The sequence below is a fragment of the Nicotiana attenuata genome, chromosome 5 (genome assembly GCF_001879085.1).
Source record: "Nicotiana attenuata strain UT chromosome 5, NIATTr2, whole genome shotgun sequence".
In the NCBI taxonomy this organism is placed as follows: domain Eukaryota; kingdom Viridiplantae; phylum Streptophyta; class Magnoliopsida; order Solanales; family Solanaceae; genus Nicotiana; species Nicotiana attenuata.
Window position 1 is genome coordinate 34,231,986 of NC_031993.1, and position 72,089 is coordinate 34,304,074.

At 38.6% G+C, this 72,089-nt stretch overlaps 2 protein-coding genes across 3 annotated transcripts; one reads left to right on the top strand and one right to left on the bottom strand.

The window, feature by feature from the left end:
• LOC109225627 (beta-D-glucosyl crocetin beta-1,6-glucosyltransferase-like) lies at positions 22,478-24,227 on the top strand. Its single transcript, XM_019390365.1, has 2 exons — positions 22,478-23,237; positions 23,402-24,227. Exons 1-2 carry the CDS (start codon positions 22,549-22,551, stop codon positions 24,090-24,092), a joined length of 1,380 nt encoding a protein of 459 aa, XP_019245910.1. The 5' UTR covers positions 22,478-22,548; the 3' UTR covers positions 24,093-24,227.
• Positions 48,381-57,779, bottom strand: LOC109225628 (E3 ubiquitin-protein ligase CHFR). Of its 2 annotated transcripts, none has more exons than XM_019390366.1 (15): positions 57,506-57,779; positions 56,358-56,508; positions 54,011-54,108; positions 53,210-53,268; positions 53,034-53,125; positions 52,817-52,940; positions 52,467-52,553; positions 51,909-52,002; positions 51,542-51,649; positions 51,267-51,367; positions 50,277-50,342; positions 50,082-50,169; positions 49,197-49,257; positions 48,892-48,955; positions 48,381-48,683 (listed from the first exon to the last, which is right to left on the bottom strand). In XM_019390366.1, the coding sequence occupies exons 1-15, from the start codon at positions 57,564-57,566 to the stop codon at positions 48,552-48,554; spliced, it is 1,386 nt and encodes a 461-aa protein (XP_019245911.1). In that variant the 5' UTR covers positions 57,567-57,779; the 3' UTR covers positions 48,381-48,551. The 2 variants fall into 2 exon arrangements, with proteins under 2 accessions (XP_019245911.1, XP_019245912.1); XM_019390367.1 differs by having other exon boundaries at positions 51,909-51,996; positions 57,506-57,778.

The window sequence follows — 72,089 nt, forward strand, 5'->3', positions numbered from 1 at the left end:
TGATTCGTTTCAAGATAATTCTATAATTTCAAATAATCAAGCAATTAAAAGTGGTTTGAGGCAAAAGTACATAAATATCTCTAGAACATAAAATATCCAGAATTAGTTAAGCCAAGTATAATTATTAAAGCGACCGTGCTAGAACCACGGAACTCGTGAGTGCCTAACACCTTCTCTCGGGTTAACAGAATTCTTTACCCGATCTTCTGGTTTCGCGGACTTTAAACAGAGTTAAATTTCCTCGATTTGGGATATAAAATAAATCGGTGACTTGGGACACCATAAATTATCCCAAGTGGCGACTCTGAAATAAATAAATAATTTCATTTCGATTAATGTCACTTAAATTGGAAAAACTCCTTTCTTTCCTTTACTATCCCCTCGGGGAAAAAGGAAGTGTGACACCGTTGTCGCATACGATTTCGGCAGGTATCCCGAATCGACACATGATGTGGTCCCAGATGAAGTCTATAACTTCTTTTTCTCTGACCTTCTCGAAGGCCTGTGCTTCCACCCATTTAAAAAAGTAGTCAGTCATAAACAAAATGAATTTAGCTTTAGCAGGGGCCGTTAGCAGAGGGTCGACGATGTCCATACCCCATTTCATGATTGGCCATGGGGATAAGACTGAATGAAGTTGCTCTTGGGGCTGATGAATCATCGGTGCAAACATTTGACATTTATCACATTTTTGAACAAACTCCTTAGTATCTTTTTCCATGCTATCCCAGTAATACCCTGCTCTAACGATTTTGCGAATCAAAGACTAGGCACCGGAGTGGTTTCCACAAGTGCCTTCGTGGATCTCTCGTAAAACTTAATCGGTGTCCCCTGCCTTAAACATACCTCCAATGGTCCATCGAACGTCCTTCTGTATAATGTTCCATCTTCATACAATGTGAACCGAGCAGCTTTGGTTCTTAGGTCCCTCGACTCTTTTGGCTCCGATTGGAGCTTTCCATTCTTTAAATATTCAATAATTGGACCACAGACCCTCCTCGACCACAGATCTCGATAATTGGACGACAGTCCCCGGGATAATGTCATCTTCCTCGACTGATGATCCCAAATTTGTAAGTGCATCGGCCTCACTGTTTTGTTCTCGATGTACGTGGTCTAGAGTCCACTCCTTGAAGCGGTGCAAAGTTACCTGCAGCGTGTCCAAATATCTTTGCATTCTATCCTCTCGAACTTCGAAGCTTTTGTTTACTTAGTTCACCACTAATAAAGATTCACACTTGGCTTCAATGACTTCTGCCCCCAAGCCTTTAGCTAGCTCGAGACCTGCAATCATGGCCTCGTACTCGGCCTTATTGTTAGTCAACCCGGAAGTTTTGATAGACTTCCTAATAGTGTTAACTGTGGGTGGTTTCAAAATGATGCCTAGCCCGGACCCCTTCACATTAGAAGCACCGTCTATGAAAAGGGTCCATACCACTGATGATGCACCTGATTTTAACAAGAGTTCCTTTTCAACTTCGGCTACGAGGGTTGGCGCGAAATCGGCCACGAGATCCGCTAAAATTTGAGACTTGATGGCCGTTCGGAGTTGATACTCGATATCGTACCCACTGAGTTCGATGGCCTATTTGGCCAATCGACCCAAAAGTTCGGGTTTATACAAAATATTACGAAGTGGGTAAGTGGTTAACACACATATTGGATGACATTGAAAGTAAGGTTTCAATTTTCTAAGAGCGCTTATTAGTGCAAGTGCTAATTTCTCTACGTGTGGATATCTAGTTTCTGCTTCCCCTAAGGTTCGACTTACATAGTAAACGGGAAATTGCGTACCTTGGTCTTCTCGAACTAGGACACCACTTACTGCGATTTCCGACACCGCCAAGTATAAGTAGAGTTTCTCATCTGCCTTCGGGGTGTGAAGCAGTGGTGGGCTCGATAAATATCATTTTAATTCCTCTAATGCTCGTTGACACTCCGGGGTCCAGGTGAAATAATTCTTCTTCTTGAGTAAAGAGAAAAATTTATAGCTTCGATTCGATGACCTTGAGATAAATCGGCCTAAAGCAACTATGCGCCCAGTTAGCCTCTGTACAGCTTTTACACTGTCCACGACGGTAATTTCTTCGATGGCTTTGATTTTATCGGGGTTGATCTCGATCCCCCGATTTGACACCATGAAGCCTAGGAACTTGCCCGAGCCCACCCCGAAAGCACATTTCTCGGGGTTGAGTTTCATATTGTATTTCCTTAAGATCTCGAACGTTTCCTGCAAATGAGTCAAATGATCCTCTACGCACAGGGACTTAACTGGCATGTCATCAATATAAACTTCCACTGACTTACCTATTTGTTTGTCGAACATCTTATTTACTAGGCATTGGTAAGTATCTCCTGCATTTTTTAGCCTGAAGGGCATTATATTATAACAATATGTTCCATACTTGGTGATAAACGAGGTCTTCTCCTGGTCCTCCGGGTTCATCTGAATTTGATTGTACCTGGAATAGGCGCCGAGAAAGGTAAGGATCTCGTGGCCAGTCGTGTCACCGATCATGCAATCGATGTTAGGCAGCGGAAAAGAGTCTTTAGGGCAAGCCTTGTTCAAATCCTTGTAATCTACACACATTCTAAGTTTGATCCCCTTTTTAGGGACTACGACTACATTGGCTAACCATTCGTGGTGTTTTACCTCCCGAATGGACCCTATTTTGAGAAGTTTAGTAACCTCGTCCTTTATGAATGCATGATTTACCTCGGACTGGGGCCTTCTCTTTTGTTTCACTGGTTTGAACCTGGGGTCAAGGCTTAACCGATGTGTTGCTATCTCCGGTGAGATCCCTATCATGTCTAAATGGGACCAAGCAAAACAATCCATGTTATCGATAAGAAATTGAATAAGTTTTTTCTTGAGTTCGGGGATTAACCCCGTTCCCTGGTATACCTTTCACTCGGGCAGGTACTCGATCAATATAACCTGTTCCAGCTCCTCGATCGTTGATTTGGTGGCGTCAGAGTCTTCGGGTACAATAAAGGTTTGAGGAGTCAGAAAGTCCTCTTCTTCTTCTTCTTCTTCTTCTTCTTCTTCTTCTTCTTCTATCTCCTGCTTTCCCGATTCGATCAAGGCTGGTAGCTGTGATTGCTATTTGGTTTTCTGTTTACCTTTAATGCTCGATCTTTCCGATGTTGATAACATTGATACTGGTATTACCTCGTCAACTGCAAACATTTCCTTCACAGCAGTTGATCCCCGTACACTATTTTCACGTCGTCTGACATCGGGAATTTCATCATCTGGTGAAGATTCAAGGGAACTGCCCTCATGTAGTGGATCCAAGGCCTCTCGAGCAAGGCATTATACCTCATGTCGCCCTCGATCACATGGAACTTGGTATATTGGATGGTTCTAGCCACGTCCACCGATAGAGTAATCTCGCCTTTAGTTGTTTCACTGGCCATGTTGAAGCCATTCAAGACCCGAGCTGCGGGTACAATTTGATCTTGTAAACCGAGTTGCTCCACGACCCTCGATCGGATGATGTTCGCCGAACTACCTGGATCCACTAAAACACGCTTAACTTGTACTTTATTCAATAAGATAGAAATTACCAGAACGTCGTTGTGTGATTGAGAAATGCCTTCTTCTTCTTCATCGTTGAATGATAAGGAACCCTCGGGAACGTAATCCTGGGTCCGCTTCTCCCTAGTAATCTACACCTTAGTGCGTTTGAATACGGGCCCTTGTGGAATATCGACCCCGCCGACGATCATATGAATGACATGCTGCGGTTCCTCCTGTTCATCTTTCCTATTGGCGTCTCTGTTTTTGAAATGGTTCCTGGATCGATCACTGAGGAACTCTCGAAGGTGGAACCCTCGTTGAATAGACGGGCTACCTCCTCCCTTAATTGCCTGAAATCCCCGATTTTGTGACCATGCGTGCCATGATATTTGCACATCAAATTTGGGTTTCTTTGGGAAGAATCGGTTTGTACAGGTCTGGGCCATCTAGTATCTTTGATCCTTCCGATTGCCGATACAATGCCTGATGCATCAACGTTAAAGTTATATTCCGACAATCGAGGTGCCTCCACGGGATCGATATGCTTATTAAAACCGCTTTTACTCATAAGTCCCCGAGAATTTTATCCTCGGTCATTCCTTCGACTGTTCCGTCGAGGGGGGAGGGGGTTGCTCCCGAGCTATTGTTCCTTCAATCCGAGGTATATGGTTGATATCGCTCCCTATTCGACTTTGGTTCCCTTGTCGATGTCCCTCTGGGTTTTAACTGCTAATCTGTTTAGATGTACTGAACCGGAAGGGGCTCCAAATTGGTCATCCTCGACCCTGATCTTCGATTGATATCGATTGTGCACATCTTCCCAGGTTACAGCTGGATATTCGACCAAGTTTTGTTTCAACTGTCGTGATGCTATCGAATTCCACTCGTTCAACCCTTGGGTAAAAGCTTGAACGGCCCAATCATTTGTGACCGGTGGCAACTCCATGCATTCCATTTGAAATCGGGATACGAACTCCCTCAGCATTTCATCACCCCTCTGTCTTATCTTAAAAACGTCCAATTTCCTCGTTGCGGCCTTTATGGCCCTGGCATGCGCCTTCACGCAGGCGTCTGCTAACATGGCAAATGAGTCGATGGAATTCGGTGGCAGGTTGTGATACCAAATCATTGCTCCCTTTGACAAAGTTTTCCCAAATTTTTTCAACAAAACCGACTCGATCTCATCATTTAAGTCATTTCCTTTAATCTCTCATGTGTACGAGGTGATGTGTTCATTAGGATCGGTTGTCCCGTTGTATTTAGGTATATCCGGCATACGGAACTTCATAGGAATGGGCTTCGGAGCTGCACTCTGTGGAAATGGCTTTTGCACAAACTTTTTTGCATCCAAACCTTTTAAGATCGGGGGTGCCCCCGGTATTTGATCAACTCGGGAGTTGTATGTTTCCACTTTTTTGTCATTATCTTCGATTTTTTTCTCTCCCGACTCGATTCTTTTGGTGAGCTCATCGTGCATATTCATAATTTTAGGATCAGTCCCCGATCCATTACCGTTCGACCTTTCTGGCACCGGCTCAGTACGGCGAGTAATTTCTGGTTCAGCCACACTCGGAGTTTTATGTTGACTTTGAAGCTGAGCGATAGCAACCTGCTGAGCCTGTAGCATCTCGAATATTACCTGGAGGCTAACTCTCCCGTCTCCTACACCTTGTGTTCCTTGGGCACCAGATCGGCCTTCCCTACGTACACTCCCTTTGGGTTCTGCGCCTAAATCCGCATTCAAAGTAATATGCGAACTGATATCAACTGGATCGACTGGCACTCCCTCGAGATTAGCCGATGGCACCCCGGCTCGAGGAGCAATTACATTATCATTTTCCCCATGAAATCCAAGACCATCATCACCATGTGCGGGTGCGTTTGGTGAATTTGACATGTTTTAACCTGAGAATAAAAATTCTTGACAAGAACAAGTGTTAAAATAATGTGCGTTATCCGAATCAGCACTTAAACTGTCACTATTATCCTTAGCCCCACGGTGTGCGCCAAACGCTTTACCCTAAAATCCGAGTAACAATTAAACTTATATTGTGGTTTTAAAGATATGTAATTTAATCCAATACCAATTGATAAAGAAGGAGCTAAATGTATAAATTGAAGAAATAAAGCAAGTCAAACTAGTATGCAAGCCAAGTCTCGACCTCGAGCTATGACAGCCTTGAGGTGGGCTAGTAAGAACAGTAAACTATAAGGCAACTCTGATGAACAGTAAGCAAGAAAGTGATGAATGTATATTGTCTTGTTAATGAATCGTGCGTTACAAATGAATGGGCTCCCCTTTATATAATAGAGGAATCCTAAATAAGGTACACTTCTAATCATAGTATGGAATCTAATTGGACAGCTGTCTAACCGCCAAGGACGAATCAATTCCGGAATTTACGCCGTGATCTTCGGGTCGTTGTGGGAATCTCGCTCTTTCTGTTATTGAACCCTAACGGTATTATCTCGAAATGGGCCTTCTTTCGACCTCGAATTAAAGTTACCGACCTCGACCTTGATATTGGAAAGGAGCCTCGACCCCGAGCTCGGCGTCCTGACCTCTCGACGTGGTATCCCATTGGAGAACGAAATCGGGTAGCCCCGATTTCCACCATATACATATATATATATATTGTTAAAAAATATTCTATAGAATCAAATTTCCATCCTATTATATTACAAAATATTTCATACAAATCAACTACTTCCAAGCATTATTCCACTCTATTCATATCAAAAATATAATCCTATCATCATTCCACTCTATCATAATGGCAATTTTTTTTCCATTCATAGATGCAACTTTTTTCGGGAATGGACAAAGCCTGCACAGAGATTCCGAAAATTCCACCTCAATTTTATTACACAGAAAACACTTGGGGTTTGTTTGGAAAGTCTAAATTGAAATTGATATAATTATTAGGGTAGTAATTACATAACTTAGTAATTACACAATATAGTAATTACGACGATCTGTTTGTTTGTCATAACATAATTACAAGCGTATTGTTTGGTTGAACAAGTGTAATTTGATATTTACATTAAATTTTAAATGAAGTTGTTATCAAAATTTAAAAGTTAATATAATAAATATGCCTATATATGATTTTTTTTATAAGTATAGATGATATTGGTTTTGGTAGTTAAGATGCATATTTTTTCTTGAGTATACATTAATTAGTAATCATATTTATAACTAATATTATAAAAATAATTGATATATATATATATATATATATATATTTCAAATTAATAATATTTAGTTTAGTTAATTATAAAAACTAAAAACATACGTTTTGTTAGAACATCATGGAATGCGTGTTTGATAAAATAAACTAATAATATTGTCATAACATTATTCAAATATTTGACAAAATTAATCTATCAATTCTAACTAAAAGTAAACAATATAGAATATGAAATAACAAGCCAATACTATTAAAACAAGTAAATTGGAATCACAAATATAACACAATTTTAAAATCCAAAAAAAAAGTTTAACATATGTCAAATTCCAACATAATAAAAATTCCAATACAACTTAAAATTAGGAAACATAATAGTTTATAACCTCATTCAACAGCGAAATTTTACTTTAATGACATCACTCATCATATGTCAAGTTTGTTAATAACTCATTATTTCTAATATTAGGAGCTGTAATTTCAAAAACTAGAATAATAACGCAGATACACTAAATGAAGAAAATAAAATAAATAAAAAATAAAATATGCGAGCAATTACACAAGAAATAAGAGTAGAGAAATAAAAGAATTAGCACAAAGAAAAATATATTTTAAAAATAAAAAGAAATTAAAAAGTAAAAATTGTTACGAAACTTAGCTCAAAGTAATAACATAAAACAAGAAGATAGACAACAATGTAGAGAGAAAGAGAGGAGAGAATCTTATTTCTTCATGTATTCAAGTGTATACAATGTGATGCCCAAACCCTCTATTTATAGGATGATATAGGTAATACAAAGGGACTCCATAAACATGGTATTAACTATTGAGAACATGGGGGAAGATCATGGAGGTGTGGGAGTTACATCCATAATGGTAAGAAGTAGTGGGGGTTATCTACATAATGAAGAAGAGTAGTGGGAGTTATATTTGATTAGTGGACATCCATATAAATATGTATTTCATAACATCCCCCTTGGATGTCCATAGATAGTGTGCCTCGTTAAACCCTTACTAAGAAAAAATCATGGAGGAAAAAATCTTAGTGAAGGAAAAAGAGTACAAATATCTTGTAATACGCATTACTTGCTGCCTCATTAAAAACCTTGCCAGGAAAATCCAGTGGGATAAAACCTTAGCTAAGGGAAAAAGAGTACAGCGCGTATTTGCCTCCCCCTGATGAAAATATCACTTTATTTCTCGGAGACGCCGAATTCCAAGCTTGTATAACAACTTCTCTAATATTGAGATCGGCAATGCCTTCGTGAATTATTCCGCCAAATTATCACTAGAAGGAATTTCTTGAACATCTATTTCATCATTCTGTTGAAGATCGTGTCTGACAAAGAACTTTGATGAAATATATGATTTATTCAGTCTCCTTCAATATTCTTCTTTCAATTGAGATAAGCAAAACATCAGCTTCTTCATTATTATTGGAATCTTCTCTTCAAAGAAAAGTCACACATCTTGTGAAATGATAATATGACAATTCCTCACAAACAAATAGATTGTTTGAAGAACGGACTTCAATAAATGCCTGCATTTTCATAAACAACAAAACCTTGACAATATTTGTTAGAATAAATAAATCTATATCAAGGATTCTTTTTGCAATATAATACTAATCATATTTCAATATCTCCATATAGCCTTTATACTTTCAGTTGTTGGGACTATTCGTCCAACTTCATAGTTTTCAGATGAAGTCAATTTTCATTGTATATTTTTCATTTGGCCAATCATTTATCTGTCCAAATTCCATGACAGATTTGAGCTCAAGATCCTCGTCAATATTAATAATATTGAGCGCTACATTTTATTAACAACATCGTCGACGATCATTTTACATCGGTTCCATCATCGCATAATAAAGACATAACTTATCGAGATCTCATTATTTTCAGGTACCTGAGCCTCTCCCATGAGGTCTTATAAAATGTTATGTCATGGTGCTCTTATAAAGCACTTGCCTCCTTATTATGACCATCTTGAACATTTGCTCCTCTCCTTCTTCAAGGAGTTTTATCTTTGGAACCGATTAGTCTATTACTTTATTCTATTTGGAGCATTAGTAGCTGAAATATGACATTTAGTTTGGGTCAGCAAATGCGCATGGAAATATTTTGCAAATGAATTATCACTTGAACTTCAAGTTCATATTTTCTTGTACGAGGATCTAATGTACTCATAATAATTCATTCCATGTATTACTTTTTTTTCAGCTGCTCATTTTCTCCCCCCTAATGTTGGGATCACCAACACATATCCCCAACCTTCATTGAGACCAATCTTTGTGCATTGTGGTGGCACAATTAAATCATATAGTACATCCATATTTCTAGATGAAAATATTTGGTTCCTGACCCTGAACCAATTGTGATGGGGAGAATTTATCATAACTTGTTGGCTAGATGCGTACAAGTGCTGTTGTATATTATTAATACAAAATTTCTATTTGGAGTTTTGTTCTCATAACCAATGGTTTAGCTATAATTGGAGGCATACAATTTCTCTAAANTGATTATCATGGCTTGGTTGTGAACTCCATGTTTATTGGAGGATTTCTATATGTTGTGAATAACATGTGAACGGTGATATGATCATTTAATCCTAGGAGCTTTGGCTTGAATTGTGATACGAATATTGAAAGTATATGAAATGACTTGAATCTGTGGAGCGTTGGCTCAAGATGGTAGAGTGGATTATAAGATAAGAAAAGTAAGAAAGAGCAAGCGTTGTTGATTATTTCCTTGCCGGGACGTTTGGTTGAACTTGTTGGTTTCTTTCCCTTGCCGGGATTTTTGTCAAATATTTGCTTTTTTTTATGCCTCTTAATCGTGACTGTTGTTTGGGGAGTCAGACTATTAAATGATGTGGATCGGGTTGCGCGCCGCAACAAAGATATTAAGGATCGGGTTGCACGCCGCAACAATAATATGTGAGGATCGGGTTGCGCGCCGCAACAATGATACATGATAAATGATGTGGGTCGGGTTGCACGCCGCAACAGTGGTATTTGTGGATCGGGTTGCACGCCGCAATAATGGTAAATTGTGGATCGGGTTGCACGCCGCAACAATGGTAAATTGTGGACCGGGTTGCACGCCGCAACAGTTATTGATACCATGTGTTTATATTGAGTATTGTTTTCCTTGTTCATTGTGAATCTAAGCTGCTTTAGTTTGTTACTCGGAATTACTGTTACTATTGTTATCTCCCCACAGCATGTTTCCCCCTCCCATATTGCTAGTTGTTTGTTATTTTGTTTCCGTTGTATATTTATAACTGCACAGGTTTATGTGGTGTCCGGTCTAGCCTCGTCACTACTTCGCCGGGGTTAGGCTAGACACTTACCAGCACATGGGGTCGGTTGTGCTAATGCTACGCTTCTGTGCATTTTTGCACAGGTCCAGGTTCTGAGGAGCAGCAGCAGCATTAGTACGGGAGCAGGCTTTCATTATCACGAGACCGAGGTAGCCTTGCAGGCGTCCGCAGGCCGGCGTCTCTTCTTTATGTTCTCTTTTAGACTGTTGCCTCCTTGTCTCGAGACAGACAGCTTCTATGTTTCTTTCAGACCTTTGTATTTAGTATATTCTTAGTGGTTCGTGAGTGATGTGACACCAAATCTTGGGTAGAGGCTATTATTAATTGTTCCGCGTTTTGATTCAGATTTATAAATCAGACTTTCGCTATTATTCTTAGTAAATTTCATGTTCTATATTGATGCTATAAATTGTTAAAATAATTGTTTGGGGATGAAAAATTAAAAAGTTGGCTTGCCTAGCTACCACGAGTAGGGCCATCACGATCCCGATGGTGGGAAATCCGGGTCGTGACACGCTTACACCCCAAATATCATTGCGGAATTGGATTATGGTGCAGTGTGCAAGGGCCAGCCCTCAAATGTCCAAGTTCAGAGGGAACTCAAGGTCCCAAGGCAAGGCTCATAGGAGGGGGGCAGAACTTAGAGTCTAGGAGTAAGTGTAAGTGCAATAGAGGGGGAATTAGGGAAAGCCGTGGCAGGTTGGTGGTCATGCCCAGCAATTGGGATGCTGACACACCCCTGACTAGCCTGTCAGCTTTAAATTGGGGAGTTAGGACCTATTGAAGGTCAGGTTTAGCCCTGGGCAGCAATTTGGATGCTGCCAGGCCATGAACTTAACTCAACACACATAGGGAATGGGGTATGGGGATTCATAATAGAAGCAGGATACAAGGAAAGAGCAAGCAAAGGGGCATACCCAGCAATGAGACATACTGGCACACCCTCCAGCCTACTTAGAGGTTGGGGGTCAAAACTCAGTTCATGGACAACAATTCTTGTTGCCATGCCCTAAGTCCCCACTCACAAACACATAGGGGGTAATGGGATAGGGAGCAAGTGTTCAAAAAAAGAGAAGCAAGCAGTAGCATATAGGCATATTAAATGTTGAACTTTACAGAAAAAATAGACAGTGGATACAAGGACTGTAAGTAAACACATTGTGGTGATGCTGAAAATTAAGTTAGGACATACCCGTTTCAAAGAGACAAGTAAAGAGAAAGCAGTAGTCTTGTAAAAGCCAAAGTGCAGACAAGAAGCAAGAATACTCTAAGTATGTGTTCAGAAGAGAATTGTGTAATTGTGAAGTCTGAAGTGTGTTCAATCGTGTGTCCTTGTGAAAAAAAAGGGTCGTGTATTTATAGTGTGAAAGTCATGAGAAAATAAGGTAAGAAAATAACTGAAGACTGATTGTCAATCAATTACATAAGACTCCCTTTAATTAAGGGATTCAAATTCAAACGGGTATAAAACAATTAAGGAAAGAAATTAATCAAACGCTTGTGTAAAGCATGCAATTGAGGGCAAATACATAAAGGTTATTTAAGGCAAAGTTCAGTGGTACACGGTTGATGAAAAATAAGGAAAGGGAATCAATCGAAAGAAAATAAAATTGCAGGCTTTGTCCGAATGAACCAAGTCAGGAAAAAGAGTAAAGAGGGTTCAACTAGAGAAAATCAGTAGCAATCATCAGACCTTATTAAAAGGAAATTCGGAATCAATCAATAGTTAGCAAAACCTTTTTAGAAGAAGAACTTCTCATATATAAAGCACACAAATATTCAACAAGAGAGAGTTGTCATGCTGGTTAGCAAAGATTAACATAGAAACAGTCATAAAAAGTTCAGGTCCAATTTATAGACTCAGAATGAGTCTGAGAGTTTGGGGTTTCAAAGTAAAACCCTAGTCCAAACACAAAATCGAACTTACCAAAGAAACCCCCAAATTCTAGGGTTTCAGTTTGAATCAATTACAGAGATGAGGGGGCAAGCCATTGAAACAGACTCAGAGGTCTCTTTCAGAGACTTAGGAGAAAGCAAACAAATATAACAGCAAGTTCGAAACAACAGAGTGAAGAAACTGATTTGAAACATAGTGAGAAACAGTAGAGGAAAACATGTTTAAGAAAAACCTGGGACTTAAACAAGTTAAGAAGAGAAAAGAGATAGTATAATACTTAAGAAAAACAGTAGAAGAAACATATTTAAAGGGAACTCAAACAAGGTCCAGTAAAACAGTAACACTTAAGAACATGGTAGAGAAATACAGTAGAAGAACACGAGAGCACCGGAACAGTATAGCAAAAGAACATACAGTAAAACACACTGGGATAAACATGTGAGATCATGGTATAGAAACATAGTAGAAAAAAGAACAAAGCACAGTAGGAGAACATGCAACACAAAAATACAGTAGAGGACATGCGTGGTAGAAAAGAAGACATAAGAACATAGTATAGCCAAATACACACAAATAAAAGAAAAGGAAAAGAACCCTGAAGCGGAAAGAAGCAATTTTTGAAAGGAAAATTAGGGAAAACGTTTGAAAACTCAGGTAGAACACAGACATGTAACAAATCTAAGAAAACGGGTTAAGGGGTTGGGTTAAATTAGGATTGGGCTGGTCCGGAATTGGGCTGGAAGTTGGGTCAATTAGGGGGTCAAATTTGGCTGTGATTGAAATACCAAATTGAAACAAAATGAGGCCAGTTTTTAAATAGCCAGTTTTGTCCCTTTTATTTTATAAAATAGTAAAAAAGATTTTAAACACAAATTAAAAGTACTAAACCGAATAATAATATATAAACATTAATTTAAAAATATTGGACCCAACTTTACAATTATAGGAATGCTATTAATCTTAAAATAGGCCAAAATTGCAATTGTATGCAATTTTAGCTTTAAAATACCAGATAAATTTGTAAAAAATATACAAAAATCCCATTAACTATATTTTGGTGTAAATATGAGAATAAAATAAGTTATTCATCAAAAATGATAATTTTGGGAATAACTATTGATTTTTGTACTGCTAAAAATGGACAATAAGTTGATTTTAAAATCTTTTAAAAATTAGAAAAAATGCCAAAACCTTATGCTTATATATGCATATATATGCTATCTTGAGAGTATTTTGTATATGAAAATTGTATTAGGGAAAAATTGGGTATCAACACCAGCTGTCCCAATAGTTAAAAATATGCCTTTCCAGGCTTCCCTAATTCTGTTTTTTGAGCACATAGCCTTGAGGCCTATAAATAGTGCCCTCCCTTCACTCTCAAGGACAAATTTGGAGCACTATTCTCTGCACCAAAGTCCTGAAAAATCCATCAGAATTTCATACCCTAAAAAAATACAAACAAAAAAAATATTCATTGCTGGTTGAGTTTTCTTCTTTTCTATTTTTTACCTTTAAGAATTAAAAGAACTTTCATGGGAATTCTGCTTCTCTGGGTTTAAAGAGGTTTCAAGAAGCTGAAGTTTGATGTTGATCTGTTTGCTTTACTCATAGTTCTGCTCTTGCTGAGATCCTCACCCCATTTTGCTTTATTTCCAGTTATCTTTTGGGACCCTGATATAAGAAGTGCAAGTTTGGAATATGTAATCGAATTCTGAAGATCTAATGATAGATGTAACTTTTCCAATTGATTCACATTGTTTCTTTTAAAATTTGTCTAGCCTTTTACAGTTTTTAGCTTTGTCTTATGTGTTTCCTTTGCCCATTCATGTTGCTGAAATTTTACCTCTCTTTCAAGTTTGGATTCGAATTGTAACTTGTTACTTGGCTAGAAAAGTTCTTTTTGTTGAGTACATACTGTTTAAACTTTGGTAGTATAGATTTAGGTTAGATTATGAACATCTCCTGTTTGACTTTGTTTAAAATTGTTTAGGTTAGTATTGATGATTCAGTCCAGGTTAAATTCGTATCATGACTTTGTTAGAGTAGTTGCTGACTTTGATCATATGGATTTGTTTAAGATCCATCGTTATCATTGTATATATTCAATCTGAGTGTTTAGAGTTTCAATACTGTTAGGATAATTACATGTGTGAATTCAGCAATAAACTGGTAATAGTTTTAAATCTTCAGATGTATATGGTGTAGTAATAGTAGAACAGTTTGGTTATAGGATGTATAATATGGCTATCTAAGTATTGTGATGTCTGGGCTAGCATAACACTTATCTGTATGCTAATGGGCTTTATTAAATCTTTGAAATGTGAATTGTCTGGGCTTCATAAGAAAACAGTCTGCCTTGAGTGCTACTGGGCCTGAACCGGCAGCCTATTTTGAAATGGAAAAACATCTGCCCGGTCACTTTCCTGGGCTCATTCTCTTGAGCCCAATTTTTCCCCTTTAAGTAATTTCCTTGGTTTAAGCTCAAACCAAAACTGGGCTTCGAATGATTAAGGGAACAGCCATGTACTTCAAACTCTTTACTACTATAGCTGCCTATTAAATTTATATCAATTCTACATAAGGATATCATAAGGCCTTCTCAATTAAGTGTAGTTCTTTGAAAATGGAGTGGGGTGTGCCATCCTAATTAAATCACCCATGGCCCTCACAAATATTATAACTAATTATTAATGAATATTCGTAGAAAAGCATTTAGGCGTGTTTAATAGACTATTGTGATTGTGTACACGTTCGCATGACATAATTACGATTCTAAAAATCAATTCGGAGTATGCGTTCGCGCAACTTCGACCAAACTTTCTCAATAATAATAAAATTGATATTAAAATAGTCCGCTTTAGTTAAATATAATTCTTTAAAAACAGACCGAGGTGTGCCATCCATAATTAAATCACTATGTCCCGCTTGTTAAGTGTTGTAAAAATAATATTCGTAGTTTGCTTTAGGCACGTTTAATATACCATCGTGGTTGTGTACACGTTCGCATGACATAATTACGATCCTAAAAATAAAACCGGAGTATGCGTTCGCGCAACTTTGGCCAAACTTTCTTAATAATAATAAAGAGTTGTTGATTGTGGACACGTTCGCGTGACATAATCTTTAACGCGCCAAATAAACGGGTACACGTACGCGTGACCTGTTTTAAGATAATTTCTTAATTAAAAAAGAGCAAATGCACATAGGTTTAAAAATGAGTAATTAAACAATTTGATTAAGCCAGGTATGATCAAAGCGACCGTACTAGAACCACGGAACTCGGGAGTGCCTAACACCTTCTCCCGGGTTAACAGAACTCCTTACCCGGATTTCTTTGTTTTGCAGACATTAAACTAGAGTCAAATCTCCTCGATTCGGGATTCTTAACCGGTGACTTGGGACACCATAAACTATCCCAAGTGGCGACTCTGATCTTAAATAAAACTCACGTTTCGATTGTCACTTAAATTGGAAAAACTCCCTTATACCCTTTCCGGGGGTAGAAAAAAAGGAGGTGTGACAAGACAGAAATATAGTGGCTCTTTCGGAGCCTTCAATCAAACTTATATTATCAGAAATTGTAGAAATATTTGCCTTTTCTCTATTCAAATAAGAAAAGTATTTCTAATCTTTGAATATGGCATGAGTTGGTCCAATATCAATTACACAAATATATTCATGCTTGATTTTTGATCCAAACATGATTTGAGGATTATCCATATTCTTCAAAATGACATAAACAAAATATATTATAGTAAACATCATTATTAAAGCATAACATTTATTTATGTAAAAAAATTACATAATCATACTATCTACTACAAACAATAACAATTAAAATATTTATATTTCTACAGATTCATCACCGATCACATGACTTGTCTCTCCTTTCGGGAGTGCAAAGTAATCAGCTACATCCAAATGTACGAAGTCTAAATTATCTTCAGAAATAAAATTTAATTCAACATTTTTCTCTATCTTCTTTAGGGAGGCTTGATAAAGCTCAACCAAGTGCTTTGGCGTACGACAGGTACGTGACTAGTGCCCTTTTCCTCCACATCTATAGCATGTATTTTCTGCATTTGTTGTTTGCACCGTTTCATGCTTTTGTTTTCCTTCCTTTTATATTGCTGGTGGTGCGGAGGGTTCTTTAGTGCATTATTATTACCGTGATTAGAGTTTCTTCCCCCGACCACGCCTGGGGCCACGATCTCTTCCACGCTTAGCTTGGTGGATATTCGTCTCATTCACTTCAGGGAATGGACATGAACCAGTAGGTCGGCTTTCATGGTATTTCATTAATAGCCCATTATATTGCTCGGCTACAAGAAGATGTAAGATAAGTTCAGAATACTTTTTGATCCCATCTCTTGATATTGCTGCTCGAAGAGAATATTCGAGGCATAAAAAATGGTGACAGTTTTCTCCAACATATCATGATTAGTAATATTATTACCACATAATTTCAATTGGGAAATAATTCTAAACATAGCAGAATTATACTCACTGATAGATTTAAAATCTTGTAGCCTTAAATAAGTCCAATCATACCGTGCCTGGGATGAACGACCATCTTGAGGTGGTCATATCTATCTTTCAAATATTCCACAGTACGGGTGGATCTTTAACAATAAGATATTCCATTTTCAGACCCTCATCAAGGTGATGGCGTAGGAATATTATTGTTTTGGCACAGTCTTGCTTTAATGCCTGATGTCCTTGATGGTGTCTGCCACACCCATCACATCAAGATGAATTTCAGCATCAAGCACCCAGGACATGTAGCTTTTGCCCAATATATCCATGGATACAAATTCAAATTTAGAAAGATTTGACATTATTTAGAAAAAGTAAGTTCGTACCTCAAATACTTTCAAAGTATTTGCTCGAGATGGCAGATTCTCGTGCTGATAACATGTTATAAAATAACGACTGTAAAGTAAATAAATCAAAGACAAGTATAGGGAGAAACGGATATATTATTCAACTTCAAACCGATGTACATAATGAACTGAATTCTTCTCTACTAGTATAAGAAAGGAAGTTGCTGTAAAAGCTGCTACTGTAATCTGGTGTGTAAGCTCCTACCTCAAGCTGCTGTGTAAGCTTCTTGTAAGTTGTTGTTGTACCATATATAGGTAATCTTCTACTGAATGAAATATTTATCCATAACGGAGTACCGAAATGATAAGCTTCTTCAGTAGGCTTATTTCCAACGGAGTACTAAATAGATAAACATATTTACAGCGGAGTCCATTATGGATAAGTTTTACTATCAGAAAACTCATTTACAATGAAGTACTACATAAACATACATAATATAATATATGTATAACAGTACCCATTTGTAGGACTGGCTTTCATGATTTACCTAAATTTTAAAATTACATTGAGTATCCCAAAAATATTGCACTCTATACCTCCAAATCTTCCAAAATATTGAAATATTCTGAAACATACCACAAGAGGGATTCATTAGGGTTTACAGTTGGATTTTGTCCCGAAAATTCTCCCGTAAGAGGGATTCAGTTCTCAAGAACATAAAAGGAGGTTTGGGCGTGTGCATAAAGAAGGTTATTAGATCTAAGAATGGCACAAAGTAGTACATCTTTGATACCGAATTGGTCAGAACTTGAGTATGATGTGCTAGTTCACGTAGCCAGGCGTTTGAATTTGGTTGGAGACTACCTTAATTTCGCCGCTGTCTGCAAACCCTGGCAACTTGCGGCCACCAAGGAAAATTTTAACAGTGACCTGCCTAGGGTTCCATGGCTTATGTTAGCCGAGGAAGAAGGAAGCGACGTTAATTCATGTAGAAAGTTCTTCAACCTCTGCAATGACTTGATTTTCAAGACGAGGATACCAAAAGCCAACGGAAAAAGATGTCTGGAGTCTATGGGATGGCTTGTCACAGTAGATTTGGGAATACACGGTGAAATTAGTCTGCTGCATCCTTTTTCCGGTGTTCAGATTGAACTGCCGCATCAAAATACCACTGAAGATTGTACCCGCAACAAGACTCGATATATATGGAATTTTATTGACAAGGCTGTTTTGTCGGCTAGTCCTTCTAAAACATCAGATTATGTTCTTATGGTTATTGAGGGTAGAAAATAAGTACCTCAGTTTTTGGAGGCCAGGAGACTTGAAATGGACCAGGATTAGAAGAGAAAACTATGACCCTCATTCTTGTGATCAACATTGCGATGTGGTTTACTTTAATGGCAAATTTTATGCAGTTGATATGCAAGGCAATGTGCTAGTTTGCAATGTTACTAGTGCTGAGGCTCAAAAAGTAGCTCAGTTGCCTTCATCAATGGATATCTATCAAATGGGATATCACAGGAGAGCTGAATACTACATCTTAGAATCACTAGGATCATTACTTGTAGTTGTGCGACATGGTAGTTTGGGAATGCCCAGGTTTCCATTCACACCTGTCTTTGAGCGTGAAGTTTATGATGATGAGGAGGTCCGGCTCATTTTTCATACAAATTCTTTTCGAGTTTACGAGGTTGATTTAGCTGCTGGTACATTGACGGAAACCAAACAAATAGGGGACAGGGCTATCTTTTTGGGTGCTAATGCATCTCTGTCAGTCCAAGCTTCTCAATTTCCTGGAGTTAACCCCAATTGTATTTATTTTACTGATGATATTTATGAACAATACAGTGACTATGTAGAAGGGGGCGGCTTGGACATGGGTATTTTCAATATAGCAGATGGCACCTTGAAGGGTCAATTTAAGTCTCTTTCCCGAAATCGTTTTACTCCACCGATGTGGGTCACACCGACTCTGTGTTGATTTGGATTCTGTCGTGATTACGGTTCCCTGGTGTCAGAATTGGTGAATTTGGGACGGTACGTCCAACTGAAGATGTTTGGTCAAAATCAGTTTAATTATTCAGATTTTAGTCCTCAGGTCTGTTCTAGAAGGGAAAGGGAATTTTGCGTATGTTTCCATTTTGCGAAGGCAGACTTGAATGATAAACTGATCTTTCTTTTGCTTATTTTCTGATTCTCTTCTATTTCCTCTCATTCTTTCTGCTATGTCTAATTTCCTTTCTTTAATTGTTATCTCTAAGTTGATTTAGTAGCAATTACTTCAGATTCCTTCATAGAGTGCATATTAGGATTCCTGTTTTTCATTCTCATGAACATCTTCTTGTAATTAGAATTATGGATTGCTTTCAGATTATGTTTTTGGAGAAAGTTTCATTATTCCTTCAAAAGGTTATTTGCTTGGATTTATAGTATCGTTGGAAATGTTGCTTCTAATAATCATTGAAGGAGGCCCGAATTTGAGTTGAAATTGGTTCGTAGAAAGAAATAGTTGTGGGAGAGAGGGTTGAAGCATTCTTCGGCTGGGTTCTAGTAAACTTAGTCAAGGACTCAAAATTGAGAGCACCAGGGAATATAAAAGCCGAGGCAATTACTGTTCATGCACTGCTTATTATACTAATCTATTTATGCTGTTTGAACTAATGCTGTTTTTGTAATTCTTCAATGCATCAAGTAGAATAGTGGTTAAGTGTTAAAGTTTCATGCTTGAGGTCTTTTGGTTGACGCTGCTGTACACGAGAATTTTTTTTCGAACGTGGGGATGACAATCAAGGTGAGTTCATTTCAAGCTGACCTAACTGATGTGTACCTTTCCATGGGTGGCAGGCTCACATTAATAAACAGTGTTCTTGATAGCATCCCAACATACTACATGTCATTATTCCCTATCCCATGCTCAGTTTTAAAGCAATTAGATAGACTCAGAAGGAGATTCTTATGGGAAGGGAATAGCCTAACCCATAAAATTTCCTTGGTTAAGTGGTCGAAGGTCACTCAACCAAAGTCACAAGGAGGTTTGTGCATCAGGGACCTAAAAGCTCACAACAAATGTATGCTCTGGAAATGGTTATGGAGGTATGGTCAACCGGGGAATGGGTTTTGGAAAGATGTCATTGATGCCAAGTATGGAGTGCAAAGCCATTGGTGTACCAAAAATAGCTCAACCCCCCATGGGGTTGGCCTATGGAAAAATATTAGCAGAAACTGGAGTGAGTTCTTTGAGAATGTAACTTTTAAAGTTGGCAATGGAATGCATGTGAAATTCTGGAAGGAAAGATGGATTGGAAGCTCAACTCTGAAGGACTCATTCCCTGGGCTGTTTCAGATAGCCTGCAATCAGAACTCCACTATAGCTCAGAATAGGGAAGGAAGCACTTGGAATCCCTTATTCAGAAGGAACCTACACGACTGGGAAATCAATGATCTACTGGCACTCTTTGAAGCTTTAGAAGGCTACAACATTGAAGAACAACTGCCAGACAAAATCACTTGGGGAAGCTCGAAGGAAGGCAAATACACAGTCAAAGCCGGTTACAATCTCATTTGCTCTCAAAATGGGATATTACAGAATTGGCCTTGGAAGCACATATGGAAGACCAGGCTGCCTACTAAGGTAATATGTTTCACATGGACAGCATTGAAAGGGGCATGTCTCACCCAGGATAATCTAACCAGGAGAAACATTATACTAGTTAACAGATGCTACATGTGTCTCCATAACGCAGAAAGCATAAACCACCTATTCCTTCATTGTTCACTTGCAGCTGACTTATGGAATTTCTTTTATTCCATATTTGGATTATCCTGGGTCACCCCTCAGTCAGTCAACGAAGCCTACGATAGCTGGTTTTTGTGGAAAGTTGATAAGGCCATCAGAAGGATATGGAAAATGATCCCAGCAACTATTTTTTGGTGTATCTGGACAGAGAGAAATCGCAGATGTTTTGATGGTGTCTCAACTCCAGCATGCTTCTTGAAGGCTAGATGTTTAGTTAGTCTTTTTAGCTGGAACTTCATGACCCCTGTAAATAGCACTGATCATTTTTTGGACTTTGTTAGCTCCCTGATCCTAGCATAGTTTTTTGTACTTATAGAGCTAACAGTCTCTTTGTAACTTTTGTTCGCTTTTGCATCCTCTTGATGCCTTCTTAATGATTACACCTTACTTCATCAAAAAAAAAAGCTGACCTAACTGATGTTTGTAACAATGTCTGTCCGTCAAAAGTCCAATTTCTCATAGCTCTTTCTGTGGAAACTCTAACTGGTTAATTAGCCCGAAAAGGCTATAGAAATTAAACAATCTAAAGTGAAATGGCATGTGTCACTCATAGTTCTTCAAGGTGAGAAACTGACTTACAGAAGGCATCTTATTGCTTCTGTATTCCATTCGTATCAGGTTTTTCAAGTACATGCTGGTCTTTGAGGCATTTGGTACATGGCTACTCTAAGGCATTGGTATTATTTGGCTTCTCACTGTTCCTTGCAAAGTTGCTACGTGAACAGTATAATAGAGTGCATTGGGACTCAAACCCACTGCCTTACCCATATAAAAACATGTTAGTTTATAATGAATTGGGACTCAAACCCAACTTTTATCATCAACATAGTGAATTGGACTTGAACTCACCGTCTTACCCTCAATCTAATAGGCCAAAATTCACTATGACTCGCACTCGAGTCTTTAAAAATATTATTATTTCATAATTACAGGCAAAAGTAAATTGACTTTTAAAAAGACATATATAACTATTTCACTATTGAAACAGTTCTTTTGCAACAAAAATGCTCGTTAGGATATAATTTTAAAAACAAAAAATGACATAATCACTTTTAAATTAATCAGGGGAAAGGTGCAGATAACCTATAGCCACTCATATTTCAAAGACTATAGGAACTTCACCAAAAAATCAAATACGGAGGAATGAGCCTTATGTTTGCAGCAAAAATATTTAAGGCTTAACGTATAACCGTGACTATTATAAATTATAACCATAATGAGGTTATATTGATTGAATATTCGAATGCCAAATTTGCAAGGTACTGTAAAATCGCCTACATATTTGGTAATTTTGCTTTCAATGAAATGCAACATGTGATGGTAAAAATATTATTACTAAATTACCTTAATAATTATCTAACATAGTATGTAAACTATCAGAACATATATATATATATATATATATATAAAGATGCTATAACACGTAATTATTTTGCAAATAAATGTCACTACACAGTCGGCGGCGCTAGTATAATTGAATATGTACTAGATGGTAAAAATATTATTACTAAATTACCTTAATAATTATCTAACATAGTATGTAAACTATCAGAATATATATATATATATATATATATATATATATATATATATATATATATATATATATATTTTTACCGATTACGATCAAATTCAATTTAGAGGTGACTTTCTAAACAGGCTCCTGGTATTCAATTTACTTTCGTAGAACTTCTCACAAAAAGGGATTACGCTGCATATTGCATTTTGACTTTATCACAAACTCAATCATTTTCTTCTCTTTCTTAGTATCATGCTCGTGTGTACACGCTTCCCTACTGCCACGTATTCATGATTTTCCTTCTGCTGCCACGTTACATGTTTTCTTGCTCATTCTATCCGTATAGCTGCAACAAGAAGATAAAGCTTAAAAAACACTTATCCTATAATAAATACATGTCCTAAAAATGATTTCTATAGTCCCATCATTTTCATTGTGTTTGATTTCCCTCTTTTTGTAGTTTCAAACTTTTCTATGGATACAAGACAGAGAAGCATTAGAATAGCAATGTTGCCATGGCTAGCACATGGTCACATATGTCCCTTCATAGAACTAGCCAAAGCACTCTCCAAGAGAAATTTCTACATATACATATGTTCCACACCAGTCAATATCAATTCTTTCAAAGAAACAATTTCAGAAAAAGATTCAATTTCAATAAAGATAGTGGAACTTCACCTTCCAAATTTACCTGAACTTCCTCCTCACTACCACACCACAAATGGCCTACCACCCCATCTCATGTCCACTCTAAAAAATGCTTTAGATATGGCCAAACCAAGCTTTTTTCAAATACTTAATACTTTGAAGCCAGATTTGGTTATGTATGATTTTCTTCAGCCATGGGTTCCAACTATGGCTGCTTCACAGAATATACCATCTGTTCTATTTCTTACTCCTGGTGCAGCAGCAAGTTGTTATCTTTTTCATATTGGTAGAAAGAAGCTTGTTTCTGAATACCCTTTTTCAGCTATTTATCTTAGAGATCATGAGTACGACAGGAATAGACATATGTTTGAACCGACTGATGATGATGGATATACAGATACACAGCGAAGAGTCAATGGATGCATAGATGGATCATCTGAAATCATCTTGATCAAGACTATCAGAGAGCTAGAAGGAAAATACATGGATTTTCTCTCTACTTTATGCGACAAAAGGTATGTCGCGTCTACTCAAACTTTGACGCTCATAACGAATCAAATAAAAAAAAAGCATCCAATATTTGGTGGTCACAAAATGACCTTCCTTTTCTATTTTGTTTGTTAGGGAAAAAGGTGTCGATGTATTTTCTTTTAAATTAATTAATTTTTCCTACATTCAGGTATGTTCCAGTTGGACCACTTGTTAGAGCGGCAGAAACAGAGCATGAGAATTCAGAGGTAATGAAGTGGCTAGACAGTAAACAAAGATGTTCCACAGTTTTAGCTTCATTTGGGAGTGAGTATTTCCTGTCAAAGGAGGAAATGGAAGAACTGGCTTATGGGTTAGAGCTCAGCAAGGTGAATTTCTTGTGGGTTGTGAGATTTCCAGTGGGAACAAAAATCACCCTAGAAGAATCGCTACCAAAAGGTTTTCTTGATAGAATTGGGAACAGAGGAAAAGTAGTACAAGGATGGGCTCCACAGTTAAGAATTTTGCAACATTCAAGTATAGGTGGATTTGTGAGCCATTGTGGATGGAGTTCAGTAATGGAAGGACTTAAACTTGGAATTCCAATTATAGCTATGCCAATGCATCTTGATCAGCCGCTTAATGCTAAGTTGGTAGTAGATGCAGGGGTAGGTGAAGAGGCTGTTAGGGACAAAAATGGAAATCTTGATAGACAAGAGGTGGCAAAGGTCATAAGGAAAGTGGTGGCAGAGAAAACAGGGCAGAGATTGAGAAAAAGAGCAAGAGAGTATAGTGAAATTTTGAAGAGTAATGGAGCCAAAGAAATAGATGAAGTTGTTGAAGAGTTGCTAAAACTTTGTAGGCTTACAACAAGACACGATTCTACTGAACTGCTTTACTAAATTACACGCTTTTTCCTTCAATTTTCTTTTTCCTTTTGGTAATTTACTTCCCACCAAAATAAATATAGATCAGTGTACAATATTATCAATTTTCATAATATGAAATTGTAGCATCCAATTTCATTTATTTGTGTATATCTATTTGTTCTGGCTAAATCTGAATTACTTTTATTTCGGACACTTTGCGTCGGATTAGTGTCAACTACCGGTTCTAATACTTAACTTAGCAATAGACAGGAAAAGCTTATTATTTTGCGAATTAAGTAAAAATCTGCTCAGTCTTTTGCTTCAGCTGAAAATTAGGCCAACTCTGAAGATATGATTAGTAGCACCATTACAATCATCACTTCGACAATTTACAGTTCTTCCATTTTATATCACGAAAAAAAAATTGGACGGGGTATCAAAGTAATAACTAAATCGAAGCATGTTAAATATGTCATGCCAAGTCTTGTAGCACCCGTAAAGGGGGGAACGAGGGGGAGCCTGGAATAAGAAAGAATTCTATGGCGGGTAACATCACAATCAAGGGCAGAGCCAGAGGGCAAAAGCATCTTGTTTATATATAAAATAGATGTTGAACTTCTGAGGCCATCTCCGATCCTAACACCAAAGTTCACACCAAAATAGTGTAACACCGAATTTATTCCAACCATTACGTTATTTTTTATACCAAATCTTCTCTCTTCTATATTATATTATTATCTTTTATTTACTTTTTATTTTTTTTCCTTCAAACAAATACTATTTTTTTTCTTTTTTCCATATTCATTATATATAATTTACATTCACCATTTATATAATTATTTATTACAAAATTATTTTAAAGGATAAATCAACTAAAAGTGAAATCATTGATAAAAGATAATTAAATAAATATTACATCACAGTCAAATTTAATTTAAGTACCATCTAAATATTTAACTTTCGCCTCTATTCTCCCAATAAATGCTCGATTAATGCATTACGAAGTGCGAAATGCGCATCTTTATTTTATATATTGTTAATTTTCTTTTTTAAATTTTAGTTTTCACTTTTCAATTTTAGCAACATTAGATATCTTATATTTGTATTTTTTATTTTTAAATAATAGTTATATTTCTTTTTATACAATTATAATAATAATAATAAAATTAGCCTCCTCTTTATACCCACAACTATTCAGAATTTCTTCCCGAGAACATCCAACATATTTCCAGATTTATACTTGCTAACATGAGCTCCAAAGTGAGCAATTACCTCATACAAGATGAACCTATAGGGAGTTGAATGCTTACTATTGGACATGTTTGCCACTCTATCTATGATCATTACCACATGAAAATTTATCTTTTCTTCCCTCTCCAGTAGATCCATATAGGTCATGTCAACAGCATTGGCTTCATGTCTTCTTTCCAACCTTCTTAGCACAAGCTTGTGTACAAATTCAAATAGTAGTTTGTGAAAATGAGACATTTTCCTCTTCCACAATTTTCTATGTTTCTTCCCCTCTTTTCTAGAGAATTTTTTGGTGACAAACAAAGGAGTGATTCCTTCTTCTCTGATTGGCCAGATTCCCTTCACATATTCACAGTAACCAGTGGCAGTAACCCTGAATATCTCACCCAGCTTCTCCTCATCAAACACAATGTCGATGTCTCCTACTATGCTTGTTATCACTCCTTCAACTGCACGGCAGGGGATAAAAAATTCCACTACTTTTTTTAACAGAATCTCTTGTCTTGTTTTAGAAATAGGTTCTTCCACCTTGTTTCTCTAGTTTCTGAACCAGCTCTGTCGTTCCATTTCTATTGACAACTGAAATTATCTTTCCTCTCAGTACCTTAGCCTTAAAAGCCTTCAAGATTGTGGCATTTTTTCTCCTTTCTCTCCAAAACTAGTTATCTTACCACCATCTTTTTTCATATTTTTCACTTTCTTCTTCTTTATTACTCAAACCTCCCACCTTCATCAAGTATCTCAATCGGATCTCCGGCAATACCGGATTCTTTTTTCCTTTCCTCCTTCTTTCAAGCTCTTCAAGAGATGTAGCCTCAGCCTACTTCTTGCTTCCCCTGGTATATGACCTTCTCCTAAGGGTAGGCATAGAAGCTGGAGTTGTCTCCTTCACACAGCTTCATTGTCTATTAGGGAGCAGCTATTGACTCAAAAGTCATCAGCTGGTGCCTTGTCTTCTCTGCAGGTCTCATCTTTGTATTAGAACATAATCTATCCTCCACTATCTCCTCTCTACCTGCTCCAAAATCATGTCCTTGTTTCCTCTCTACTGAAGTTCCAACTTCCACACATGGTTCTCCCTGAATATCATTACCCAAAGATTCATTCACACCATCACCCTCATTCACAGTCACCTCAGCTGAAGTTTCATCTTCCACACACGGTTCCCCCTGAGTATCAGTACCCAAGGGCTCACTCAAACCATCACCCTCCCTCAAGTCACCTCTCTTTCCTTTTCAGAAGCCTCTATAGTACCAACAACCCTAGATTTTCCCCCTTTTAACTAGTGTTTTCCCCAACCATATCCCTAGAAATGGTTTCTCCATTTTTACTCACATCTTCGCTAGGCACAACCCTAGATTATTCTCTACTTATTGTTCCCAGATGTACTTTCTAATCTATTAGCAGTGAGGTTTTTAGCTATTATCTCAGTTTTCGATATGGGAGAGTTTGGTTTTGCTTGTGTTTCCTCCTTGTTTGAACTGGCATCTGGATCATTTCCCAATTTTACCCTCCTTTCACATCTCTCCATCTTTCGTTGGGCTTCTACCCACGTACACTGCTTATCCTCCCTCTATCAGTGGCTTCCTGCTTATCCTCCCTCTATCAGTGGCTTCTTTTTTACGACCGTCTTCTTCGTCATCGTGGTTATCTAACTTGAAAGAGATTCACGTGAGACGGAAGGATTTTGGGTGTTTTCAGATCGAGTTTTTAGTGCTCGAAGTTTAGGTCTGGAATTTGAGGATCTGGGTATTCTAATGGCTGATTTAACGGGAGTAACGGGTGTTGCACCCTATTTTGCACAGGTCAAATTAAATTCTTATTTCTTATAAGACCAAGCTCTTGATCATCATCCTGCACATTTTTCTCAATAGAAGGATTAGATTCGTTAAATACGACATGCACATTTTTTTCAACACACATAGTTCAGTTATTAACAACTTTATATACCTTACTATGTGGTGAATAACGCAAGAATACTCCCTCATCACTTCTAGCATCAAATTTTTCTAGAGCTTCTTTGCTATTATTGTGAATATTACATTTTCAACCAAAAGCTCTAAGATGTGATACGTTAGGTTTTCTTCCCTTAAGTAATTCATAGGGAGGTTTCTCTAGATGGGGTCTAACCATGCATATGTTTAGGAGGTAACATGCGGTGTTAATAGCTTTTGCTTAAAAGTTCTTAGGCAAAATCCACTAGCTGAAGACCCAGTTTCTTTTGGATTATTCTGAGAAATATGCCAAAAATATCAAAAGTTCCATCTTTACCGGAAAGAAAGAGGGTCCAGGTGTGTTAGGGTAGTCTTCAACTATCACCAGAATGTATCTTTTGCCACCTTTACTCATAACCCTCATCGGACCTCAAAGGTCCATGTGGAACAACTCCAAGGGTCTAGAGGTACTGAGAACCTTTTTATATATAAAGCAGGACCTGACATGCTTGCCTTTAACACATGCATCACACACTTTATTATTTTTAAAGCTGATTTTTGGCAATCCCGCAACTGGGCTTTTGAGGCCAGTTTATTAAACTGAGCCAAACTCACATGACCTAGTCGTCTATGCCACAGTAAGGGGTCGTCATCAAGCACACTAAAATAAGTAACTTCATTATCAGGTAGAGACATAATGGATTCAATTTATACATTTTGATATCTATTTACCTTGAGTTTTGTCTCAGCAGATTTTACACTTGCTATAAGACATTCAGCAGCATCAAACAGGACCTTGTTCCCCATGTCACAAATCTGGAAAACACTCAACAAATTGTAGTTCAACCCATTTATACAATACATATTTTTTATAACTTTAGAGAGTGACTTACCAAGCTTACCTATCCCTGCGATTTCACCTTTTTACCATTCCTTAAAGCCACATCCCAACCTTGAAAGGCGGTTAGTGAGTGGAAACTTTTCTTCCTCCCTGTCATGTGTCTTGAGAAGCCACTATCAATATGCTAGTCTTGGGTGCTTCATCTTACTTTACCCTACAAAATATATCCAGAGTTAGATTTAGGAACGCAGACTAGCTTGGGTCCCCACTTGTGATTAAAGGGATGAATCAAATATTTTTCGTCCATCTTGGTAAGATAGAATTCATAGCAAAGGAAGTCTTTCTTTTCTTTTGATTTTGCAATGCAACCTTTTTATTTTGAGCATTGAACAACGATAAGCAAATTTCCCTAGAGTCCAATGTGTACATATCTTACTAGATGCAGAAGCCAAATACTTAGGATTGACCCTAGGGAAAGGTTTGTAGTATCCTAACCTTGTTTTATTTCTCTAGTGGGTTTGGTTCGGCTATTCTATAGCCTCTAAGGACCTATTCCACTTGGAGGTTCTAGTTAGTTCATATTTTGCATGTTCAGGTCCTCTTGAATTACTTTATTTTGTTCAACTCGGTTGTATAAATTTTCTAGTTCAAAATAATTTTTCAAGGGACTTTTGAATATCACTATTCTCACATTTTCCTTTATATGGTGCTTCCTTTAATTTCTCATTTTCAAATTTGAGTGCCTCAATTTCAAATTCTAAAATAATATCCTGTTGTTCAAAATGTTGTTTTTCCCTTTTGAGTTTAGACGTGTTGAGCTCAAGATTATGGCATTCAAATTTAACAGTTAAAAAGTCATTGGACAATTCTTGTTTGTCAACACTCACTTTTTCAATCTGATTAATTAATGAGAGCGCCATGGCAGACAGTCTTTTCTTAGGAAGAATATGAAGATTATCTTTAAGGTCAGGGACATTTAACTCCTCATTTCCAGCTTCAGATTCAGAGTCACTCATGGACATCATAGACACGACATCACCAATGTTAACCTTTTCAGGATCGGCGCTTATCAAGACCATTAGTGCCATGTTTGAATGAGTTTCTTCATGCATTGTGAGCACCCTTTTTAGATTTTATTAGCAGTATTGCATGTAGAAATCCTTAATCTCCTTAAGACTAAGAACGTTATACAGAATCAATTTAGTATTGGAATTTTTCTCTAGCAGCATCTTGTCATCAGTATTGAATTTGCTTTGGCAACTTCCTTTCCTTTGTTATCAATCTTAGATGGAATAAAAGTTCCCTAAGTCATAATCATCTATAGATCAAAGTCCTCAACTTGTAAAAGGGTTTTCATTATATCCTTCCACCAACCACAGTGTTGTCCGGTGAACGGGGGTGAACGATTTATTGGAATTCCCTCAGGCCAGGTTTATTAATTATCTCCTTCAGTCATAGCGAACAAGGACAATGGCCCATCTGTATCTTCATCTTCATCTTGCTTGGCATTACTGTAGTCTTCATATACAACCACGAATACTTGCTTCATGGCCTCCTCTACAGCCTTGATTTTAGCTACCTGAGCGTTATTTTAAACAGAGCCAAAACCATCGTCCTTCGTTAGGTCCTTCTTTTATTTTTTGAAATGCTCCTTTTCCCATTCAATTTTTTACCGTGGGCAATCCTTGACTTTGTGGTCAATCTTCCCGCATTCATAGCAACCATTGAAGTTTGTCATTTTTAGAGCCTTTGATTTTCTAGGAGCCTCTCTTTTTAAGTTTCTTTTGAATTTTTCAAAATCCTCTCTGCCCAGTAGACTTATATCATTTTCTTCTTCTTCATTAGAACCATCAACTTCAGATGCCTTGAGTATGAGTTCTTTGTTTCTCTTGGAGTCATCTTTCTTTAACTATATTTTTGCCTTCTCATATGTTCTCAGATTTCCAACTAGTTCATCCAGGGTGATTGTACTCAATTTTATTGCTTCTTGAATTGCATGGACTTTTTTTTCCTATGAAGCAAGAATTATTCTAAGAACCTTTCTTACCAACTTCTCAGATGTAGAAGTCTTTCCAAGTGATCTCAACTCATTTATAATGACTGTAAACCTAGTGATCATATCTTGGATTGGTTCAGCATCTTTCATGGTAAACAGTTTATAGTTTCTCAAAAGCATGTCAATTCTGGATTGCTTCACTTAATATGTTCCTTCATGTGTAGTTTGTAAGGTATCCCAAATCTCTTTTCCGTTAGTTCATGCTAAAACTTGGTTGTACTCATTAAGACCCAAGAAACAAATAAGTATCTTTTTAGCTTTGGTAATTTTCTCCATAAGTTTGAGATCAATATCATTAAACTCACTTCTTTCCTTGGGAACTTCTCTTTCTCCAGCTTCAAGCTTGATGGGAATGTTTGGTCCAGCCAAAATAATATTAATCTTCGGCGATTAAGAAGTTCTCAATCATAGCTTTCCACCAATTGTAGCACTTCCATCGAATAACAGTGAACGTATGGTAAACTGACTCTCATTTATCCCAGGTAGTGCACTTATCTTGTGAATCTCTTGAAGATGTAAGCTTCGTAATTGAGAACCTGTTTTGATACTAATTGTTAAAATTATACACCATTTATAAACTAGAGAAGGGTGAATAGTGTATTGACCAATTAATTTTTTCTACCATAACTTGGTTCTTAAAATGGTTCTTTTAATTCATGTAACTAATAAATGTGAAAAATAAATAAGACCTAAATTTTATGTGGGAAACTTCATTGCTCAAGGGAGTAAAAGCTAAGACCCAACTCTGAGATTTTCCTCATAAACTTCACTAAAAACAACGAGCAGTTTCAGATTACATAACTCTTTTATAACCTAAGAGATTAAATCTAGTCGCTCAACAGCCTGCAGTCAAACTGGTCGTAGCTACTCACTCCAATATAATTTCTTAGTCTAAAACAAAAGATTGTCACTCAATAGTTCTTACAAATAGCTTCTAATACAAGCAAAATAATATTACAACTCAAAATACTTATTACGAGATCAAGACAAAATGAACTAAACTTGAATAATCTCTCGAATTGGGTTCTTCAATTTGCCTTACTCTTGGTTCTTGCAAAGTTACTGCTCACAAAAAGGATATCTTAGATTTGTGTATGGGTGTGCAGCCAGTGCAGAAATAAACTTGTACTATATATATAAATACATAGTAGATGGCTAGGAATAGAAGAGTGTTAACCAAGTTACACCAAATCTCCTAACCCAAGCAAATAAAGGAAGTAAAAAAGATATTCCCTCAATCTTCCAAAGAAGTAAAATTTACTTCCAAAAGTACTTACTTAAATCTTGGCCTAAACTCAATCCATAAAGATCTGCCTAGATTTCCTGACATTATCACGTGGCTGCGAGGCCAGCATAATATAAATACTTCCTTTTCAGGCGCGAAAGTAAATTCCGTTTTCGCTAGGACTCTGAGTTGTGCAGGAACTACCAGTTGACCCAAGGTCTGAGACTCAACACGTAACATGCTTGTTGATCATCAAACTCAATTTCCAACAATACCTACGTGCATCAGAACATATCCGATTGTGTGACAAGTATGGACAATCCATATAGGTGTTGAGATATATACTATTAACCATGAACTTTGGTTTGGATATAGTATTTATTATGAAACAATTATTTATTCAATTTTAATAAAGTTTTAAATAGATCATATATTCCTTTGTGTCCTTTACTTATATAGTAGATGATTTAGTGCATAGAGTTCAGCTTATACACGGAAGATTAAATCATCGGTTCTTATAAGTATAAAGATCATGTTCACAATCTAATGATGGAAGTGGACAAATCATCAGGAATGATTATAGTACAAGATTAAATATATTTTATCTTGATTATGGGAATGGTTTAATTCTGACTTCTTGTGCTAGTACATTTTGTATGTATTGAACGGACCAAGTAGAGATAAGTATTTTATACTGAATTAATAAAATAAATTCTCTAGCCATTAAATGTACTTATACTCTTAATCTTGATATAATTATTATTATTAGTTGTGTATATTACGATTGTTTTGATTTATTAAAAGGTAAGACTCTTTCTTGGGTCAATATGCCTGGTAAATTGGACAATAATGATATACATTGGCAAAGTAATAGTTAGTTGATGGAATCCATGTCTCGGTCTAGAGATTGATGATACACCTTTATGAAAGCTTATAAGTTTTCATGTGTAAACCCTGCAGGTGGATTTTGTATCCGTCACATGAAATAAGTTAAGCGAAAGCCTAAAGGAAATATCAATGAATAAATTGTCAATAATTTAATTTATTCGATTAGTATCTGAATCTCAACATGGGGAGTTAAATAAGGTTTAATGGAAGAATTTCAAAATTGAACTGAGGAGTGCAGTTACGAATTTTTAGTGGAATAATTCGTAATTTATTATGGTAGTATTAATTCGGATATTTCGAATTAAGTCGATAATAGGAAGCCTCGTTAATTAAATACTGCGATCCCTGCTGTGACCGAATAATTAGGAATTAAAAATGGAATTATATTTCTTGGTGGAAAAGTAAGACCCAACAGGTTTAGGAAAAGGCTTTAAACCCTAAAACCTGTGGCTATATAAAGGGTCTTATTCCATAAGGAGGCTATGGTTTTACTATACAGTTTTCCTAGGAGAAACTCGCCCACACAAGTTTCGCTTATTCCAGTCATTATTCGGGTCACACAGCAAAAGACTGTGGAACTGGAGGATGATCCCGTGGACGTTTTCGCTCTTGCTTGGAGGCTCTTTTCGCGATCGCTGTCACGCTTCAAGAGATAAGTATCGATTTTATGGTTGATTAAAATCTGTGATTATGTGTTGTATATATTACATGCAATTGATCCGGGCTATTTGCTTCCGCTGTTTATACCTGTTTTCCATCAATAAGGTCGCTTATATGTTGCACCTTGGCTTTGCTCCAGGTGTTAAGTAGGTATACATCTGGGGTTGACTCCAAATTGTAAAGAAAATCATGTAGAGAAATATGAATTTCAGGTTTCTGCCAATTCTTGGTATTTTTTGTAAGTGGCTCTGTCTCTCTTCGTTTACTTGCTGCAGCCTGCAGTTGGAGGGATCCAAGTAGTCTGCAAATACTTTTGGTGCTTTCGCGCTATTTACTCATATTCTTTGTGCTTGATGATTTCGTCCTCACTTAAACATACAATGTCTCACCTTATGAATTTTCAGGTTTTCTGCCAATTCTTTGTCCTTTTTTTTTGGGGGGTTTTCTTTTAATTCTTCTGTCTGTCTTTCTTTTAATTGCTGCACTTAGGACGGACAATAGTAATTTATAAGGTTTTGGTGCTTTCATGCCACACATAGTCTTCTTGATAGTTTCATATTTCCTTAAGGTTAGTTTTCTATGACAACTTTGTATACGGTGAAATCAGGTGCCCCGATTTAATGGGCTCGAAGGCTCATATTGAGGAACAGAAGACTTGCGTCGAGGAATAGACTCACTATGGACCGAGTTAGAGCCTCAGGACGGAGTACGAGGCTCGGAGAACTAAGTGTTCGAGGAATATCGGAGCCTTATATGACCAGCCTCGAGATAATGTCATTATGGATTTGTAACAGAGTGAGAAAGATTCCTGCCACGTCCCCAAGATCGTGGCGTAAATCCCGGAATAGATTTGTACGAATCCGTACTAAGCGGTTAGACAGCTATCCCAATAAGATTCTTTACTGTAAATAGAAATGTACCTTATTTAGGGTTCCCCTATTATATAAAGGGGATCCCAATCATTTGTAACAATGATCATTCATTGGCAAAGAATATATTCACTTACTTTCTCGCTCATTGTTCATCAGAATTGTCCTTTAGCTTATTATTCTTGCTTTACTGTTCTTGATTCACCTCGAGGTCATCTTAGCTCGAGGTCGAGACTGGCCTACATACTGGTTTGGTTTTACTTATTTCCTTCATTCATATGTTAGTTTTCTTGGTTATTAATTGGTATTGAACTAAATCACATATCTTTAAAATCATAAATCAAATTTAATTGTTACTCGTATTTTCGTGGTAAACAGTTTGGCGCCCACAGTGGGGCTAAAGAATAGTGATTATTTCAGTACTGATTCTGATAACACACGTTATTTTCACACTTGTTCTTGTCAAGATTTTTTGTTCTCGGGTTAAAACATGTCAAACTCGCAAAACGCACCCGTGCACGGCGATGAGGGTCTTGGATTTCATGGGGAAAATAACAATGTAGGGGTCGGTGTACCACCGATTAACCCTGTGGAAGTGCCAAATGGGGAACCAGTTGATGTTAGTTCGCATATTGCTTTGGATTTGGATTTAGGCGCGGACCCCGAAGGAACTGTACGTAGGGAAGCCCAATCTGGTGGCCAAGGAACACAAGGTATAGGAGACGGGGGAGTCAGCCTCCAAGTAATATTCGAAATGCTACAAGCTCAACAGATTGCTATCGCTCAGCTTCAGAGCCAGCACAAAACTCCAAGTGTAGTCGAACTAGAAAACACTCGACGTACTGAGCCGATACCGGAAAAATCAAACGGTAATGGCTCGGGGACTGAGCCCACAATTATGAGGATGATCGAGGAACTCACCAAGAGAATCGAGTTCGGGGGGAAGAAGATTGAGGATAATGACAAGAAAGTTGAGACTTATAACTCCCGTGTTGATCAAATACCGGGGGCACCCCCGGTCTTGAAAGGTTTGGATGCCAAAAAGCTCATACAAAAGCCATTCCCTCCGAGTGCGGCTCTGAATCCCTTTCCTAAAATGTTTTGGATGCCCGATATACCTAAATATAACGGGACAAACGACCCTAATGAACATATTTACGTCATACACTTGTGGTATTAAAGGAAACGACTTGAATGATGATGAGATCGAATCAGTATTATTGAAAAAATTTGGGGAAACTTTGTCGAAAGGAGCCATGATTTGGTATCACAACTTGCCCCCGAACTCTATCGATTCATTTGCTATGTTAGCAAACGCTTTCGTGAAAGCACATGTCGGGGCCATAAAGGTGGCGACAAGGAAATCGGACGTTTTTAAGATAAACAGAGGAACAATGAGATGCTAAGGGAGTTCGAATCCTGATTTCAAATGGAGCGAATGGAATTACCATCGGTCTCGGATGACTGGGCAGTACAGGCTTTTATGCAGGGTTTAAAACGAGCGGAGTTCGATCGCGTCACGACAATTAAAGTAGAATCTGATCGAGTACCCAGATGTGACGTGGTCGGACGTACATAATCGTTACCAATCAAAGATCAGGGTCGTGGACGACCAGTTGGGAGCCCCCTCGGGTTCAGTTCATCCTAATAGATTGGTAGTTAAGCCCCTTGAGGGATACGGACAGGGAATCAAGATCAAACAAGGAACGCTATTAGCCATATATCGATCGGAGAAACAACGGGTCGGGGCGTAAAGCTTCTCGGAATGATCGAAGAAATGATCGAGGTCAAAACTCTCGGGGACTCATGAGTAAGGATGGTTTTATAAACATATCGACCCCACGGAAGCACCTCGATTGTCGGAGTATAATTTTAGTGTAGATGTATCGGGGATCGTGTCAGCTATTGGAAGAATCAAAGACACCAGGTGGTCAGGCCTATACAAACCGATCCTTCTCAAAGGAATACTAACTTTATGTGTAAGTATCATGGCACACATGGCCATAGAATCGAAGACTGTAGGCAGCTGAGGGAGGAGGTAGCTCGGTTGTTCAACAAAGGTTATCTTCGAGAATTTCTCACTGATCGAGCTAAGAACCACTTCAGGGAAAGAGATGCAAACTGAAAAAATGAGCAGGAGGAACCGCAACACGTAATTCATATGATCGTTGGCGGTGTCGATGTTCCACAAGAGCCTATATTCAAATGCACCAAGGTTTCGATAAAACCAGAGAAAAACAAACTCGGAGCTATGTGCCCGAGGGCGTCCTATCATTCAATGACGAGGAAGTGGAAGGCATATCTCAGCCACACAATGATGCCCTAGTAATTTCTATTTTGTTAAATAAAATCAAGCTAAACGTGTTCTAGTGGATCCAGGTAGCTCGGCAAACATAATCAGATCGAGGGTCGTACAGCAGCTCGACCTCCAGGACCAAATTCTACCAGCATCTCGAGTCCTAAATGGCTTCAACATGGCAAGCGAAACAACAAAGGGGGAGATAATCCTACCAGTGAACGTGGCCGGGAGCATCCAAGATACAAAATTCCATGTCATCGAAGGTGACATGAGGTATAATGCACTCCTCGGGAGACCATGGATACACAACATGAGGGCAGTACCTGCAACCCTTCATCAGATGATGAAATTTCCAATATTGGATGGTGTAAAAACGGTTTACGGAGAACAGCACGCTGCAAAGGAGATGTTTGCAGTCGAAGACGTGATACTGGTACCAACACCTTCGACCTCAGAAAAGTCAAGCACCAAAGATAAGCAGACGACTCAATAGCAATCACCGCCCCCAGCCTCGACCGAATCAGAGCAGCAGGTAACCGTAGACGAAGAAGAGGATCTCCTTACTCCTCGAACTTTCATTATTCCCGAAGAGTCTGATGTAACCAAGTCGACGGTCGAGGCACTGGAACAGGTCATACTGATCGAATACATGCTTGAGAGAAAGGTATACCTGGGTACGGGTTTAACCCCTAAACTCAGGAAAAAACTCATTCAATTTCATATTGATAATATGGATTGTTTTGCTTAGTCCCATTTAGACATAATAGGGACCACCAGAAATAACAATACACTGGCTAAGCCTCAACCCTAGGTTCAAACCGGTAAAGCAAAAAAGGAGGCCCTAGTCCGAGGTGAAGCATGCATTCATAAAGGATGAGGTAACCAAACTTCTTAAAATAAGGTCTATTCGGGAGGTAAAATACCCCGAATGGCTAGCCAATGTAGTTGTAGTTCCTAAAAAGGGAAACAAACTTAGAATGTGCGTAGATTATAAGGACTTAAACAAAGCATGCCCTAAAGACTCTTTTCCATTGCCTAACATCGATCGCATGATCGATGCCACGACCGGCCACGAGATACTAACCTTTCTCGATGCCTACTCCAGGTATAATCAAATCCAAATGAACCCGGAGGACCAGGAAAAAACCTCATTTATCACTAAGTTTGGAACATACTGTTACAATGTAATGCCCTTCGGGCTAAAAAATGTTGGAGCAACATACCAACGCTTAGTTAACAGAATGTTCGAAGAACCGATAGGTAAATCAATGGAAGTTTACATTGACAATATGTTGGTTAAGTCCCTGCGCGCAGAGGATCATTTAACTCACTTGCAGGAAACATTCAAAATCTTAAGGAAGTACAACATGAAGCTTAACCCAGAGAAATGTGCCTTCGGGGTCGGTTCGGGCAAGTTCCTCCGATTCATGGTATCAAATCAAGGGATCTAAATCAACCCCGACAAGATCAAGGCCATCGAGGATATCACTTTCGTAGATAGTGTGAAAGCCATACAAAGGTCAACAGGATGAATAACCACCTTGGGTCGATTTATTTTGAGGTCATCGGATCGAAACCACAGATTCTTTTCCTTGCTCAAAAAGAAAAAGGATTTCGCATGGACCCCGGAATGCCAGCAAGCATTGAAGGATTTAAAGCGATATTTATCGAGCCCACCTCTACTTTACACTCCTAAGGTATACGAAAAGATTTACTTATATTTGGCAGTGCCCGAGATAGTGGTAAGTGGGGTATTGGTTCGAGAAGAGCAAGGTACGCAATTTCCTGCTTATTATGTAAGTCGAGCTCTAGGTGATGTTGAAACTAGATATCCACACGTAGAAAAATTGGCACTTGCATTAATAAGCGCATCTAGAAAGTTAAAGCCATATTTTCAGTGTCATCCCATATGTGTGCTGACCACTTATCCCCTTCGGAATGTTTTGCATAAGCCCGAACAGTCGGGCCGGTTAGCCAAATGGGCCGTCGATCTTGACGGGTACGATATCGAATATCAACCCCGAACAGCCATCAACTCTCAAATCTTAGCTGACTTCGTGGCCGATCATGCCGACCCTCGTACCCAAAGTGGAGAAAGAACTTCTGCTAAAGTCGGGTACATCATCGGGGGTATGGACCTTTTTCACGGACGGAGCCTCGAATGTGAAGGGGTACATGCTTGGCATTGTTTTGAAGCCGCCAATAAGTAGTATTATTAGACAATCTATCAAAACTTCTAGGTTGACTAATAACGAGGCCGAGTATGAGGCCATGATTGCATGTCTCGAGCTAGCTAAAAGCTTGGGGGCATAAGTCATTGAAGCCAAGTGCGATTCTCTGTTGGTAGTGAACCAAGTAAACAAAAGTTTCAATGTTCGAGAGGATAGGATGCAAATATACTTGGATAAGCTACAGGTAACTATGCATCGCTTCAAGGAATGGACCCTAGATCATGTGCCTCAAGAGCGAAACAGTGAGGCCGATGCACTTGCCAACTTGGGGTCATCAGTAGAAGAAGATGATATTGTTCCGCGGACTGTCGTCCAATTATCGAGATTTGTGGTCGAAGAGGGTCATGCCGAGATAAGTTCTACGAGTTTGACTTGGGATTGGAGGAATAAGTATATCGATTATTTGAAAAATGGAAAGCTCCCATCGGATCATAAAGAGTCAAGGGCTCTACGAACCAAGGTTGCTAGGTTCACATTGGATGAAGATGGAACATTGTACATGAGGACTTTCGATGGACCATTGGCGATATGTTTAGGGCCGGGGGATACCGATTATGTTCTACGAGAAATCCACGAAGGCACTTGTGGGAATTACTCCGGCGCCGAGTCTTTGATCCGCAAAATTATTAGAGCAGGGTATTACTGGGATAGCATGGAAAAGGACACTAAGGAGTTCGTTAAAAAGTGTGATAAATGTCAAAGGTTCTCTCCAATGATTCACCAGCCCGGAGAGCAACTACACTCAGTCCTATCCCCGCGGCTTTTCATGAAACGGGGAATGGACATAGTCGGCCCTCTACCAACGGCCCCAGGTAAAGCTAAATCCATTTTGTTTATGACTGATTATTTTTCTAAATGGGTGGAAGCACAGGCCTTCGAGAAGGTCAGAGAAAAGGAAGTTATTGACTTCATCTGGGACCACATCATATGTCGGTTCGGGATACCTGCCGAGATTGTATGTGACAATGCAAAGCAATTTTTCGGCAACAAGATAACGGAGTTCCTCGAACCTCACAAAATAGAGAGGATCTTATAAACACCGTACCACCCAACCGGGAACGGACAGGCCAAGTCAACAAACAAAACTATCATTCAAAACCTAAAGAAAAGGTTGGATGATGCAAAGGGAAAATGGAGAGAAGTTCTACCCGAGGTCCTTTGGGCATATCGAATGACATCAAAGTCCAACACAGGGGCTACTACGTTCTCTCTAGTATATGGCTCCGAGGCCTTAATCCCGGTCGAGGTCGGATAACCCAGCGCTAGGTTTCTACATGCATCGGAGGAGTAAAATCACAAGGCTATGAATACTAGCCTCGAGCTATTTGATAAAAAACGAGAAGTTGCACTTGTTTGGATGGCGGCGCAAAAACAAAGAATAGAGAGATATTATAATAGAAGGACTAACCTTCGACACTTCGCAATCGGGGACTTAGTTCTACGGAAGGTCACCCTCAATACTCGAGACCCGAATGAAGGGAAATTGGGCCGGAATTGGGAAGGACCGTACTGAGTCATCGGAGTTGTCGGTAAAGGATCTTACAATCTTGGCACAATGGGAGGCGAGCAACTGCCGAACAATTGGAATGTATCACTACTCAAACGATACTATTGCTAAGGTATGACCTTCTCCTTTTGTCCATTTGAATTTAAAACTAACTCATTTCATGTGTTCGATCGAAGACATCGAGGGCGCCTTTTACACGAAGACCTTAGGTTTTAAAGCACACGTTGCACTCTTTTTCCCTTAGATCGTATTTTGTCCTAAATGGGTTTTACCGGCGAGGTTTTTAACGAGGCAACAACTATGTGCTACCTAAGGAGAATTCAACAGTATCCAAAGCTTCTTTTCAATCAACCTTGAATACTGGGGGGCATCACCCTCGCAGATTATATTTTCGAGGAAAATACTTCACGCCAAAGGAGGTCTCAATAGGAAAACTTTGTAATGGTCCAAACGGTAAGATGAACCGTGTCTATATAGAATAATCGAGCCCCAACGGCAAAACATATACGCATGTACCAATTATTCAAAGAAGCATTCTTTCTATATCAAAACACTTTGTGTCTCAAAGAAATTCGCTATTATACGAACATCATACTTGTGATTTTGCAAGAAACAGCTCAAGGGCCAAAGCACGAATATACCTCGAATACTTGGGGACTGTCATCAACAGTCAACATATTCAAGTCATCTAAACTCGAATTCATAAACTCAAAGAGGCATCCCTTCGATATAAAGGCCAAGGCCATCATACTCGGGACTAACCTTTCGAACAATTTCAAAAGGTTATCGGGAAACAATTCCAAGAGACATACCCAAAGGCTACGGCCACATTAAAGACTACGGCCATATGAAAAAGGCTACGGCTGAAATAGTGCGGCTCGGAGACGTCCGACTTCCGCCATAAGTGAAAGGCCTTCAAATACTTTGAAAAACCGGTTAAATCAGGCTACCCTTGGCAAAAGCAAATAAAAAAGGGCTTCGATAAAATCAGCCCTCGAATAACTTAAAGACTTGGATAACATCAGCCTTCGAAAAAATCCTCAAGAGGTATTTTAATTATCGTAACACAACTGGATTACAAACAAGGTCCCGATCGATCGAACCTTCGAAAAAACCCACCGGGTACAAAAAACACATGTTAAGGCATAAAGAAATTTTCACTAAGTCTTTTAGCCGAAAAGAGGGAAAAGTTATAGCCGCTTTAGAGGCCGAATTGGCCCAACTTAAAGAGCCTAAGGGCCGACCTAAAAGACCCTAAGGGCCAATATAATAGAGCCTAAAGGCCGACCTAAAAGAGCCTAAGGGCCAATATAAAAGAGCCTAAGGGCCGAAGCAAATCGACTTAAGCTTAGCTCGATGATTAACAAAAACTTTAAGAGGTGTTCTGTTATAAGTTCAAAGATTGCCCATTGATCATTAAAAACCCTAAGGGTTTGTTCTTATAAGAATTCGAGCCAATGTTCACTTGATCATTGAAGTTATCAAAAAATTTCACAAAATGAAGACAAAATAGAATTCAATACAAATCGGAGATGAAGCAAAGCGAATTCTTTATATCTATAAAGGGTATTTACAGTACCCATGAGGGGCCTTACACAAAAACAAAGAAACAAAGACAAAACCCTAAAAACCTAATCTACTTTGGGGGCCACATCCTCGGGAACCACGTCTTTGAAAGCCACATCCTTGGGAGCTACATCCTCGGGAGCTGCATCCTCGGGAGCCGCATCTTCGGGAACCTCCTCCTCGGGGATTCCATCCTAATCTTCCCCGCTCTCAGAGCCACTAACAACATCTTCATCATCGGAAGAAACGAGAAACCTGTCATCGGTTTCCAGCGCCTTCGCTTGGGCTATCTCTGTAGTGAAGTCGAAATCTCGGGCTTCGAGGGTCTCCCTCCGGGACTAGAACTTGGCCAAATCATTACTCTATTTTTCCCGGTCAGAGGGCTCCCTTAGCTCTGCTTGAACAGCCTCAGCGTCCCTTAAGTACATGGCGATGGTTTTATCAGCCGTGGCCTTCGTCCTCTTCATTTCGGCCCTAGCTTCAGCAACTTCGGCCCCGACTTCAGCAAGTTTGGCCTCGAGCTCCCCGATCTTCTTGATCTGGGCTAGATTTTTCACTTTAATGCCTCGGAGCTGAGTCTTAACCGAGGCCAGTTGGGATAGAGCAGCCTCTTTATCAGCAGCAAGCCGATCCATGTTCTCCTTCCATCGGTGGCAGTCGACTTTAACATGATCGACCTCGCCCCAGAGCTGCCCGATCATCTCCAGCTTTTGCTGCAGCTGAGACATTGAAGTGTTAGCCTCCGTAGTAAGGCCAAGAAGACCATACTCTTTCAAAATCACGGTTACCTACTTGTCTAGCTCGGCCTCGTTTTTGCGAGCTTTGGCCAAATCAGCCCGGAGGTCCTTGAGCTCCTCCTCCTTTTGGCTACAAAGGAGCCTCAGGGCCTTCTCCTCATCCGAAGACTTCCTGAGCTCGGCCTCACATTGGCTCAGCTCGGCCCTGAACTTGATGATGGCCTACACAAAAAACAAAGAGATATCAGTCAAGAGATGGGAAGAAGAAAAAATTACAACAAATAAAAGTTGCTGTTTACCCGAGAGAAGAGATGATGAGCCTCTTCGAAGAGGGTGGATGCGTCATTAAGGTCGGCGGCATCATCGACCCCAATGAAATAATCCTAAAAAGGATCTTCTTCGAGGACCTTGCTCGGGTCAGGCGTTCGTATAGCTCGAGCATCCTTTATCGCCTCCTCAGAGTAAGATGGTAGAGAAGAGGAGTGACCTCTTTTCACGGCCCCGAGCTCCTCACTCGGGGCGCTCTGATTAGCTTTGGGGTTCTCAGCACTTGTCCCCTCCGGTGTACTTGTTGAAGGCGGGGGAATGATCTCGACCTTAGGGGACTCGAGGGCTTTTCCCGAGTCTTTCTTCGGAGTTCCCTCACCACGTGGCAAGGTCTCTAGTTCGGAGGGCTTGGCGGCCTCGACAGGTTTCCTAATTCGGGGCACCAGTGCCGATTCTTCGCCCTCATTTTCTTCATCGTCCAGAAATTGGAGGGCCGAATCTACATCCACATAAATAAGTTTCCTCCTTGGCTTCCGAGTAGGGGCCCTCTCATCCTGAAGGTCTTCAGTCTTCGAAGCCCTTTTTCTCTTGTTGTCTTTCCCCGATTCTAGAATCGGGAACTCGGTCTCTTCCCCGGGCGGGATTGGCCTCATTTCAGTGACATCTCCAATGCCTGCATAGATAAGCGTAAGTGTAGAAAACATATCCAGTAAAAGGAAAGCATCAGAAACCTGGGAGAAGCAATAACCGTGGTGCTTGGCCTCCCATTTGCCCCTCGATAAGTCACGCCACTTGCGCTCATCATACGAGGAGGTTGCAGCTAATTTTCGGACCTAGTCCTCGAGGTCGGGGATCGTATGGGGGCATCTAAGAAACAGCTGCAAAAAAGGTAAAGGCATTACGAAACTTAGAAGCGGAATATGATAAGGTATTTGGGAAACGACTTCACTTACGTTTGAAGTTCCATTTCTCCGAGAATGGCATTTTTTCCCTAGGGATGATGTCTGAGGTCCTCACTCTGACGAACCGGCTCATCCAGCCTCAGTCTTTGTCCTCGTCGTTACTAGCAAAGAAGGCTTTTTTTTATCGACGTTGAAGCTTGATCAACCCTCGAAACAGCTGAGGCCGATACAGCCGAATGAGATGGCTGAGGGTAAACTCTAATCCCTCGGCCTTGCTGGAGAAGTAACGCAGCATAATCATGATGCGCCAAAAAGAGGGATGGATCTGGCCGAGCGTAACCTCGTACCTTTTGCAAAAGTCAATCACTACTGGATCAAGGGGACCCAGTGCGAAGGGGTAAGTGTAAACACTTAAGAACCCCTCCATGTGAGTAGTGATACTCTCCTTGGGGTCGGGGATCTGTACCACGACCTCGTCTCCCCAACCACTATCCTTCTTCATGGCCTTGAGAAGCTTCTTCGATATCGAACTAATGTATCGAGATACATGTTCGCATCGCCCTGGGATATTGGGGGGATTTTCAATGTTGAAATCTTTCTTTATCACACAGGGGCCGGGAGTGATCTCGTGAAGGGGCGGCGCCACAAGTTTGATCGGCCGGGAAGAGGAAGAAGAAGCCTTCTCTTTTTGAGGAACTGTTTTAGAGGTTTTTGCCATGGTTTTAAGTTAAAAGATGCGGAAGGTGGTGGAGCCGGGCGTTTTCCGGCACTTAAAGGGTGGTGGAAGAAGGTGGTGAGAGAAAGAGATGAAGAGAAGAAGGGATCAGAGAGAATGCAATGAAGAAGTAAAGTTCTTAATTCAAAAAAGAAGTCTCGTATTTATAGATAAACGGCGACAGTTCGGCGACGCTAGTGGCCGACCATTACTGGCACGTATTTAATATTTTGGGAAAGTGAACCGACGGGACGTTTCGGTCACTTCGAGCGCCTACGTCACGAGAATGGCGTCATCATCAGAGACTCCGGAAAATCGAGGTTCAAATCGTTTCTTATCATTTTACTCTAAGAAACGCGGGGACAATATGTATACAGTGAAATCAGGTGCCCCCGATTTTGTGGGCTCGAAGGCTCATATCGAGGAACAGAAGGCTCGCGTCGAGGAATAGACTCACTATGGACCGAGTTCGAGCGTGAGGACGGAGTACGAGGCTCGAAGAACTAAGTGTTCGAGGAACATCGGATCCTTATATGACCAGCCTCGAGATAATGCCGTTATGGATTTGTAACAGAGTGAGCAAGATTCCTGCCACGTCCCCAAGATTGTGGCGTAAATCCCGGAATAGATTTGTACGAATCCATACTAGGCGGTTAGACAGCTGTCCCAGTAAGTTTCTTTACTGTAAATAGAAATGTACATTATTTAGGGTTCACATATATATAAAGGGGATCCCAATCATTTGTAACGATGATCAATAATTGGCAAAGAATATACTCGCTTACTTTCTCGCTCATTGTTCATCAGAATTGTCCTTTAGCTTTATTATTCTTGCTTTACTGTTCTTGATTCACCTCGAGGTCATCTTAGCTCGAGGTCGAGACTGGCTTGCATACTAGTTTGGTTTTACTTATTTTTTTCATTCATACGCTAGTTTTCTTGGTTATTAATTAGTATCGAACTAAATCACATATCTTTAAAACCATAAATCAAATTTAATTGTTACTCGTATTTTCGAGGTAAACAAATTTTGCATTGGCAAATTTTCTAATAATCAAAGCAATCAAGTTAATTCAATTATTTTCACATTATAGATATGTGAATGCAATGAAATTTACTAAACTGAGATTTGTGTATATATTGCATTCGTAGAAATTGCAAATAAGTTCGATATAACTTCATAACGAAAGAAAGCTCTTATGGAATGACATGGTCTGTGATAGAGGTTGGAGTCGGAATTTTCACTAAGGGTGTCAAAATATAAAAAAAGAATACACCGAAAAGTTTAGGGGAGTCAACATATAGCAAATATACATAAAATAGAAAAATTTATTTAGCAATACAATATAATTTTTCGGCGAAGGGGTGTCGATTGACATCCTTTGGTTGAATGTGGTGACTTTTATATAGACAAGCCCAAATTGTTCGGAATTGAGGCATAGTTATTGATGGGGTGATAGACAGTCCTGAGAGACAGGTCTTTAAATATTATCTCTACTTTTTAATGTATTTAAAAAATAACTTTAGGACCCGCACAACTCTTCGGGAATTTCTCTACCGGATCGGTATAGTTTATGCTATATTGACTATGCTTATATTGTTAATTGCTTATAAGCTCTACCCGATTGATATAATTTTATGCTTGTTCAATTGTTCACTAAACTTACGATATTGGCATAACTTTGTATTATCTGCATTCGACCTATCTGTTAAATTGTTCATCAAAGTCTACCCAATTGGCATGATTTTGTTATGTTCAATTGTTCATAAAACTCTACTAGATTAGCAAAAATTTGTATTATCTGCATTTAACCTACTTGTTAAATTATTCATAAAGCCTACTCAGCTAACATAATTTTTTTTGTGTTGTTTAATAAAATGTTCTTTGAATTTAATTTTGATTGAACCACCCCAGCTCCAAATGATCTCAAACTTGAAACAAAGCCTTCAAATACAAACACAAATGATTCTCAATCACCAATTTAACCAAATAACACCAAGTCAAAAAGACCTACTTTACCTTCTTCAACACTTTATAAGGAGTTTAGAGATTTTTAAAGCAAATCACTAAAGTATTGTTTAAACTAAAAGTTTAAGTATAAATAATCAACACTCAAAGGATTTGAACAGTAATTAACCATTAACTTCGGATTTTTCAACCCCAAACAAGAATTGTACGCTTTCAAAATTGAAAGAATTATAGTGTTCTCAGTGAAGAAGAGATGGAGAAGGAGCTGAAGGGGCAAATATGTTATTTAGCACACAAGGAAAAGAGGCGGAATTCATTTATTAAATTACTGGGACATTCAAGCTAAGACCAGCCTCAAGCCACCCAATTTCTTTGTTGTTGCATAATTTCACAAAGAAAAAATCAGGATATTGTAAATCCTGTAATACTCATTGTTTGGCGAAGAGACAAACACCCCTCGGGTGAACAATGCTGCATTTGGGCTAAGTAAATTTCTAGATAAATCGGGTTGAGATCCCTTTGTTTTGGGTGAGTTTCATTGGTTGTATTTGGACTGCTTAATGGGTTAGAAGGAATTTTTACCTCCTATAGCAAAGGTTAACACCTTATTTATTTTAAATAAATACCATTTTAAAAAAATTATATTCTGTAGATACCTTTTAAGGTTTATAGCAAAATATTTAATTTTGGTTACCTCCTAGCCCTAAGCCACTAAATACCCTAATCAGTTACACTATTTTCTTTCTCTCTCTACTTTGATACATCCCAGAGGATGGAACAGATGACGTAGCAGAGCTTGTCTCCACAATTGAATCCAGAATCTGACGTTCTGATCGTATGATAGCAGCATCTCTTCTCAAAGAATTATCTTCATCAGCTGCAACGTGACTAATTGGTAAAACTTGCGAATTGTTTCTTTCGCGAATGCGGTCTCTGAGTGACGCTGCAAGGTCCTCAAACATCTGCTGTGCATTTTCTAATTCCGATGAAAGAGAGGTAGCTCCCTATGATAATACCCTTGGAAGATGATATAGTAGACCGGATACTAGGTGGATTATTTTGTTGCTCGACGACGGATTCGCCGGAAATTAGGGTTTGTTCTTGAACAAAGACGACGGAGTTTGGGGCTGAGCAACTTGATTTTCTGTTAATATATTTCAATGTATTTTCAATGTGTCACGCTGTATTTTCATCGTATTCATTGTCGTTTTTTTCATTGTAATTCAATGTATCTCGTTGTATTCCATGTATTTCATTGTATTCATTGTCTTTTTTTATTGTATTTCACTGTATCCCGCTGTATTATATGTATTTCATTATATTCACTGTCTCGCTATATGCCATGAATGTATTCATATGTTTTTTTAATTAATATAATTTATGTATTAAGATGTATTATATAATTTCTCTGAAGATTGCTATGTATTTGGGGTATTTTTTGGTTGAGAATCTTTTTTATAACTGAAAATACAAAATTTGTGTGTTATAATTGAGTTTGTTGAGTTATATTAGGAATCTATTATGTTAATTGATTCACTTTCCGTTTTAAAAACAGTGTAATCCCCTTTTTCACGCCGTAAATATAGTCGAATACAATAATCTGTCCAGCTGTAATCCCATGTTTCACTCCATGAATACAGTCGAATACAACAACTGATTAGCTGGACTTCCCTGATTCACGCCTATCTTTGCTATTGCATTCATAGCTTAAATACATCAAATACATCTTATAACCACACAAAAGGTATCTATAATCCGTAATATAGCAAATGGTATCTATAGATGGCTAATTACTACCAAAAGATAGTGCTTTATGAAAATTTCTCTTGGGTTAACTTGGGCCCAGCCCAAATTGACCTATAAGGTAATATGTTTGTAGCCCAACCCATTAATTTCTGGGCGAGGTGGGCGGGTTTGGGCTCAAATTGCCACCCCTAACAATGCATCAACTACATTACAAGCATCCTCATCACGTTCAACCATTAACATACACATGCACAATTAAGTAGAAGGGCAGTATAACAATTGACATCCTAAGAAAAGTTTATTGTTGATGTTTGCTTATATTTTTGCTCTTTGATGCAATAATTTGCAAACTGTTATTTTAAGTACGGTATTTGTGTATTTTAAAATGACATATCACAGCAACATTTTGTAATAAATTTGAATAGTCAGTGACGTTGGTCTGGGGATAATTTTGCAAAAATGGAACTCCCGTTCAGTGTCAAGTTCTATTTATGCCACTCAAGTTTCCTCCCACAAAGCATAACGATTCTCGAGACTTTTATCAGCCATAAATGTGAAAACGAGCTCATTTCTGTTTAAAAAGTCACGCCTAGTTTTTACTATGGCACTACTTATTCCATTTTATGAACTTGTAAGATTTATGTATAAGCTACACAGCTGAATAAATGTAAGTAACACATGAAAAAGAAACATATATGTACGTACATTTTAAGAAAACACATCACATCAGCAGTTGATAGGGTTAGACCACGTCAAAATAAGACCAGAAATTAGCATTCGAGTTCAAGACAGTGGGCATTTCAAAGAGAAAAACTATCAAGAAGAATTTCTACATATGACTACCCCTTGTTGGCCGGCAGACATGGTTCCTTTTGCGAGCATGCTCTTGGTTATGGTGCTGTGTGCGACAAGCATATCCATACCAGCAGTCTTCTCTTTGACCTACCTCTGAAGGTAAAAGCTGAGACGAGAAAAGAAATAGAGCATTAAAAATCTAGAGCTTGAGACCACGATTGACACTATAGAAGCCAGAGCTAAGATTGGTTTGACAGAAAAATGCGTGCTGCAGTGCCATGTTAGATAAAAACTTCTTTCGTATTGTGCTCAGCTTCTGATAAAACTCTACAAGTAAAAGATGAAATAACGGATGAGTCAACAAGGAAACTTACATGTGTTGTCATTGTAACTCTAAACCAGTACAATAGGAATGAGACTAACTTGTCATAGCACTCACTGTACATAATATAAAAAATAAAAAAGACGATCAGCGGGAAGAAATTGCTTCACTAAATGAAATCTCAATGATCTCATCGAATAACAGACATTTTCCCTAACTTCTAGGCAAAGTAGCCACAAAGTCAAATTGGAATCCATCACGTGCCAAATGACACAATTTCCAGAAATATAAAAATCCCAATAACCCAAGATGAGAACTTTGTTAAATTATTCAATATATCCAAAAACATCTACTCACCTACAAGTATATGTACTGGAAGTTATCATCTCAGCATGATTCAAAGGCATCCTTGTGCGATCTGAGGAAACAGAAGCACACATTATATAGCAGGACAATTCAATTAAAGGACGAAAGTCGAAGAAAGTTAGAAAGTGCTTTTTTCTTTCATAATTCAATAACATCGTTGTAAGCTCATGCTGGTTTCTAATGAGGACCATCTTCAAAGATATGATATATAGCAACCGATAGTCATTTTTGGACTGATAATTTTTTTCACCTCCACTATTTCTTTCCATCATGTCAATAACGGACTTGATCCACCACCTATCCGATTGTTCAATATTCAAGTTGCCGATTATTTAAATGGAATAGGACAAGCATTAGGTCACCTATGACTAATAAGATATAGAAACTTAGAAACTAAGTGGAAATGCTACAAGTTGAATTCTAGCTTCAAGATATTTATAAAGTGTTAAACAAGGACCAAGTTAAAAGTTAAATAATGGGAAGTGACAGTATTTCTTAGAATGGACAAAGCAAGTGCAATTCCTATATGTAATGTCCTTTGGAGTATTAAAGCGGACAAAGAGGAAGCAAGGACTAAGATGAATAGGAGCTCTAACTACTGCGCCAATCAGGTTAAATCCTACTTTTAAGTAGGTAAACACACTGGAAAACAATCTTTATACTTGCTTCCATGAAGAAAGTAAAATTCTCCAGACTGCCAATTTCTCGAAGTGTTTTTAACTCCTAGAGCTTCTGGACTAGAGGCAGTAACATTTTGTAGAGAGAGAGAGAGAGAGAGAGAGAGAGAGAGAGAGAGAGAGGAATATACAATAATGAATACCAGAAAAGACAGGACGAGAAAGAAACTGATTCTCAAATTTCCAATGGTCGGATTACCTATCTCCCGCTTATCCAGCTTCAAAATCCAATCAGCTACCACATCCTGCAACGACCTTGTCATCTCTCTAATGCATCTTTCAGTGATCTATTAGAGGATCACATCTAGAGTTAGGAGACCTAGTACTCCAACTAAAGCATTGAGACTAATAACAATCTATCCAAAGAAACATAAAGAAAACAAATAAGCCATACATTTTGTTCATAATGATTCTTCTCATGTGCCAAGGAGGGTATTCTAGTAATTGTACGTTCAGCAATCTGCAGAAACATGTGCATCAATTTGACATATTAGATAAAAATCAAGAGTGCAAATGTAAATGCTGTAAGTAACCAAACAAAAGTATTACCATCATCAAGGAGAAAAACAAAAAGGAAAAGGGAGAGAGCAATCAAATGAAGAAACAAGGAGAAGAAATATCAAATTATAGATCATGTCCTCAAGTTAACTTGTATAACTATGACCACCTTACCAACTCGGAGTTCTCCCTTTTCATGATTTTGGTGTCAAGGCCATCTTACCTCAACTATTCCACCAACTTAGAACTCTTTTAGTCACACAGATGCCAGTCTTGGAGATAACATCAACCAAAACAATAACAACAGACCCAGTGTAATCCCACAAGTGGGTTCTGGGAACATCAACCAAAACAAGAGGGAAAAAAGAGAGAGGATAAGGAGGGACGTGGTCATTTGACTTTGCATGATTAAATTGAAAAAGCAGAAAGCAGAAGAGAACGAGAGGTGACAAGTCCATCAGAAAAGAGTTTCAGGATTATCTCCACTCAAAAGTGGGTGGACAAAGAGGGTTATCGTACTAAAGAAATTACAAGGATAAACAAGGACAAGATATAATCACTGGGCTTTGCACCTATTCAGGTTGGCAATTCTTCGTAGCTGTTAAAAATCAGTGCAATTTCATCCCTCAACCATTAGGTGCTTTGAATGTACAACAAATTTTATTTTTTCAGTAAACCCAAGCTCCCAGAACAATACAGGTGCCAGAGTAAGAACACATCAAAGTCCTCTTATAGGCCATCAAAATAAATTTCTAAAAAATTCATTCCAACTACGTAACATACCAAGTTCAGTTGGATGATGACGTTCTAAACATTAAAGTTTTCTAACCAGTATAACCAAAACACAGTTCGCAATCAGAAAAGTACACCAGAATTAAGTAATTACAGGCTTGAAAGTTTCAGGACTGCAAAGTGGATGTAAATTGCTTCCATTGACTCCCTGAGAACGCCAATAAGCAGCACAAAATGCTCGATCACATCCCAAACCTACAAAGCCAAATCGCCTTAGGTCTCACACGCTAAACAATTCAAAGAGGAATAGAAGCTTTGACATTTCCATTTAAGGTGAAACGGGCACACACAAAATCACACAAACACAGTTGAGGAAAAGATATTTCGCAACAAGAACATAAGAGCAAAGAGTTTGGAAGCATAGTTTACAGTGTTGTTGCACTCCAATGTTTAATCGAGAGGGCATCATTCCACCACATGCTTGACATTGAAGATGAACTGTACTTTCATTGCACTGAAAACCTCCAAATTCAATGCCTGAATGTAAATTATTCAATGTTAGAAATTCAAAGTTCATAACCATTGAATTATTTTAGTTCAATAGTTGGAACACAGAATTAAAAACCATATAAATTTTAAATCACACGAGAACAATATTAGATTATATCAAGCTTTACATGGGCTATACATTTTGCCCAATAAGTCAACAAAGCACTTTTTCTGGACAAGTCAACACGTTGCACTTTATATCAATTCATATTGCAAATAACATCTAGATTGAGGAAAATGTTATTACCACACTGAGGGCATAAAGGCTCCCAGCTATTTGCTGCATCTGATGGAGAACGTTCCCTCTTCCGGCGACTTTTTCTACTGCTGAGGACCTGCTCCTAGGGGTTAGTATGTTTACCAAGTTTAAAAGGAAGCAAGTCGTCGAGCGTTCATGATACTGAAGATATAATAATATGTGATTAGCGTAATAATGACATGTTACAGACACTCCTCTAAACTTGAAATGGAAGACAAACTCCTGAAATAGCTAAGATACTGCAGTGCAAAACAATTACAATCATTTAGTCACAAAACACCAGTGCCTGACAAGATAGTGTAAAGATGTTTGGAAGCACAGGATCAACCATACAACTTTGAAAAACGACTACCTAAAAGCCATACAAAGTAGTAGAACTGTTACAAAATTTCATGACATTTTGAAGACATGTCGTAGTGATAAAATAAACTACTTAGCATACGACTTGGGAAGGAAATATCTATACAAAAAATCATACATAGTAGAACTGTAATGAAATCTAAGGAAATTCCGAAGGCATCTCATATGATAACTTAGACTACTTACAAGAGGTGATTTTATTGATGCACAGGAATCAAGCAGCACAAAATCTTCACTCGAGCGTTTCAAGGAAGGATCCGCAAGCAGTATATCCTGCATAATCAGGGCATAAACTTTTAAGTACAAGTCACAATGAATTATAACATGCATCTAATGCTTCCACAAAGAAAGGCTTAGGTCTGCTAAAAGTTCTTTAAGAGAAAAGGCAGAACAGCATTAGAGAATTAACACTTGAATTGGGTATGATTTATTTAAAAAGATTGATAAAACTAATCACCAACTTGAATAAATTAACTTAAAAAGGAAATTTTTCCAACTAGAAATAAGGGCAAAAGTGAATTAGTTTCACGTCTTACTTCCTCAATGTTATGCAAAAAATGGTTTCTTCCAACAAACTGTACAACTGCTCTGCACTGGGGACATAAAACACTTGAACGCCTCTCTTGAGACCTCCTTAGCCACTCTGAAAAGCATCCATTACTGGAAGATTGAAGAACATAAATGATAGCACATCTAGCCAAGGATCAAAACTCAAATGGTTTTTCGAACAGCTAAAAGATCGAACCCACTAACCAGAAATTGTGAAGGCAAGGTGCAGCTGTGACAACATCATGCCAGATATTTAAGCAGATACAGCATTTTGCATCCTCAACATCGAGAGAAATCTAGCAGAACAATAGGCCATAGTCAGTAAGCATAAACGGATAATCATGAAGAGAAACAGGTTTGTTAAGAGTTTAATTATTCACCTGCATATATCTGCGAGATTCCTCAGTGGGCATCATTTCAAGTCGGTATTTCACAAAACCTAACAGCATTGAAGCATAATACTATAAGCCACACATTAATACCCATAAAATATGTCAATTCTGATAAAATTCTGACTGGAAACTTGGGTTGAGATTACATTCTTAAAATGATGAGAGTTGATATCTTCTTCATCAAACCCTCATTATCCTAATAATCTATAGCTTGTAAGTTAATACAAACATCAAATATGACCAGCGAAACATCTTTCAAATGTCAATACGATTGAGGAACATAAAGGGCGCACACGTGCATGAAATGCTCTACGGCTAGAGTTGGGGTAGGAGGAGGACGGGCATTCTTTTCTTTTTTTCTTTGTTCTTTTTTCTTTTCTTCTTTTTTTATTTTTAATTATTTAAAGAGGATGGGCATATATTGTACATAGCCTTCCCTTTATTTCTGGAAAAAAAAAAGAGGCTACTTCCATGCTTAGCAACTCTACCATTGCACTAAGGCTCGACTTGAAGAGGAACACCAAACTCAGTATTAGCTAACAATATATGTATCTAAGCTGTTAGTACAACACTAACATATAACAAGAGATTAGCAGGTTTAGGCTTCAAACAGCTCATGGTGGAGCAGCATACGATTAAAGATTTTGATTTCCTTTTACCTCCCGGAAAACACACCTAAGAGAGTACTACTGTAGGTAATAAAACAGGAAAAAAAGACACCAAAGCAGATAACGAAAATTGTATAAGGCTAAAATTACAAAAGAGAATCTGAAAAGAAAAAACACCCACCTTCATCACTGGGGCCCAGAGAAATTTCACTGCCACACTTAATTACAGCAGCATGCTCATCCTGAACCACCGTTCCATCAATAACAATTGCTTTTGAACTATATTAGAGAAGTTGTAGATAGTCAACACAGATACAACTTTGGTTGAGACAATTGACAGATACAACAAAAACAAACAAAAAATTTCCTGATCAGTAATATCGTTCATTGACCACCAAGCTGGAGTGAAGAATATGTTCCAAGCGAGTGACTTAACCATATTTGGCTACATGCTATCCCAACCATGACTTTCTCTTTAAATCAAAAGTTCATGGCACCAAAAAATCTCATTGTACTACTTGTATTCCAGTCACGACTATGACAGAGTTTCCTATTTCTTTCATTCCAACTTAGCTAGAAAATACAAAGAAGCATAGTTCTCCATGATGACTTTTTAGTTTTTATTCCTTGCTGCATCCACAGTCCCAGATCGTGATATTTTCTTCTACTCCTTCCGTTTCAAAAAGATTGGCACTATTTTCTTAAGTCCATTTCAAAAAGATTGGCATCTTCCAATATTTCTTTAATAGGAAGCATTTATAGCCACACAAATGCTATGGCAAGTTTAACACCACAAGTTTCAATAGTTTTACAGCCATACAAATGCTATAGCTTATTTAAGACTACGTATCTTAAAAGTCTTCCCTTCTTTATTAATGTTTGTGCCAAGTCAAACTAGGACAATCTTTTTAAAAGAGAGGGTGTACTGTCTTTGGTGGTACACGATCAATATATCAATATGTGAACACACAAGATTCCATAGTTATGAAATAGTTTGCAATGTAACATGGTCAATAAGTATCTTCTCTACTTTCTTTATACAAACAATATCAACTCATAAAAATTTAACTTCTCTCCTTGAGTTGTGCTCCATCAATATTGCACCCCTCATAGCACATCAAGTGAAAGAACAACCTTCTTTTGAATTTTGGTGTGCCACAGTATCTTTCAGGCCTCCCTCCAATCCCCATATCCAATAATTCCTGGTAAATATGTATACTGTTATATTCTACCCAGTGCACTCCACAGTAGGCTAGGTCGATCAGATAGAGGATTGATGATCTTTGCCCCTTGTTACTAAAGGTAGTTGAACCAACAACTCCAGGCCATGTGATCAAGTATTTCTATTCAAGCTCTGTGTAGGTTACCATGCATAACTATTGAAATATTCAAAATACTCACTCAACCTAAGAAATTGGGATGTCCACATTGAGGAACTGGCACAGTAATTGCATTAGAAGAAAGATCGCAGATCTGGTTAAGTGAAATATTACAACACGTTCAATCTCTCCCCAAGAGAAAATGCAACACAAGAATACTTGATTCTTTGAGCATCAGTCCCAGAAACTTCAACTAATAAACTTAGAAAGCATGCTTCAAGAAGTTACTTTAGCAAATTATTAATCTCCGGAGAGAACACTCAAGGATTTTCTAGGCTAAATCCTAAGAACATGTCTGTATGCATGGTCACGCTGAAGAAAACCCAAAAAAAACAGCATTTGCCTTCTTGCTGATACAAAATATACTAAAAGAACAATGAGAGAACACTGACATGCATTTCAAGTACATACACGAAAGTTTTTTGTTTTTCATTTTTCATTCAGGGCAGGAGATAGTGTGCATATAGCGGCACTTTTCTAGTATTTTTACCTAAGTTTCTCGGACACGGGTGTGGATCTAGAGGACATATCCTTCGACATGTAACTTCTTGGATTCGGGGATACGGATCCTAGTACGGATACGGGTGCGGGGATCCAGCTAAAATAATTCAAAAACATAAAAATATATCTAAATTATGAGAAATTTTGTGAAATACTTATGTATAGCTTGTAAAGCGTGGATTTCTTTTTTATTCTCAAGTTGTAGATAAGAAAAGGATTGATTTCCTAGATAAGGTATGCTATTTTCTTCAAATTTACCCTAGTTTTGGTTCTGATTTCGGGAATCAAATTGTATGTTGTCTCGAATTTTTTCGTCCGTCCTGGTCAAAGTACCCAAAATCGTTTGACCAGATCCGGTACTGATCCCATATCCATACCCATACTAGTGTCGTGTCGACACGGGTGCGGCACCTAAACTACCGTATCATAGCAACTTAGATTTTTACTATAAAATTCGATTTGGGCGGGAGAATGCAAAACAATCTAAAACCCAATAACTCGGTGGAAATAATAGTTTAGCTTCTCTATTTATTAGATAAATCATCAACACATCATCCTAAAAACATTATCCTAAAGCAACTACAGTCACAGCATGAACAATATACACTTAGCACAAAATGTAGTATTTATAGAACCAGAAATGTTTACCTATTATTTTGCATCATGGCAGAAACTAGATCCACATTCCTTGTTATCTTACACCATTCTTGCTTTTCAGAAGAGGAATTCATCACTTCACTGCATATTACGGTCTCCTTCAGCCTCAACTCAATTTCTGAATAGCGAGAGTCCACCGGTACTATAATTATAAGGATAAATGCATGTCAATAAGCAATATCTATCTCAACTCTGATCTTCCTTGTACTTCTAAGAAGCCAAAATCATCGAACAAGGGAACAACAAATAGAAATTCAAATAGAGTCTATATCTCTGCAATCACAATTAAGAAACCGAAATCAAGCATCACCAAATATCAATAAGACTCCAGAAATTGAGGTACTTAATAGGCTAGTCTTGATTAATAGTGTTGTGAATTCGCCATGTAAATTACAGGATTTTCTGTCTCCTCTATATAGATCCTATCAATGATTTTATATGTTCATGGGCATTTCACCAAACTATATATCTTGGTCCGACAGACTGTTAACCGGTCATACTCCATCACCCCCACCACTCCACCTCCCCCTATGGCCCCATGACAGAACAAAGCCAAACCACATGGATTTTGTATGTATATATATATATATATATATATATATATATATATATATATATATATATATATATATACAAGAACAAGCATATAGCACTTCCAAAATTAAATTATACAAATGCACTAAGTCTAAAAATAGGCGTTCCAGGTCAAAACCGATTTGTCTAGATAAATGCTAACTGATATGGAGCAACATGCAATTTGTTAAACAAAATAAAAATGTAATAAGCAAAGGGTAGGCTACTTCAAGCGCTAACGTCCTTCAAGAAACATGAAAAAGCATTATCTTTTTGTTACAATTGTGGGGATTCTCTTCATACCAAAAGAAAGTAGCCAGATGACTGAAGTTGCATAATTTACTTATCAACAGGTAAAAGAAAATACTTTTCTTTCCCATTTTTCTAAACAGAACCATCCTTGTGAATAGTAACTGAAATTGAAGTTAACCAGTTTCACGAAATAATGAATATAATTTCAGTGTTACAATGCAAGATTGTGCATTTACCACAAGTCGCAATTTTGATTACCACTCTTCACCGAATACCAAGAAAATACGACAAAGAAATAAACGAATAGGGCTTACTGAGTTTCGCCCAGACTTCATCTTCTGAAAGTTTAGCACTTGAGCTTTCTCCTTTTTCCATTGCTGTTTAATAAGCAACGAGAAAGAATCGAGTTTTTGTAGTTATATAATACTATTAGAGGAGAGAAGATTACAGTGGAAGGAAGGCAACAGCATTGGCATAAGTCAAGAAGTTATCGATGTGGACTGCAACGAAGTTGGGACTTTGTGGTCTTGCCGTAACGTTTGTCACTATTGCCCCATTTGAATTTACATCAAGGTCTTACACTCCTAATCATAGAGAAAATGACAGAAATAATGACTTAGGTTAAGGTTTGGTCTAATTCAGTACTTTAAATATATATTTGAGTCGTTTTAGTCATTTATGTTTATCAAAGTTGAGCACTTTTACTCTTAAATTATTATATTTAAAACACATGACAGTTTCATGGAAGTGACTCATGCAAAACATACGAACCTGGGAAAAAAATCAAACGAAATTGGGCGAGAGCCATCTTGGGCTTGAGCCCTGCACATGGGCTAAAGAATCAATAAATCGAGTACATATTAAAGAAAAATTGACACCAAGTGGTAATATAGAATAGTAATTGGCAAATTTTTAGCTTGAGATTACGTTTGGCAAAGGCATCCCAAAAAAGTTAGAATTGTATAACTAAATCTCAACAAAACCGACTTTCTCATTTATTCTTTCTCCCTGTAACCCTCTCTCTGCCTCTCTTTGTCATCTCCCTCTCCCTCTCCCTCTCCTTCCCAATATTTCTTCTTCTATCTCGTCTCTCTCTCTGTCACATATGTATTGTTGCCTACAAATTGTATTGGGTAAAATTGGCTTATATGACTGACTGATAGTGCGACACGTGGAACCAAAGACAGGCGGAAGATGAATCGAGTAACAACCAGTACCGGAAGCAACAGCTGCCATTGGCATCGGATGAACCCCGAAAGGAGCACAATCAACGTGAGCAGATCGAATGTTTGCCATCGGAAAGCATTTAATGAAGAATATTTCTTGGCATTAAATGGGCAGCCGTTTCATAGAATATTTGCATTCATAGCATACCGTTACATATTCATCATTGGCCCATTTATTGTCATTTATGAAGGGCTCAATCCGAGGATCTGGTTTTCCTAGATCCGGATATAAATAGTAGGCTCAACAACCATTGTAGGACACGAAATCTCTGAAAAAACTTATGCTACATTCAATTCCCAAGCTAAAGAATACAACTTTGCTTATGTTTTATATTGTTATTATTTCTGTCCTCGGAGGCATGGCTTCCGAAGTCAGACCTGTCATTTCCTATGATTTTTACGCTAAGTCTTGTCTTTAATCTTATTTATTTACCATTTTTAATCAAATCGGTTCGCTTGTCTATAAACCACGTAACAAATTCAGCTATATCGTTTTACGAGTAAATAATTTGGCGCCCACCGTGGGGTTTAGACAGTTGCTTAATTGAGTTGATCCTTGCATCTTATACTAACTCGTTTGACTCTTTGGTACATAACAACAATTGAAAATGGAATCTAATGGTGTCAACATCGCACATAAATTTGAGGCACACGAAAATCTGCCTTAGCATGAGGATTCAATCAGCGACACCCGCAACGAGAGGGGCGTGGAAACTTCGGTCCATGGCGGACAATATCCCTGACATTAGTGGGAGCCAACTTCCGATGATGCGGAGGACGAACACATTGCGAAAATGGTAAGGATCTTGAGAGAGCAACAGAAAGCCATCATGGGCCACCTCTCAAGGAAGGACCAAGTCATGACGGAATTGAAGCAAGGCGTTATCAGGTACGTCCAACAACGCAAATGGGAGAGGCCCAATTCCTCCCAACGCTCCCACAAATCAAACAGCTCAAGAGTCGATAGCAACACCTCGAGGGGTGAGGTCGGTTTCGACGGAGCAGGAGGTACCGGCAGCGGATTCGGTAACAACAACGGTAATGATCCCTTCGACCAAACTCAAGAGATTCATGAGGGAAATGAACGAGCAGATGGATTAGAATGCGAAGGAGTTTTACGCCCGAATGGACCAGATTCCGGGTGCACCACAAGTGTTGAAGATACGGATTCAAAATGCACACCCAATTGCCGTTTAAACCGAGAACAACACCAAAGTTGATTCCGAAATGGTCCAAGATGCCGGACATACCAAAGTACGATAGGACTTCAGATCCTCAGGAGCACATCACAACTTATACAACGGCGATGAAAGGAAATGACTTGGCTCAACATGAGATTGATTTGGTTCTGCTGAAGAAATTTGGAAAAACCCTCACGAAAGGGGCCTGACATGGTATTCACTCCTACCCGAGCACTCAATAAATTCTTTTGAAATGCTCGCAGATTCTTTTATTAAGGCCCATGCCGGGGCCAAGAAGGTCCAAGCTTGGAAGGCGGACATATTTAGAATCGCACAAGGAGAGGCAAAATAGCAGCGGGAGTTCGTGATTAGATTCTAGAAAGAAACAATGTTGTTACTGGTCGTGCCAGACGAATGGGCAACAGAGGCAATCACTAAAGGTCTGAACCCGAGTAACTCTGATGCCTCCTGAAAGTTAAGCGTGCTCAAATTCCAAGCGACTACATGGGCGGATGTCCATAACCGTTATGAATCAAAGATATGGATAGAAGATGATCAGCTCGGCTTCTCGACTTCAACCAAGGGGCGGGATTGAGACAAGAGTCGGGATAAGATCAAGGATGATTTTGATGCAGACCGGTAATCTTCTAAAGTCCAATTTTTGCCTTACGAGAGTGCCGAGGGACGCGACAGTAAAGGGTTTCGGTCCTCGGATAGATTCACTCCCGAAAGAAGAATTGATTGTGGCCGAAACAACAGATCGTTGCAAGACAAAGAGGTATCGAAGACCCAGGATTCCGCTTATCCAAGGTTGTCAGATTACAATTTCAATATCAACATCGTAGAGCTAGTAGCGGCGGTGAGGAATATCAAAAAGTCGAGATTCTTAAGGACAATCAGATCCGATCATAGCCAGAGGGATCCTAACTTATGGTACGAGTATCATGGGACTCATGGCCACATAACTAGGGACTGCCGGCATCTGTGCGAGAAGGTAGAAACGCTATTAAAGAAAGACCATCTCAGGGAATTCTTAAGTGACCGAGCCAATAACAATTACGGCCATAGCCGGGATAACGCAGAACCCACGAAGATAGGGGAAGACCCTCCTCAGTTGACGATCAACATGATTTTTGGAGGGAAAGAAATCAATGGTGTAACTTTCTCGATGGCCAAGAAGACAAAATTATTGGTTACCTACAGTAAAAGACTCTAGGAAGTTGCCAAGGACAACATCACCTTCACGGAGGACGATGCCAACAGACTTTTTCTACCGCATAATGATGCCCTGGTATCTTAATGTTCTAGATTTCAAGATTAAATGTTTTTTGGTTGAACCAGGAATCTCAGCCAACATCATTCAATGGAGAGTACTGGAGTGTAAGGCCCCGTAAAATTTTTACTCAAAAACCCGAAATCTCGTAGTGCCAAGTTAAGAAAAAATGTTTTCAGATAAGCGCGTTTCTGCGGCCCATTATGCCTCCGCATAATAGCAATGCGGCCCGCATAACTATCGCAGAGTGAGGCAGAATGTTGGCTAATTTGAGGACAACTATACGGCCAAATTATGCGATCGCATAATCGATATGCGGGCCACATAGTCATCGCATAACCTCCTTGGAATTTTTGGGAGGGGCAGTTTTGCGGTGCATTATGTGACCGCAGAAAAGGTATGCGGACCGCATTTTGGTCGCATACTCGGGCAGGATATTCAAGCTTCGAGGGTCATTTTTGCGGTCCCTTTTGCGGGCCGCATAACAGTTATGCGGTCGCATATGCGACCGCAGATTGAGTCGGGGCTCCTATTTTCTAACTTTTAAAACCCAACCCCGTCTCATTAAAAACACCCCCATTAGACCCTTTTATGATATTTTCTACTACATTTACAGTGAGAGAAGAATTTTAGAGAGAGGAAGTGATCCTCACCAAGTCCTCATTCAACCCTTGCCCAAATCTTTGAAGATTATCAAGTAAAGTTACTAAGCCTTCATTCTATGAGGTAAGAACTTGTGCCCTAATCTTTGATTTCGAAATTCCTACTAAAATGAGTAATTAACAAGTGGGTTCATGGGTATAAAAATTGACTATCTTGCATGCATGAATGATAAAAGGGTACGGGGAGATTGTGAGCTAAAAATATAACAAATGGGGTGTAGGATGATAGAACCTCTCACAAAAAGGTCCTAAAATCACAATGCACACTTAGTGCTTGATAATATACTCAAATGAGCTAGAATCTTAATTATCTATCTAATTTTTGGTTCAACTTGTAATTCTCATAAAATATATCGAAGTTGCTAAGAGTTCCGGAATTTTGTAAGAATTTAAGGAAAGCTCTATTGAGGTATGTATGGCAAAAACCCCTCTTCTTAGAAATTGAGCTCCTTTGGTGTCCATGCAAATGTTGTAAGACCGAAATTTGATTGATGTATTTATTGTTATTTCACATGAATTGGTGTTGCAAATACATACGTGAAAGGTGTGTCTCAATGTGTTCAATATACTATTCTTGGTAATTTAAGAATGTGTGAAGAATGTGAACCATGTGTTGAAATGCCTAGACTTCAAGTCAAGTTTAAACTGAGATTGTTATGCCAAACTATGTGAAATCTTCTCTATGCTTACAACTTGAATTGCTCTTGTATGTGCCTATTATCTTAAATTGCAAGGTTAACGTTGAAAGTGGAAATGATGTGAAATGTGGGGAAAAAGAGCTTGAGTTATGAAATGTGGCCTAGTGCCAAGTATGATGTGATAATTGTGGCCCCAAGTGCCTATGAATTGATATATGTGAAATAAAGATTGAAATGAGATGATTAATGAAAAAGGAACAACGTCTTGGTAAGACGGACTAGCCGATCGGGCCATGATCGGACGCCATGCCGCACACATGGTAGTATTGTGTTGATATTGAATCCGGAAAGTAAGAATGAGATTGTGATTGAGATACATGTCTCAAATGAGGCAACCTAGCCGATCGAGTCGTGATCAGACTCCGCGCAAGAAAGCGGTGGTATTGTGAATGATGATAAACAGTATTAAATGCCCCAACCTAAAGCTATGGAAATTATGTGAAAGTTATGTGATCCTTTTATTTGATGATGTGGTGATCGTTTAAAGATTTTGATTAATCTTTATGATTTCTTTCTTCTTGTATGATAGTTCTTTCTAATGAGATGGTGTTTAGTTATACATACTAGTAATATTCCATGGTACTAACGTCCCTTTTGCCGGGGGCGCTACATCTTTGAATGGATGTAGGTGGCTCCATAGCAGACAGTGCCGATGTAGGTAGCGGAGCATCCTTTACTTAGCAATCTTGGTGAGCTGCTTTTCTTCCAGGGGTTATGTAGTATGTCTTTTGTTATAAATTACCACTTTTGAGGTATAGCCGGGGCCTTGTTGCCGGCATTATCATAACTGTCTTTTGTATCTTTAGAGGCTCCATAGATGTTTGTGTGGGTTATGTACGGGTGTTAGATGGGTCAACGAACTGTGTTGTAATTCTAAACTCTTGTTCTTCTAAGCTGTAACTGTATGAAATATTGGAAACTTAACTATGGTTTAAGGGTTGTAATATAAAATGAACTAACAATGTTGCATGTACGATCTTTCCTACTGTCTAAATAAATGAAAGCATGGTTTCCTTAATCGTAGTGAATTGGGTAGAAAGTGTCCAAAAGGCTTGCTCAGTTGGGTTCACTCGATTGGGCGCCGGGCGCGCTTCCCGAGGTTGGGCGTGACATGGAGCAAGCCAAATTAATTGGAAGTATCATTCCGGCAACAAAGCTCCTCGTCGGGTTCAACTTGGCAAGTGTGACAAACAAGGAGAGATCCTGCTGCCCACGAACGTTGAAGGGGTCAGGAAGACCACCCTATTTGTAGTAGTGGATAGCGACATGGGCTACAACATAACTCTTGGTAGGCCATGGTTACATGAGATGAAGGTCGTACCATCAACATATCATCAACTACTGAAATTCCTAACTCTAGAGGGAATCAAGAAAATAAGAGGAGATCAATCAAAAGTGAGAGAAATGAACGCAGTGTTAATTTCCAGCAGTAAAAGGAAGGAGCCCAGCAATAGAAATTACAGGAATCGGCGCCTGCTCATGAGCGAGTGAAGATGATAAAGGCGAGGAGTCGTCGAAGTCCCACTAGGTACCGAGGTACTTTCAGGTACCGGAAGAGACAGACGCGACCAAGTCCACGACAGAAGAAGTCGAACAAGTGGCTTTATTTGGAGAATTCTTGGAGAGAAAATTTTACTTGGGAACAGGATTCAATCCCGAACTCAGGTCAGGATTTATTATTTTTCTTAAAGCTAATGTTGATTATTTTGCATGTTCGCACTCGGATATGAAAGATTTCCCGCTAGAGGTGGTCGTGCATAAGCTAAGTCTGGACCCAAGAATTCCTCCGATAAGGCAAAAAAAAATGCTTGATAGATGAGGTCAGAAACAAGTTTGTTAAGGAAGAGGTAACTAGACGTCTTGACATCGGTCAATCCGGGATGTATAGTACCCCGAATGGTTAGCTAATTTAGTTGTAGTTCTGAAAAGAATAATAAGTTTTGAATGTGCGTAGATTATAAAGACTTGAATAAGGAGTGCCCTAAATACTCGTTCCCACTACCAAACATCGATCAAATGATTGATGTAACGGCTGGGCACGAGTTAATGAGTTTCCTCGATGCCTATTCCGGGTACAAACAAATTACGATGAACCCGAAAGATCAGAAAAAAACTTCGTTCATAACGAACTTCGGCACATATTGTTATAATGTGATGCCCTTCGGGCTTACAAAGGACGGAGCCACTAATCGGAGGCTCGTGAACAAGATGTTTGAAAAACAATGGAAGAGTGTGTGTGTGTGTATATATATATATATATATATATATATATATATATATATGTGACATGTTGTTAAAGTCTTTGAATGCAGGTGATCACTTAAAACACCTCCAGGAAACCTTTGACATCCTGAGGAAGCACAACATGAAGCTAAACCCGGAAAAATGCGCGTTCGGGGTTGGCTCCGGTAAGTTTTTAGGTTTCTTGGTTTCATAAAGAGGGATAGAGGTAAATCCCGATAAGATCAAAGCCATCGAGAACATCCTGGACCAGCTGACAAATGTAAAAGAAGTCTAAAGGCTAACCAAAAGATTGGCCGCTCTAAGCAAGTTCATCTCTTGATCCTCGAAAAAATGTCATCACTTCTTCTCTATTCTGAAGAAGAAGAACAATTTTTAATGGACTCCAAAATGTCAACAGGTCTTAAAAGACCTTAAATGTTATCTATCAAGACCCCCGCTACTATCAAAGTTGGGGGAAGGTGAACAACTACTAATATACTTAGCAGTCTCAGAGGTAGAGGTAAGTGTCGTTCTAGTCCGGGGGGACGAAGGACTCGAACTTGGCCGGGGACTTGGCTCCAAGGTCATAGAGATCAAATGTGATTCCCAGTTGGTAGTAAACCAAGTATATGGGATTTTCGACACAAAGGAGGAACACATGAAACAATATGTCATTAAAGTTCAAACTTTGCTTGCCTATTTCAGTGAGTGGTCGATCACACACATCCCAAGAGAAGAGAATGTAGAAGCAGATGCATTGGCCAATTTGGGGTCATCAATGGAGATAAAAGGATCCGACTCCAGTACTGTAGTTCAACTTATGCATTTCGTACTGGATGTGGATGACTATTGTGGAGTAAATTCAACAAACCTAGTCTAGGACTGGAGAAATGAGTTCATTGATTATCTTCGGCATGGCAAGTTGCCCGAAGACCCGAAGGCATCCCGAGCATTATGCATCAAAGCGGCCCGTTATTGCCTCTTAGGTGGTAAATTATATAGGAGATCATTTCAAGGCCCGCTGGCCCGATGTTTAGGAGCCTCAGAGGTGGACTGCATAATGAGAGAGGTCCATGAAGGGATTTGTGGGAACCACTCCGGTGTAGATTTGTTGGTGCTAAAACTAGTTAGGGCAGGATACTACTAGCCCCAGATGGAACAAGACGCAAAGACATTTGTACAAAAATTCGACAAATGTCAGCGCCATGCACAATTGGTGCACCAATCGGCAAAACTCTTGCATTCGGTACTATCCCATGGCAATTCATGAAATAGGGGATGGATATATTCGGGCCGCTGCCGTTAGGTCCTGGAAAGGTAAGATTCCTTTTAATTTTAACCGATTACTTCACGAAATGGGTTGAAGAAGGTCCTTACTAGAAGATACTTAAGTGCGAAGTGGTCGATTTCCTGTGGGAAAACATAATTTGCCGGTTCAGAATACAAAAGGAGATTGTCTGTGATAACGGGCCACAGTTCATAGGCTCCAAAGTAACAAAGTTTCTTGAAGACCTGAAAATCAAAAGGATTAGATCCTCGTCATACCATCCGAGCGCTAATGGGCAGGCAGAATCGAACAATAAGGTGATCATTCAAAACCTCAAAAGAGGTTAGAAGCGGCTAAAGGCAAGTGGCCCGAAGAGTTACCGTAAGTGCTTTACCTGGCGAAGCAAGACTTCCAGTGTTCCAATTCGCATACTTTGCATTCGAACACTGGAGGAAATAGTATGAGAATACCGCAACGTGATTGCCACGAAAACTGGAACTACGAGACCCGGGAATAACAATGTCTCGTCGGGACTAGGGACTGCATGGCTATCCCCGTAGAAACAAGTTGTACAAGTTAGACACATGTATTGGCAATTTCTTTTTTCAGCAAACGAGCGCTTATGTACTTTGAAGATAGAAGGAATAAAATGAAGTCCTTTTATTTTTATTTTGTTTCTTGTCCAAACGATGAATTAATTTTATCATTTGAAAGTTTACTAAAAACTTCAAATGCTAGTGCCGGAATTCTTCAAGAGTACCGTAAACATAAGAGAGCCCTCTCTTATGAAACCCTCATAATAAAGGGTTGGTTCTAGAAGAGGTTTTGCCCGGAACCCAAAAGCTATCAGAATAAAATACACCCGACGCCATATCTAATTCGATGCAAAAAGAATGAACTTTGCGCAATACTTAAACAAAATATTCTTCTTTATTCAATTGCAATTCTTCTAGCTCTTAAATAGTTAAGAAGAAGGCAAGCCCCGCGCCGTGTCGTCATTGCTTGATCGACTCGACTTTGGCTTCGGGTGTGGTTGATTGATTTATTAATTTTAATCCGTTTTGATTTTCCCGTTAAAAATTGAAATTGCAGTTTGCATAAATAACCATTTTGTAAAACAACCACTTTAAGTTGCAGCTTTAAAGGAAGAGTTGCAACTCTTCGATTTAACCCCAATCTTTTATGCTCTAAATACATGTTCTTCTCTTAGATTTTCCTGACGAAAATTCTAAATTCTCCTTCTTCCTTCTGCATTATTTTAACAGAAAGAAAAAAATAGCAAGTGCGATTTGCTACCTATTTTTGTAACGGCCCGGCTGATCGTTTTGAGAGTTGTAGCCCCATTCCCCCATTTTTCGCTTCTTTTGTGTTCTACAGCTGTTATATAACTTATTGGGTTAGTTGGTTTGAGTCCAGAGTGATTTCGGAGCGAATTAAAACACTTAGTCTCTTAGTTGAAATCTTAAGTTGGAAAGTTGACCGGGTATTGACTTATGTGTAAACGACCTTGGATTTGAATTTTGATGGTTCTGTTAGCTCCGTTAGGTGATTTTAGACTTAGGAGCGTGTCCGGATTATGATTTGGTGGTCCGTAGTAGAATTAGGCTTGGATTGGCGAAAGTTGGAATTTTGGAATGTTTGACCGGGAGTTGACTTTTTTATATCGGGGTCGGATTGAATTTTCGAAAGTTAGAGTAGGTTTGTGGTGTCATTCATGACTTGTGTGAAAAACTTGAGGTCAATCGGACGTAATTTGATAGGTTTTGGCGTCGTTTGTAGAATTTGGAAATTTCGAAGTTCATTAGGCTTGAATCCATGTGTAATTCATGTTTTTGATGTTGTTTAAGGTGATTTGAGGATTTGACTAAGTTCGTATCGGGTTATAGGACTTATTGGTATGTTTGGTTGAGGTCTCGGGGGCCTCGGGTTGATTTCAGGTGGTTAACGGACTTGATTTTGAGTTGGTAAAACAGCTGAAGTGTTGCTGTTACTGGTATAACCGCACCTGCGGAGTGGGCGCCGCAGGTCGAGCCCGCAGAAGCGTGACATAAATCGTAGAAGCGACCAAGGAAGAGTTGAGCAGAGGTCGCAGGTGCGAAGACTTTCCCGCAGCTGCGATGGTCGTAGAAGCGGGCAGAAGGGCGCATATGTGAGTTTGATCCGCAGGTGCGATGGTATTTCCGCACCTGCGATATGCGCAGATGCGGTCCTGTGATCGCAGAAGCGGAGGCAGCTGGATAAGTGACTTCCGCAGAAGTGGGAATTTAGCCGCAGAAGCGGTTCCGCAGGTGTGGATAGATGGCTGCAAGTGCTAAAAGCTTGGGCAGAATGTTTAAAAACAAGGGTTCGCAATTTTAGTCTCATTTCAACATTTTGGACTCGAACTTAGGCGATTTTGGAGAGGATTTTCGAGAGGATTATTGAGGTAAGCTTCTTGTACTTGTTTTTTTTTTATCATAAATCTTGTTTCCCCATTGTGTTTCCCACCTAGATTATGTGGTGTTGAGGTGAAATTTGGGGGTTTGAGGCTAGGGATTTGGAGAGTGAATTTTGGGGATTTGGATGACCAAATGGAGTCGGATTTTGGTAAATTTGGTATGGTTAGACTCGTGAGTGAGTTTGTGACTTTTGTCAGATTTCGAGACGTGGGCCCGGGGGCCGAATTTGAGCCGATTTCGGATTTTGAGCTATAATCTCGTATTTTTCTTATGGAATTGATTCCTTTAGCCCGTATTGATTGTGTTGTACTGTTTGTGGTTAGATTCGCGGAATTTGGAGGCTGATTCGCCAGGCAAAGGCATTTTGTAGTAGCATTTTTCTCAGATTGAGGTAAATAACAGTTATAAATTTGGTCCTAAGGGTATGAAACCCCGGATCTTGGTGTCATGTGATTTATTTGGAGGTGACGCACATGCTAGGTGACGGCGTGTGAGCGTGCACCGAGGGGAATGCGACTTGGTATGTCCCGTTGAATCTGTAAAGTTGAATATCTTGTTGTTAGCTATATGCTCTCTATGTATTATAGAAATTTGATTGTAAATCATGTTAGAAACCATGTCTACGCTATATGTTGGTACTGTTGGGTCCAACAGAGGCCGTGTTACATGTTGAATTGCCTGCCAAATGCTAATTGTACTCAGTCACAGTTTTTACTCGCGTATCATATCTTTATCTCTGTTATTCTTATTGATACATCATGTTATTGCTGTTTGGGCTAATTTTTCCTGATTTTTGAGAGCCCGAGAGACTGGAGAGATTGATGACTAAGTGAGGTCGAGGGCCTGATTGTGAGGATATTTATGGGATCGGGATGCACGCCGCAGCATGTTTCAATGATTGTGCCATAATTGGCTTGATATAGCGCTTGGGCTGTAGGAGCCCCTCCGGAGTCTGTACACGCCCCCAGTGAGCACAAGTACCTACTGAGTGCGAGTGCCGAGGTGCCGAGTTATTGTGAGGAATGAGTGACTGTGAGGAAGTGATTGTGAGGTTGGAAAGAATGGGAGGACTGAGTGATGATTGCTTGAGAGGCTGTATATGATTTCATTATTGATGCACACAGTTGCCTTATATCATTGTTTGAAAACTTGTGAAAGATATTTTTATCCGGTCTTTACTTGAACATGACTTAAACAAACTGATTTGACTTGATTTACCGGATTTGGGAAGCATGTCTATTTTTCCTTGTTGAGACTACTGAAAATGCAATATATCTGTATAGCTCGTCACTATCTTTCAGTTCCTTATTTATTATTGTTACTTACTGAGTTGGTTGTACTCACGCTACACCCTGCACTTCATGTGCAAATTCGGGTATTTCCGGATACGGTGGGCATTGATCTCGTGCTCGGTTGATTGTTGGAGATTTACGAGGTAGTTGCCCCACATTCGCAGTCCTTGTTTGTCCCTCCTTGTCTTCTTCTCTATTTGTATTTGATACAGACTCTTGTAGACGCTATTTCTTAGACTTGTTGCTTAGATTGCTCATGACTTAGTGACACCCCGATGTTGGGGCTATTATTCCGCACTTGTGTTTGAGATTAAACTCTGTTTTCGAAAACTCTGCTTTATTTATGAACTTTTGAATTATCTTCTGTGTAATATTGGAAGTGTTTTTAAAATGTCGGCTTGCCTAGTACTTTCGATAGGTGCCATCACGTCAGGTTAGGATTTGGGTCGTGATAATTTTTGAGTTTGTTGGTCATTAAAGTTTGAAGTACCGCTACACCAACAAGGGTAATCCATTCTATCATGTGAGAAAATAATCCTAAACCTTGGGTACTAGGAGGGGATTAAGTTCCTTAAGGAAAAAATGTGAATTCACTGGGCTGGGATTAATTTTCTGCTTCTTCTCATTTCTGTTTTTCGTGTTTATGTTTCTAGAATTTATTTTTCGGATACAGAATACCAAAATATTGTTCATGTTGTCATTACTATGATGTTTCTCATATTAAAAATATTATTTAATCTTCTTAAAACTCTACAAACTTGCGACGTTCAAATTCGTTTTTACAAGTTCTTCTATCTTCAAAGAATCGTAGAGGTCATAGAAAATTTGAAATATTATTGAAAGCAATATGAATATAATGTAGAAAATCACATAAATACACAGAGCCTATGCAGCGAAATATTAATAGGAACGTACCTTCAGTCATTGTTATTCAAGCGTTGTAGAAAATCGCCTTAAGAAAACTTTGACGGAAACCTAGGAGCCTTCTAGCATGTGCCTATCATAGGGTACCAGACTGATTGAGTCACAGGCGTATTTATAGGTAGGCTAGGGACTCTTAGGCAAATACTTTAGCCCTAGGGACTTCTCCATAAATTATAATTACCCTAGGGACTCCTAATATATGGTAATTTCTTTCCATCAAAGAAACTACCATATATGCATAACTACAGAATATTATCTGATATGTTATTTCCTTTGGGTGACAAGGTAAGTAATTTATTACGTTATATGTGGGCCACACTAGAAGTCTCTAGAAGAGACGGTNATTAGATCGCTCCCACCGCTCATAATCAGCCTTAGCCGCTGGTGTACTTGATTCCATGGGAATAGGTGGTTCATCCACACGGAATGCCAGGTCCAGATTCGAGCACCCTAAAGTGAGAAGGACTTTCTCCTTCCATTCAGTATAATTGTCACCAAAAAAGTATTGGAATTCGAGCATTCTCATTAAAAGCGGTAGGAAAAGCTGTAAATGCTGCAAAATATGGATAAACATACATAAGCTATGAAGTACAATCCATCAAAGGTGAATCGCGCAAAATACCGATTCTAAGTAAATTCTAAACCCTCCTGTGGGCAGAGGTTGCAACCCATGCATAGAATTTACTTTACTTTATTAGACTAGTAAACCAAAACACATAGAAATTAATCTGTACCTGTGGGCATAAGATAATTTCAAACTTAAAGGTTCACTATCTCACTCCGATTAATCTCACCAACATGGTTACCTCCCTGTAGGGCCGGGTTATCATTTTAATGAGATAACTGGACTAAACAGATGTCATTATAATTTAATTTTAATCACTAAATTTTATGTGATTAAACAACTTAATTTCTTTTTTATCAAGTACTCAAGATGTTATGGCTACTCCTAAATACATCATATTAAAGAAAACTCAAAATGACATCTTAGAATAATTAACTTTAGCAATCAACATAAACAAATATTGACTGACTTGATATAAGCATAACGCTATACAAAAGGTTATTTCTTATAATTAATTCACACATCACGAACTTAAATAACTATAAAGGAACAGTTAATCAAAGTCCTTTATTTCAAAACACTTGAATTTCTTATGAATAGTGCCTAGATTGTTAGTCCAAAATAATGAACAAAGATTCCAAATTTGAAACAGAGACACTAAAATTTTGATGAGGAAGTAACTAACAAAGGTCACGAAACTTCAAAACCATGTGACCTTTTTAAACATATATATAGAAAAACTAAGCATGGTCATGAGAGCAACCTTGTAAGAATAAACTTTGATTAGGATATTTTCACTATTAAGAAGTAAAGTAGATCCAAGTCTTAATTTAAAACTTCAAACCTCATGCGAGTAACTATACGTTTCAGCGATAAATAAAGGCCAGAGACGACAAACTGGAAAGACAAAACCGTAAAATTTCTCCATGGAATTGAGAAATTTCATGTTACAGGAACATGGTAAATTACAATCATCATCAATAGACACTGAACAACACGGCTAAAGGCAAGCTCTGATACCACGATGTAGAAAAGTACATAAATACACAGAGCCTATGCAGCGGAATATTAATAGGAACGTACCTTCAGCCATTGCTATTCAAGCGTTGTAGAAAATCGCCTTAAGAAAGCTTTGACAGAAACCTAGGA

Excerpts from the sequence above, each read along its gene's own strand:
- LOC109225628 (XM_019390366.1), bottom strand. The coding sequence starts at position 57,566 with ATGGAAAAAGGAGAAAGCTCAAGTGCTAAACTTTCAGAAGATGAAGTC. Across the intron at positions 52,003-52,466 it reads CATCAATAAAATCACCTCTT|GAGCAGGTCCTCAGCAGTAG; the intron begins GTAAGTAGTCTA and ends ACTAACCCCTAG. Across the intron at positions 49,258-50,081 it reads GCTGGATAAGCGGGAGATAG|ATCGCACAAGGATGCCTTTG; the intron begins GTAATCCGACCA and ends CTGTTTCCTCAG.
- LOC109225627 (XM_019390365.1), top strand. The coding sequence starts at position 22,549 with ATGGATACAAGACAGAGAAGCATTAGAATAGCAATGTTGCCATGGCTA. Across the intron at positions 23,238-23,401 it reads TCTACTTTATGCGACAAAAG|GTATGTTCCAGTTGGACCAC; the intron begins GTATGTCGCGTC and ends TCCTACATTCAG.